Here is a 72,089-nt window from a genome sequence, read left to right on the forward strand (position 1 = left end):
ATTGGAAATACAGAATCTAAAACTTATAAAACGCATAACGGGTTACCACAAGGGAGTGTTTTAAGTCCTCTTTTATATAATATAATGATGGGTGATATACCGACAGACCAAGATGTAAGAATATCTATGTATGCAGATGACTGCGCAATATGGATATCAGGCAGGAACATTGTACATATTACTGAAAAAATACAGAAATATTTGAATCTTTTAAATCGTTGGTTTGAAGAGTGGGGGTTTCGACTCTCACCTGTCAAAACAGTGCCCGTACTTTTTACGAAAAGCTGGAATGCCGTTGTACCGCCTGATATAGAACTGAATGGAAATGTGTTAATGTACGAAAAATCTCATCGCTTTTTAGGGGTTATATTTGATAAAAGGTTAACTTGGCAACCACATATCGAAAATGTAATCACGAGAAGTAAAAGAAAATTAAATATCTTAAGATGTCTAACTGGAACAAACTGGGGAAGTTCCTCGAAATCACTTATTATGGTGTACAGAGCACTTATAAGGTCTCTTTTTGATTACGGATGTGAGGCGTATGACAGTGCAGCTGCTACCACCAAAAAAGCCATTGACTCTGTCCAATACCAAGCACTGAGGATATGCGCAGGTGGGCTGCCCTTAACCTCCTTAGAATCACTACAGGTGGAAATGGGGGAAATGCCTTTGGATATAAGAAGACAAATGCTTTCAAGTAAATATAGACAAAACATCGAAAGATGGGCGAATCATCCGTTGTTAAAAAACATTGAACCATGTTGGCATTTTGAATACTTGAAGGGGAAAAACGTAAACAAACCTTTTGGATATAGAATACAAAGCAAGCTGGGAAAACGTATAGAAACGATAACCTACTCTCCATTTCCACCATGGTTATTCTACCCTCCGGCAGTGTCAACGGAATTAAGTACTCGAATAAAGAAAACAGATCATCCTACACAACAAAAACAAAGCAGCCTGGAAATCATACATACTAAATGGGCGACTCAATTACATATATACACCGATGGATCAAAAGTACCTGAAAGAGGGACCTCTGCAGCTGCTTTTTACGTCCCTTACACTCTTATTTCCACGGAGTCAAAAATGGCGTCAGCTGGGAGTCAACTCTATTCCGAGTTAAAGTGACACGGATTCCGAGTTAAAGTGACACGGATTCCGAATCAATTTGACTCGGATTGTGTGGCATCAGCTGAGAATTGACTCAATTCAGAGTCAAGATGACTCCTTTTCCGTGTCACTTTAACTCGGAATAGAGTTGACTCCCAGCTGACGCCATTTAGAGTGAAATTTGACTCCGTGGAAATAAGAGTGTACTATTCTTTACATCGGAGCAAAAGGTTAGCAAATTTCACCTCTTCGTACAGGGCTGAATTGGCTGCCATCATTCTTGCTCTCAGATGGGTAGATGAATTAGACATTTATGTGGGGGTTGTTATTTTTAGTGATTCACTGAGTGCACTTATTGCATTACAACAACAGAAGGACGAATCTTTTATTCTGGAAATTCTCACCATGACTACTCACTTAAAGAATAAAGGAGTTGATATATATGTAGAGTGGATACCTGGACATTGTGGAATAAAAGGGAACGAGATGGCGGATTTCCACGCAAAGGCCGCATTAGTAAAGAAAATAGAAGTCAATAATAATCTAAATATGTCAGAAATGAAAAGCTTAATTACTACAAGTTCCAAACTCCTTTGGCAAGAAAGGTGGAACAAAACCAACTCGTATTTGAAAACATATCAAAAAGATGTTAATAAACCATATATATGTTCATTAGAGAGACAACATTCAACAATTATTCACCGACTCCGCTTTGGAGTCCTTGGACTTAACCAGGATCTCCTCAGATTAGGAATTCATGCTACTGGTTTCTGTAATAGATGCCCCAGTGAAATAGAGACTGTAAAACATTTTTTAGTACATTGCCCTAACTATATTATAGAAAGGGCTATGTTTTTAACAGAAATTAACGAATCCCAACCGGAAAAAATTATGGAATACTTAAAAAAGAGTGAGTCTAATATACAAAAAGCTATTGTACGGTTCTTCCTCAGAACGAAACGCTTCCCTATCAGGAAGTAATACCTCCCTTGATGAATAGTAAAATATAATACAATATTATAAATATGCTAAATTACACTCAGTACATTAAAAACATAATAACATAATGTAATAAGAAAATAAAATAAGAACAGTAAAACATAATACAATATTATAAATATGTTAAATTACACTCAGTACATTAAAAATATAATAACATAATGTAATAAGAAAATAAAATAAGAATAGTAAAACATTATACAATATTATAATATGCTAAATTACACTCAGTACATTAAAAATATTATACAAATAATGAATGGTTATGAGTTCAATAGTGCGAATATGTTCATGAGTTGAAAGATTAACATTCTATTCAACGAGGCGTCAGCCGAGTTGAATAGAATTAACGTTAATCTTTCAACGAATGAAAATATTTGCACTATTAAACGAATGAAAAACATTCATTATTTGTTTTATACAACATCGAAGAAGACCTAATAGAACGTTAATCAACAAATTATGCTTTACTCCTTTTAAAGATAAATTACAGTTCGAGTCAAGCCTTCTCAATTACATGCAGATTGCCTTCGCGTCAGATACACGCAGGGATACGCGCGCGCACATGCAGCAGAGAGATACGCAGTCTGCATATAACCAAAAATGCACGGCGCATATAACCAAAAATGCACGACCGTGCAATATACCATCTATTGAATATCATGTGACCAACAATCGTCCAATCAAATGACAAGGATCCACGTAGGTGTTGTATAAAATAACATAATGTAATAAGAAAATAAAATAAGAACAGTAAAACATAATACAATATTATAAATATGTTAAATTACACTCAGTACAATAAAAATATAATAACATAATGTATTAAGAAAATAAAACAAGAAAAAGTAACAACAATGATAAAAGGTATGATAAGATTACTGAATATAGAAGCTTGTGTAGGTGCTATCTTATGTATGGTGTGTATGTGATATAACAAATAATCTGCACGTACTGTTAAGAAACACTAACAAAGCCCATGAATGTTTTGCTTACGATATTATTTTACGATACTATCTTAAAAGATAGATAAATATAAAACGAAATAAATATATATTTTTTTTTAAATCCAAAATTGAGAGATATAACACGTGCCGTAAAGTATTTTGGCGACAATAGTCAAATCACTGACTAATCGCCAATAACTCAAAACACAACAACAACATGCCCGGCCCAACGAACGACCGAATCGTAGCTAGCTCCAGGCCAGGCCAGCGCGTATACGTGACACGGATAGCTGTGATCTTGACTGGAGCTGATCGCGCAAAAGTACGAACTGAGGAGGTGGAAATCACTATTTTTGAATGATCTGATTAACATTTATCAAAATGTTGCAAGGTTACGATCCAGTCACTCAGGCCCTATTAGGTACTTTGTTTACCTGGGGATTGACGGCTGCAGGAGCCGCCCTTGTGTTCGTGTTTACAAGTGGAAAGGTAAGAAATTTGTTGGGATGTAGTCCCACGTGTCAACATCTGTGTAAAGTCGGTCTATTGCTTTGAATTGATCATCAATGACTTTTAAAAAAAATTAAATACCGGTAGCAATGTTCGATTAATTAAACGGTTTAAAAAAAAAGAAGATGCGTGAAATACAATTTTTTTTTCCATGTTGAAATTGAATGGTCCAACTTGGTTTTGGGGCCCGAGGCCTCTGCACCATTTTGGCATTTATGTTACTTTTTGAAGTTTTTCTTTTTGTCTTTTTGAAGTTTTTCTTTACTTTTCTATTCAATTTGTCTAACTAGTCAGTTGCCCATTGGCATTGTATGACAGTGTCCTAATCAGAATTTCATTTTGATTAAAGAATATTATGTTATTGTTTTTGTGGTTATGGCGCTTGAGAACTTCAGACGGATGTGTTGGAAAACAGAGATGATTTTGGTATTAAAAACTTTTAAAGAAATATAGAGATCTAAAATCATCTAATACATTCTAAAGAAGTATAGACCTCTACTCTCTAGACTCTATATTTCTTTAAAATGTAGAAGTATAGACCTCTACATTTCTCTCAAATATAGATTGTGTGACGATTAAGAATTAAATTGTCAGAGTTTTTGTTATTTAATCGAAATTGAATTATTATTACTATTGAAGTGGAATGATGTTACAGATACATGTAGAAATTTTAATTTTTTAAAGTAAAACATTGAAGAAAAAAAGTAACCAGCGCTTGCTGTGGTGAAATTTAAAATGTTTGATAGAGAACTTTCTAGACTGTGTATGGGACACGTATAGCAAAGTGAGATGCAGTCATGCAAAAAGAGCAAACATACATGTACAGTGATTGAACACCTATTCAAACACTGAGCAGATCGCATAATGGAATGGGATGTAAACAGTTCAAGTGCAGTATGGTACATACACATCTATTGAAAGCTCAACATCTCATTAACATGCACATCTCCCACTGGTAAGATTGTAAAGATCAATTGATCCTCTCCTCTCCGGTCAGGTTCATTGCAAATTAAAGCCCTTAATAGCATCAGTGCTTTAAAAATAAGCTGGTTGTTTGTTTTGTTCTGTTTACTAACTGGGGGTGGGGGTGTTTTGTTTTGTTGTGTTCTCTTACTAATTATCCTTATGTTGTTGTTGGTAATAGTTTTGATGGCGTTCGTTCAGTATTGAATATATATATGCCATATCTTCAGTTATCCGTAAAGAAAACTGAAACTGAAAATTTTTACTATAATAATATAATTAATTAACCAATATCGCAGTTTATTAGGAGTCTTTAGTTGGTTAACAACTTTGTATTTCTGCTTTTTTTTTAAATACGTTTAATCTGGTCAGCCCGGTTTTGATTGCATAGAAATCTAGCTTTAACTACCGTAATTATCCTACACATTAATTTATTATTTATATGATATTGTACCATAATAATATTCAATGGAAGTGAGGATTTGTTATTTTTATATTGCATGTTGAATGGCATTTGTAGTAGGCTAAATTGGTTGGTTGGTTTTGTTTTTTATTTTTTTCTCTTACTAATTCTACATATTGATATCATTAATGATACCATAATGATATTTAATGGAAGTGGTACAGATTTTAGGACATGTTTATTTTATTTTGCACATTGGCAGGCATTGGTTGTAGGCTAAGTAGGTAGGATCATGTGATCAGATTTTCTGGTATGGATTTTAATTCCATGTTGAAATGGTACATGTAGGATTATGATATCAATTGCATAACCACATTTTTTATAGGTGAAATCATGGAGTAAGTATGAAAAACCACAAAATATCAATTACATTGTTGATAATTGTGTTTGGTAGGCTACTGTGTCCCTGAAAGTTGTTAGTGGCATAATTGGGAAAATACTTATTGTTCAGAAAAAGAAAAAGAAAATCCCTAAGTCTTACATGTAAATCTATTAGAAAAATCTAAGTTTAAATGTTTTTAAGGCTATGCATACTCCAACAGATACAATGTGTATAGGTGATTGGTTATGTTTTTAAGTGGGTTCTATAAACTTCTCAGTAAATATTACATGATGAATTTCATGTATTGGGCCTTGGAATTATTACATTTGTAGTTTTACAGCCCAACAATGCTGAACCTATTTTTTTTGTCCTACCATACTTTTGAAGGCTATGAGGAAAACTAATATTAAGTTATCCATTTTCAGTGAACACATTATGAATATATTTTTTTACAAGGTCAACAAATTCAACTAATATACAGGCCATCTGTTAAAATTTGTAATTGTTTCAAATTAAAGCAGCATGTATGAATGTGAATTATTCTACTTTTACTTTCCTCTTTCTCTGAACAGAGATAATGACATATGCATTAACTAATATCCATTATTTCTAATCATTTCAGAGGAAAATTCTTGATGGCAGCTTAGGATTTGCTGCAGGGGTGAGTTACATTCACATTCAATTGCAAACTATTCCATCGTCTATGAGTGAGAATGATTGCTTCTTCTTTTCTCTCTCAAAGATTCTGTAATAGTTCTGGAAAATTCTGTTGTGAGCTGCGATGATATGAGTTGTGAAGATTATACATGAAAGGCCTTTAACCAGCTATGTTGAATGTGTACTTGGGGAAAGTACAAATATTTATTCTCAAATTTGATTGATCAAAAAGGTAGACCAGAATATTGATTAATCTTGTTACTGATAGCTTAAGTCTTTGTTTGATGAGCTAGAAAGATGTATGTTGGAAGGATGACTTTTTGTGGCCGGGGGTTCCTTATTATTATATTATTACATTTTATTTCTCTAAAGAAAGCATCTTGTTACATGTAGGTCAAACAAACAATTTAACATTAAAGAAAGTGATAGATCAGAATGAAAATGACATTGTATGAACTATAGTGTTATTTATTGACTATTGTAAGATCAATTGGAGAAAAAATGTTAGTAATCATTTAATAATTACTGTTCAAACATATGTGGAACTATGTCACACTCATATAGAAATGTATTCATATGGACTGAACTCGACTGAAGCTCAAATGTCTTTCTAAGACATTCTTCAAACATCCTTTACGATGGCTTGGCTTTCCAGTCAAGTCTTATTTGTTTCTAATGAAAGCCATGACATAATTCGTTCAAAACATAAAATTGTCTATCCTTTGACCATATTTTTAATGTCAATTTCAATTCAATTCAATTTTCCATATATTTTTTCAACTAGGTGATGATAGCTGCCTCCTACTGGTCGCTCCTTGCTCCGGCTATTGAGATAGCAGAGACCAACGGATACAACAAGTGGTCTTTTGTACCGGCAGCCATCGGGTTTATATTGGGGGCCCTCTTTGTTTACGCTGCAGATGTCTTTCTTCCCATGCTTGTGAGTGTAGTTCTTGAAAAGCATTGATAGCTTTCTGTAAGGTGCAATATTAGCTTTAATCATATAAGCAAAGATTATCTTCCTATGTTTGTATATAAGGTCTAATATCATTCAGCAGGCTAGAGAAAAAAGAGAACCTTTTATAATGGTTGGAATACACTAAATATATTATCACCATAATTGGGCTTTAAAATACATGTAGTTTATGTGAATAAAATCTTGCTGTCCTTGACTTACATTCACCTATGACCTCCGCATTTCCTTCTTTCATTCAGGGGATTTCGTCACCAAACGTTGCCTTGGCTTTACAATCTGAGAACAAACTACATGCAGAGTATGAAGATGACCTTACTGTTACTACAGTAGCACAGAACGCAGATGAAGAAACACCAGGTAAGGTTTAGCTGAGTGTGAGAAGCAGTGGCGTAGCACGGGTCTAGCCATTGAGGGGGCATTGGTATCATTTTTTTTGGGGGGGGAGGGAGGAGGCGCCAGTCTTACTTATGAAATGAAATGCAAATTTACCAGGTTTTTGTTAAGAAGTATGGTGCAGGAGTGGATGCTATCATTTTCTGTTATGTCATTTTACCCTTCTCTTTATCCTTTTACTCTCCTGTTATATTTGTTCATGTTTTTTTCTTTCTTCTTCTTCAATATTTGATTATTTAAAGGGGCACATGACTCCATGCCCCCCTCCTCCCACGCGTAGCTAAGTCACTGGCAAGAAGGATGTTTGTGGCTGAACAAACAGTTACTTTATTAACAGAAAAATGTGAGATAGCGTTAAGTAGTTAACCATGTACCAGCATCTTTTTTTGCCAGTGTATTATCAATCCCATTTGTCTTTATTTTGTGTTCACAAAAAAAAAAATGCCCTTTCATTTTTTTATTTGAATTAGAGAAGATCTGTAGACTGTAGGCACTAAATGCATTTGAGCTGGTCTTGAAGCAAATTAAATCAATGTTATCTCTGTTTTATTTTTTTAATCATGGCACAAAAGTTTGCCTTTTTCAGGAATCAACAATTCTATTCTGATTTTTCAATGTTTCTGGAAGAAAAAATAACATATATTCCATTTACATATTTTTACAGTCCAATCAGTGATCTAACTAATAGTAAATCCTTATTGTATGCAGCAATTTGAAATGTGGAGCTATGAAAAGATTACACTTCAATGCCGGTGTCAGGAAGAAAGGACCCAAAAAGATAATTAAGATTTTTGAAATTAAAGACAGTTTATCCTTGTTTGATTAACAGGTCTAGCCTGCACTCCTGGTCCATGGACCCACTACAGGGTCAAAGGTCACTTTTTCGCATATATTGCATGATTTAAATCTCATAGCTCATTATTTATTACCTTCTAAAAGGAAATGCCTTCTTTTATTCATCAGGTGGAGAGTGAATGCTGGAAGAAAGTGATATGAGGATGAAATAGCAAATCATATTATTACTGTGTAGATTCTGTAGTATAGATTTAAATTCTTCAATATATCATCAACTACCCAAAGCATGTAATACGGTGCTGATACTAGTATTGCTCTATGAAATAGATGATCATTAGGGTAATATGATATCATACAGTATGATAGAAAGTTGAATTACACATTCAAATTGATTTTTTAGCCTCGAGTCCAGGCCATAATCTTGATTTGAAAGTTTGATATTACATGTACCCACGTACATTCAGTTTTGTACTTACATGAATATGCATGAAAGGCTGGGAACAATCTGAAACTAAAGCATATGCAGCATTAAGTATACCAATAAAAACAAGCAACCTTCCTGACTACGGCTTTTTTCTTCCATCATTAGATAATGATGAATAGCTTTGGCTCTTTCGGAGGATCTAGTGTGTTGCTTTTGATATATCCATGAAATCATAGGTTCACTTAAGTTCTGTCACATTAAAACCTGCCCTTCATCAATTGAACTGGCTACCCATCAGGTCCCGGATACAATACAAAATGCTTCTTCTCATCCTCAAATGCACCCATGGTCTGGCTCCTCCCTACCTATCTCAACTTATAACTATCAGGCAACCTTCCCGCTACTCCCTTCGCTCCTCTCAAGGCATCACACTGAACCACCCATCTTCCAAGATGCTACCCACACTTGGTGATAGATAGAGCCTGAACAACTGCGTCCAAACTGTGGAATAACCTACCCATATCTCTTTGTAACCAGCAATCTCTCAGTACCTTCAAAAATTAATCTCTAAACTCACCTCTTCTGTTAACAATATAACTGTAAAGCGCATTTGAACATGTATGGAAAATGCGCTATATAAATACATTATTATTAAATTATTATTATGATCCCAGTTGCAACCGCATGCACGAGGGTCTGCACATCTGTAGCCCGAAATTGGTATTGGATGCTGTACATGCAAGACAACTTAGAGAAGACAATATACAGACTATGATTAAATCTGAACATATGTTTTATTTGCAAATCTGCATGTGTAAAGTTTATGGTGATCAATCAATATTGCATGTAGTGTACCATCATGACAGTCAAGAACTTTTTCAATCCAGTTACTCTCCCACATGTATTTTTTTCAACTCCTCAATGCATAGTATAGATCTTACATTATCTTCTTAACAATGTAATGGCAGGTTTAGACATGACATGCTTGCAGTATAAATTTGTTCTTGTTCAAAACAAAAGTTAGATATGGATTTAGATATGGATATTTCTTAAATGTAGAAAAGTATGAAACGCTAAAACTTCTTGCCTATTTCCTCCTTGTATGTATAGATAACTTTAAAGCCTAACTGCACTAGTTTGGCCGGGAGGGATTAGACCTCCCTGCATGGTCACTGGCAGGTGGTTATCTCATCATCAAATTAGTTCTTAATTAACATAAGAAAAAGGGGACCATGGGGGATCAACAGGTACCGCTTAGGTTTTGTTGGCTGTATAGAGGATGCAAGTAGGTACAAGTAGTACAGTCCCGCATTAAGCTAGGTTCAATAAAAGTAGATATCAATCCAATTCTACATGCAATGTAAACTTCTCTCATGCATTAGACGGAATAGATCTTTGATGAAAAAAAAAGGAAATGCCCAAACTTCCTTCCTGTTTGTTCTCTGTATGCATCAACTTTATAATTATGTTAGGATCATATAAAACACATATATTGGTGTCGTCGTTCTGCTGGAGTGATATTTACAAGTACATACATGTACATGTCCAGAATCAAGTAGATAGATAAACCCATTGGGTAGATTGATGGATCTATTCCAAATATGCTTATGATGATCATCACTGAGCTGCCAACCATTCCCAGAATTTTCCTGTTTTTTTCATCCCAATATTTTTTTAATAATTTATTTTTTTACTTACCGCACGTCAAACAACTGCCCTAAAATGTTATTTTGATCACAAATTCAATAGAAAACTAAGGTTAAAACATACTTGAAGAAAAAGATATTCTCAAATTAATGAATGCCGATAATATCAAAATAACAACAACAAAATACCTACTTGTAAATAAACTATATATCCTAATATGGAGAAAAAAATGCAATAAGGAATGGAAATTTCTGCATTGGAAGTGTGTCGCGCGTGGTTGTTAGTTTCGTTTTAATGAATTATTTTTTGTTGCTTAAAATTCCTTTTTTTGGTCGCACAAGGTTGGCAGCTCTGTTATCATCTAGAGATCACTCTTTGATGAGTCATATACTGTATTACCAGTACTGGTAAATGAATATACTGTAGATGTATATTAGTTTGAATACAGCTAGAAAAATTCAAATTTTTTTTTTCTTAGAAAATATATCCTGCTGCAATTCTTTGAATTGTGAAATACATGTAGTATTGAACAAAGACACACTTAAGTATTACATCATTTATCTGATTCACCTTTAGTTATGCTCAAACTAGACATAAGTCTGTACAGGTTGGCTACTCAATTAGTATCAGATCAATGATTGATATATAATAGAAGCATTGTCATTTTTCTCTCTTATATTGCTTCACTTAAGTTCAACCACGATTCAGAGTTCTAATGAAGGCAAAATGCAAATTTAGCCAATTACATTTTTTTAAATATATACGATATGATGATGATGATGAACAGCATTTGTATGGCGCCATATATCTGTTTCAAAAACATTTAAATGTCTGAAGGAAGACGTGAGTTTTGAGTGAAGCTTTGAAGTGGTCCAGGTTGTCAATTTCATGAATAGATGATGGGAGGGAATTCCACAGACGAGGAGCAATAGAGAAAAATGCCCAGTCTCCATATGATTATACAGTCTAAGTTATCTCTTGCTTGATATAGAATGAGTTGATATCAAAACATGCATGTGGTCAAAGACAGTAGGGCTTGATTGCAGATACTTCACCATGCATCATTCAATGTATTAAGGTTATAAGGTCATGATCAGGATAATGGTTTACAGGTGTCGGCCTTTTAAGGTCAGGGTTATTCAAGCTCTAGAATCAAATGGAGTGTTGGGATTGCCTGCGGTGTTGGGTATCTACTGTTGTTCCAACAGCAATGTTCATACATTTTCTTCTCTATTTCACTGTAGATACGTCCACCGTGACCCAACGGCGGAAACCAGGGATCAACTCGTCGGTGACCGTCCAGTTCTCCAACGGTGATACCGGTCTACCTGCATCACCTCGGGATAGAGCGGCAGAGAGAGGCTTGGTTACATGGAAGAGAATTCTACTACTCATCATAGCCATAACCATACATAACATTCCAGGTAATTAGAGCATACAATGTATATGTAACTAACTGGTATGAACCAGTATGAACTAGAATAAACAAGTATAGACTAGTATGAACTGCTATAGACTAGTGAAACTCGTCACCCAGGGATAGAGCGACAGAGAGAGGCTTGGTTACATGGAAGAGAATTCTACTACTCATCATAGCCATAACCATACATAACATTCCAGGTAATTAGAGCATATATATATATATATATATGTAAAACTAGCTCGTATGAACCAGTACGTACTAGAGTAAACAAGTTTAGACTGGTACGAACTGCTATAGACTAGTGATGCCGGTCTTCTGAGGAATAGAAAAGCAGAGAGAGGTTGATGGAAGTGAATTCTACTACTCATTATAGTCATAACCATACATAACATTCCAGGTAATTCCACCAGTTGTATGATCGACACATGCCCCTGCAAGAATCTCTCTGTAGACAATTTTATGCACTAACTGAAATTCCAACTTATACCCTGCACCCAGCCCCAGCACTATACATAACCCTCAACCTAGCCCTCAACCTAACCTGAAATCATATAGCAACCCTTACCCCTATATCTTTGATGAAAATAAAGCCAGAGCACTTGTCGGTGGAGTAAATGTCAGATCCTGATTAGAATATATTTTGCAGCAGACCCAGTAAGAGAGATCTTCATAATCATATTTGTGACCCAAATCATGAAATATTGTGTTCTAAAATCTCAAATTGTAGTATTGACAAGTTGACAACATCATTCAAGATTTTACTTTCAGATTTCAAAATCCCATGAAAAATCATCCCTAATGGTTGGTAGTAACAAAAAATATAAAAAATGAACATTATTTTCTTTTAGTGGTCAAAGTTAGGATGGTCACTTGAAGAGACTTGGCATCAAAATGTCAAAATAGCCCAAATGGAAATTATTTTTGCATCGTTGTTTCATTATTGATATTTTTTCTTTTCTTCAGAGGGCTTAGCTGTTGGTGTAGGATTTGGAGCGATAGGAAAAACACCCTCAGCCACATTTGAGAATGCAAGGTGAGAAATCACTTTTGATTTATAAGAATCCTTTTTAATGAAAACACAAGGAAAGCAATTTAAGTATATTTGATAAACATATACAAACCTGAATTAATACTGGTATCCAGAAATCTTTGTTTTACATGACCTTATATATCAACAAAGACAAGTTATTAGATTAAAGGCATTATGCAGTATGAAAGAGTACTAGTGGTTTTATCAATTACTTTGATTTTGTGAAATGTCAGAGCTTTTAGAAGTGACACCTTTCATTTAGATATTTATCAATGGGACACTTAATATATGAACATACTTTGCATATGAATATCATACTACTATTCATCTCTGTATAATTTTTATGCGATAGGACTTCAATCAACATATATATTTGCTACATTGGGGTTAAATTTCTGTGTGCTCTTTTACTAAAAAGGACTCAGATAATCATACATCACTTTACTATAGTTCAGATAATTTACAAAGTATATTAGTTTTCTAATAATGAGATGCAAATTCACTTTTATCACAGTCAAATTATATTTGAACTGTAGAATGATAACGTGAACTAGATTAAACCATGTTCCTTGTTGCTAGGTCGAACAAACCTTGAGCTTGCTCGACCTGGCAACGGCAGACTGATGTACCCTGAATGGGCCTTGGCGGAGGAGACCCGGGGATCTGGCGCAGGCGGGTGGGTTCGCGCGTCTCTGACATGTGCAGGATTTGATGCACGTTGTTGATAGTCCATTATTTAATTTATACTGGGAATCTCGCTCAACAAGCCTAGCTTTTCTGAGATTCCCTTTTTTCCCCTCTCAGTTAAATCAAGCAATATAAAGTATTTTGTCTTATTCTCAAACTTAAATGTACTCTGTAAACTTATTTAATTACGAACATACTTTTCAGTATTTTGTTACTTGTATAATAATAATTATAATATTGGATTCTTATATAGCGCACGTATCGACCTTGCATGTCATTTAATTTGTGGATATTTAAGTGGGAAAATAAATCAAATCAAATCAAATCAAATCAAATTTCCTACATAAAGTGAATGGAGCCTGAAAGCCTGTGGGAATGAGAGACTTCAATATTCAACAGGTTAAAACAAAAAATGCTTTAATTCTTTTTCCCATCCATTGTCTTTTATATTTACAGAAATTTAGCCATTGGCATCGGCATTCAGAATTTCCCAGAAGGCCTTGCTGTGAGTCTTCCTCTTCGAGGTTCAGGGTTCTCTATATGGAGAAGTTTCTGGTGAGTTAGATCCTTTTTGATGAATGAAAAAAATTTCTAAGTAATTTTCTGAATTTCACATTTCTTGGATAATATATATGGGATGTGATTATAGCCCCTACAATGTTTTGGGAACATGAGTAGTCTAAATTGCTGAACAATCCATGTCACCTGTTTTAGCCGGAAGGGTGTTATCTCATATAATCTAACACATAGTTAACATCCTTCTAGTTCTTACCAGACAAAAATATCAGTCGCACATTTTCTGTATGAAGTTTCAGCTTCCCAAAGCCATACTGTATTGGAGTCTGTATTTTATCTGAGCACTGTCATCATTTTACATTGAGGTACAAATCTATGCCATAATGCCTTGAAACATTTTGCATAAAGTTGATGTTGAATTTCCTTGTGCTGAGGAAATGTTGAAGATACTGCAAAACCAGAAAGTTTTGCAAATCATTAATGAAAGCCATTTTATGTAGGAAACAGTATATAGATTGTGAAAGCTAAATGTTGTGATTCTACAATTTCACGGTATTATTTAGAATTAACTCCTGAATGTTTCGGGCATGCAAAACCTTCTATTTGTACAGTATTTAACTGTACAGTAGTAGAAGTTGGTGACTTAACTTTAAATTCAATATTGCATATAACTCAACACCCTTATTTATTTGTTTGTCTACCCTGACAGGTACGGTCAGCTGAGTGGTATGGTAGAGCCTATAGCAGGTGTCATAGGGGCACTAGCTGTCACCGTAGCTGAACCTATCTTACCCTATGCCTTGGCCTTTGCAGCAGGTGCCATGATCTATGTGGTAGTGGATGATATCATTCCAGAAGCACATACAAGGTAATGCTTCTTCTTCTTCTTCTTCTTCTTCTTCTTCTTCTTCTTCTTCTTCTCCTTCTCCTCCTCCTCCTCCTCCTCCTCCCCCTCCTCCTCATTCCCCTCCCCCTCCTTCTCCTCCTTTCATCCCCCTCCTCCTCTCTCCTCCCCCTCCTTCTCCTCCTCCTCCTCCTCCTCCCTCCTCCCCCTCCTCCCTCCTCCCCCTCCCCCTCCCCCTCCTCCTCCCTCCTCCCTCCTCCTCCTCCTCCTCCCTCCCCTCCTCCCCTCCTATTCCTCCTCCCTCCTCCCCCTCCCCCTCCCCCTCCTCCCTCTCCCCCTCCTCCCCCTCCTCCCTCCCCTCCTCCCCTCCTATTCCTCCTCCCTCCTCCCCCTCCCCCTCCCCCTCCTCCTCCTCCTCCTCCCTCCTCCCCCTCCTCCTCCCCCTCCTCCCCCTCCTCCCTCCCCTCCTCCCCCTCCTATTCCTCCTCCTCCGTCTCCGTCTTCTTTGTCTTCTTCGTCTTCTTCGTCTTCTTCGTCTTCTTTGTCTTCTTTACTTTCTTCTCCGTCTTCTTTTCCTTCTTATTCCCTAATTCTCTCCTTCTTCTTCTTCTTATCCTCCTCCTTCTATTTGATTAAGAAATGTTTCATTTAATTCATGGAGATTAGCTAGTTTCATTTGAAAAGTTCCAAGAAAAAAAAATCCTGTTTAAATCTGTGCACTTAAAGAAATTAGCATTGAATAATTGCCTACTGAAACCGGATGATCCCTGTATTAAGCCTATGGGGACTAGATCTTTCAGTAGTCACTAGGCTAACTAACTTTCATTTTTTTTTTTTTTTTGCACTGGCTTTTGAACACTTCTTATTTACTTCAAGTCCATGTATGTTGTTGAATTCCTGATAAGTGATTTTACAAGAAATCATTCAATCTTCAATCTAAATGGAAGGAAAAAAAGCTCAGTCTCCCTAAATTCAATCTTCCTTATCCTTCTCAATCCACCAACACCCTTCCACACCACCACCCCATCTCTTATTGACTTTCCTTTCATCCTTCCTCATACAAAGATGACAGATTATAGAGTATTGTCTGATATTAGGCTCTGAATTTGGTGTTTTAAATTTTTGGAGGCTTTATTTTGACCGGAACCTCTCTTGTTTTAGCTCTTTTCAAGCTATGGGTCATCATTTTTGTTTAAATTGTTTTGTTTTTTATGTTTACCTTGCATGATGTCTTTAGATTGACACACATCTCTAACTACGCTCTTGACCTATTTATTATTCTTCCAAGAGATAGTACACCACAGTTTTTCTTCGCATTCTCTCATGAAATTTCTTTTGTTTTTCTCTTTACTTTACAGCGGAAATGGCCGCCTTGCTTCTTGTGGAGCTATCGTGGGCTTTGTGGTCATGATGTCATTAGATGTAGGACTGGGTTAACACACACATCTCTCGATACTTTCACTTACTTATTTATTCTTCCAAGAGATGGTATATTCTGCCGTTTAAATCAGATCAGGTCTAATTTAAAATATGATTATGAAATAAAATAATCGAGCAATTAAATTTTGTATGAATACAAAATGATGATTATACAATGTATGTATACAATTTACACCCACAAAATATTCTGCTTCTCTTTTTTATACAGTTTTTTTTTAGATCTTTAGTTATGAAGGAAATAAAACACAAAGGAAAACTTAATAAAGTGCGACAAGTGGTATAGATTATGTTTTCACCTCATTTGTTTATTAAAGCTTAAGAACAGTTATGGTCATGCGATTGCATTGTGAAAGAAACGTTGTGGAATGGATCAGAAAAGGTTGATCATCTAGTACAGGGCAATTCCACGGTAACGGAAGGACACTCAGACAAGATTTTTGAACTTCAGGTTCATACTAAAAGAACTGTTTTATTAGTATAAGATGTGAAACAGTACAGATATAATACCTATATAAGTGCCTTTAATTCTCCCCCAAAAAATTGTCATTATAGTTAAGTAGTTTAAGAATGTGCATATTAATTTTCTCGGTAACGGAAGGACATAAAAATGGACATGGTTTTTTCCAGTTAATTAGTGTTTATCCAAACTTTGTGAAGTTGATGAAGCTTTCTACTTGACTGAAACACATTTTGTTCCCCATAGTTTAATACATACTAATAAAACAGTTCTTTTAGTATGAACCTGAAGTTCAAAAATCTTGTCTGAGTGTCCTTCCGTTACCGTGGAATTGCCCTATATAAGTATTGGTGTGTACTGCAAGGTTCTGGAATCATCAAAATGATAAGAAATTTGGCCCAGTCTTGGTAAAGTTACAAGCAATGTACACAGAAAGATGTATATGGGACTACGCACACGTGCGTGACACATGCGTTATATTTATCAGGTCCAAATAGATATAATAATTTACCAAATATATCAATTAGTAGGCGGTTTTTCAGCAAAATTCCGAGATCACGTATTAGTCAAAACATATCCTTTTACATGATTTGTAATAAGAGCTTCTATTTCATTTTTTGAGAGGGGGGCGTTTCCAAAACTGGTCTTTACCTTTAATCCATTTCAGAAGAAAGAAACAGCTGCATTGTAGAGGTATGAGCAGAGATGGCAACCAGTACGATTTTATCATATTTAGTATGATCAAACAAGTGAAATACGATAATACGATATCGCCTCTTGAAAATACAATTTGAAAATATAATTGTCTTTCAACAAACAAAAACGGTATAAACAATGGAATCGCATAGAAACATGTACAGGTAAACCCTCCAAACCCTAGCAAAAAGGTTGAACAACAAACCTACATGGGCGGGAAATACGCAGAATCACCAGCTTTACAATTTTCTTATTACATATTAATGAAAGAGCAAACATTTTACTTGCCCGTTGTGTTGAGTTTTCATGAAAATCTGATTTTTTTTTAAAGGTAAAGACCAGTATTGGAAATGCCCCATTTTCAAAAAATGAAATGGAAGCTTTCATTACCAATCATGTGGAAGAATATGTTTTGACTAATACATGATGATAACAAATTTGCCGGGAAACCGCCTACTAATTTATATATTTTGTAAATTTGTTTCTCTCATGGACTGTGAGAGATATAGGGTAGTCCCATATACATCTTTCTGTGTATAGTGCTTGTAACTTCACGAAGAATGGGCCAAATTTCTTATCATTTTGATGATTCCAGAACCTTGCAGATGCTAGATGCTAGATGATCAACCTTTTCTGATCGATTCCACAACATTTCTTTCACAATGCAATCGCATGACCATAACTGGTTTTTACCTTTAAAGGATATTCAGTCTGTTTTTTTTATCAAGAGGTTGGCTCTTTGAATTAAGTACATGTACTTATGCATTATAAGTTAGAAAGCAGTTGAAATATGACTGTAACATGGTTATCTGATTTACCAGATGCTTGTTATAGTTAGAAAAGTTGATATGATGTACAATGTATGAAGTTACTGTGGTTATCATTGTACCCAACGTGATCCTCACTTTCTAGAATATAGATACTTAGCTAAAGATGTGCAATCAAAAATTTAGTGTTCAAATGAATGATGATGTACATTTTGTGACTGATGACATTGTTCTTGCAATATGAAGAGCTTGATTCCAAAAGGAGCTAAATCCATATTTTATCAAAATTGAGTTTTTAAAGATAAACTCCAGTACTGGTAAAAAAATAAAAATTAATTCTCACAGAATCAAACGAAACTTACACTGAATGTTCAAGATTACAAATAAATGACATGTGCCAAACAATTTTGGAAGAAAATGTATACTGGCTGAGTAATGAGCATAGAAAGACAAGGAAATCAAGGTAGTACTAGCCCCGACACCATGTGTGTTGTCCCATATATAGCTTTCTATGTGAGTGCTTGTTACTTTACCAAGACTCGGTCAAATTTATTATGATTTTGATGACTCCAGAACCTTGCAGTGCACACCAATACTTACATGCTACATGATCAACTGTTTCTGATCCTTTCCACACCTTTTCTTTTACAATGCAATCGCATTACCAGTACTACAGTTTATCTTTAATCTTAAAATAATGACTTCCTACAAGGGACAAAATGCACTATATCACATTCTAAAATTTCACCAGGAAGTATGAACAAATTTAGGTACAATATCATGTTTCATTCCAAAAGGAGCTAAATCCAAATCGGTTTCATTCGAAAAGAAGTTAAATCCACTTTGGGTACCTCTGAGTAAATCACCATTTTTATTTCTCCACCTTCCTTTAGCCATGTACCTTCATGTTATATATGTTAAAGGTGTCGCCCTGGACCAATAATATATGATAAGAAAAAAAATCTACCAGTTATTTATTTTTATCAAATTTTAGATTTTGTGGATTTAGTTCCTTTTTGAATGAAACATGAATTTAGCTCCTTCTGGAATTGAACGGATTTAGCTCCTTTTGGAATGAAACTGTGATAATTATGTTGTTCAGTTTTTTTCAAAAGGTTTTTTTTTAGTTGTGATTTCATTATTATTATTTAAAAGGAAAGGTAATGCGGCTCGAATGCAGTTGGAACGTCCCGACCAGATTGGCAAAAATATCCCCAATGCACCTCGAATGCACTTCGAATGCCGTCGGAATCTTTAGATTGCGGCTCGAATGCGACTCGAATGCGGCTCGAATGCGGCTCGAATGTAGTTGGAACGTCCCGACCAGAATGTCAAAAATATCCTGAATGCACCTCGAATGCACTTCGAATGGCGTCGGATTCTTTAAATTGCCGCTCGAATGCGGCTCGAATGCAGTTAGAACCCCGCCCCCCCCCCCCCCCCCCCCCCCCCCACTCAAAGGTCGGAATGACCGCATGCGTGTTGCCAAAATGTCCGGTAAAGGGGTACTTTTCGTGCGACAAAGTCCGGCCCGAGAATTGTAAAAAAAAGGGGTGTATTTGACTTTTCACCCGGAGATTTCTATAAAAAGGGGGTGTTTTTCTTTTTTTCTCTCATCTCTTTGGACACCTGAGAAATTATTCCGAATTTAGGGGGGGTAAAATGAGCATTTTTCCCGATTTAGGGGGGTCTCCAAGGCAGGAAAAGCCCGCGAAAAGCCCGCGAAAAGCCCGCGAAAAGCCCGCGAAAGGGGGGTTCGGAAATGTTGGCACTCCTCAGATAGGGGGTGCTTTCAAAAATAGGGTACGAGCATATGCGTACCCTAAATAACACTGAGTGGGGGGGCCGGGGTTAGAACGTCCCGACCAGAATACAAGAATGTCCCAAATTCACCTCGAACGCCGTCCGAATCTATGGATTGCCTCTTGAATGCGGCTCTAAAGCAGAATGCAAGGATGTCCCGAATGCACCTCGAATGCACTTTGAATGCCGTCGGAATCTTTAGATTGCCGCTCAAATGCGGCTCGAATGCATCCCGATTGCCGCCGGAATCTATTTCGATATTTTTGATACTTAAAGAATCCAACTTAAATGCACTTCGAATGCCGTCGGAATCTTAAGATTGCCGCTCGACTTTGAATACAATTTTAGTGACTTTATTGAGAAAAAATTATCATTTTTTTTTAGGTACAATATCGTGTTTCATTCCAAAAGGAGCTAAATTCAAGAAAATAGAAAATCTTAAAATTTAGTAAAAATCATAAAAAATTGTAGATTTTTCCTTTTCATATATTATTGGTCCAGGGTGACACCTTCAACATAAATAACAACATGAAAGTACATGGCTTCAAGGAAAGTGGAGAAATTAAAAAAAAGGCGATTTACTCAGAAGTACCCAAAGTGGATTAAGCTCCTTTTGGAATGAAACTCTTCATATGTATGTCAAGAAAAAAAAGTAACTAAAATGTCTCATTTTCCCACCTTTCATCAGTATATGAAGTGCCTTACATGTTTACAGATAATTGTACATTTTTTTGTTTATTGTTTTTTAAATTTAAAAAGGAGGTAAAAGAGATAAACAGCTGCAGATTCATTGCCATCAACAAATAGCTCATACAGTCGAACATGTCTATAAAGACCACTCAAGGGAAACAAAGAAAGGGCTATGGTAGAAGGTGGCCTTTCTAGACAGGTCCTACAACACATATTTCCTTCTTAGACAAAATACATGGTCACTATAGACAGGTGGTCTTTATAGAGAGGTGGCCACTAAGACAGATTTGACTGTAGTATGGTGACCTTTTTGTTTAATATATTTGATATGAAGAAACCTTGGACAAGGTATGATAGTACCTCATATTTGTACGAGTTTCAAAGAAAATCAAGACAAATATGTATAAGTTATTCATAATTCTAAAGGGTATTTTATTGCTAGGAATAGCTCCAGGCGTGTGTATTACACTGCTGTCAAAAGGAAGAATACTGAATTCTGGAGACGTGATCCAACAACTCGATTTAGGTACTCAAATTCTATTAGTAATCGAGTGTTCCTATCATTTACATTACATTTGAATAACGTTTTTACATGGTGTCACTTTCCAACATGTTTGTTGCTGCAAATGTGTGCTCTTACACTTTGAGTGTAGTATTAGTACTTATTAAAATTCCAGTTATTGCTAGGAAATATGTAGAATTGTTGTGTGTTTCTTATTTTGTCGCTGTTCATGTGAAGAGTCGTGATATTCGTACATACTCATTCTCCGCGAGAAAGATTATGCAATTATTCTTCATTTTCTAATGGTGAAAGCTATATTGTTCATATCCAGCAAATTACTTATATCATTCTTAATCTTTTAGAGGTATTGAAGGATAATTTTACAAACAAATGAACAAAAGCAAACCAAAAACAAATTGCTTTGTCAAAGATGTATGATTTGAATTATATCTCATATTCATAATAACATAAATATATTCAGGAGAAGACTGGCATTCTACTCCTCAATCGCATATACCTGCATACATGTATCTATTCACCTATTATATAGCCCCCCCCCCCCCCATTATAAACGTCTAAACAAATACAAGACATGGGCATCTGTCTCCTTAAACGAGATAACACCTTATTAACCATGGTAACACTGCCGAACCGACTCCAAATTTATATAATTCTTGGCTCCTAGATGATTAAAAAAAAGGAAAAATTCCTTTATTCAAATTTATATAACTCTTGGCTCCTAGGCGATTAAAAAAAAGGAAAAATTCCTTTATTGTAATGCAGAATTTTGTTTGGTCTCTCGTCGGTACGTCTCGTTCGTGTGATTGTGGTATGAGCACCGTATGCTATCTCTCTCTCACGCACGCAAATACATCATCATCATGACGTCATCATCATGACGTCATCATCATCCCATGAACATGGACAATGAACATACACTCTCGTGGTATTACGTTCCTCAATCATTACTCGACGATCATAAATCTGAACCTATCATGGCAAGGTGATAGAGAAGGTGCTACGCAAGGAGGTGGGAGTTATAAGGGAGTCTCCTGGAGTTTGCTTTCGACTCATCCATCATTCGAAATCATCTTCAAACACGCGATGGGCGTCATATACTAAAAGTTTAAAACTTTGATTGTTAGCTTTACAAACTAAAAATTGCCCCTCTCGCATTCTTAAGTAAACTCTGATTTGAAATGAAAGTGTGCATGTGCGTTTCATTTTATATTTCGCCATTAAGTGGAGGAGATGAGGGGGACGGGGGGGGGGCTCATATATCCATTATAACTATGAAAGATAGATTACCTAATGATTGAATTAAGACATGAGGTCAAATATAATATATATATATATATATATATATATAGTAATATACATATATTGTACAATGGCGGGGGAAGGGGGTGTGTGCCCCATTCCTGGTTCGCCACGTAATGCCCTTCTCTGACTGCACCCCTTGACTGCTCTAAGGTATATGATTTGTTCAGACTTTCTGTCTTGTTCGATAGATAAGATGTTGCGACACCGTTTGGCTATTGGGCCTGTAATTTGGGAAGAGATGTCATAATAATGTCGAAATAAAACACACCAACATAACTAGAATTGAAGTGAAACGAATTAGCGGATATGGCAGAGGTGATTACAATCAGTGTGTTTCAAATTGCGCACATAGATAAAGCAGCCTGACAATGAAAACTTCCCATTCTTCTGATTTGAATTATTTTAGTTCGTGAACATACCAGGCATCTTCATGACAGAGCTTATTGTGTTACCATGGTAACGTATAAACAGCAGACGGGGAGAACTTCCCGTTGGTCCAAGCACCGCGTGAAGTTGATATAGTTTTGAACTCGAAGCAATTATGTGACTGGACACACAATGAAAAGAGACATTATCCCCGAACATCTTTCTGAGTTTCAAAATCAAAAGATGAAAGTGCGTATTTGGTTACGCGGCTCTTAAAGGTCCATTTTCAAACTTTTATAGAAACGTGACAAATCAGATTGTGTCTAAATTGTTGTTGGAACTTCTTTTCCACGTCCGAAATCATTTTGTTACCCTTATTTAGTCTCTGCTAAAAGAGAGTTGGAGAGAGATAGAGAGAGAGAGAGAAAGAGAGATATGAGAGGGGAAGAGGAGAGACTGTGGGCAGAGGGAGAGCATGGAAAGAGAGAGAACGGGAAGGAGAGAGAATGGATGTATAGAGAGAGGGAGAAAGACAGGACAGGGGAGATGGGGGCATACTGAAGAGATACAAATGGATAAGGATTAATGAATTGAAATACGCTAACCTAATAATAAAGAGAAGAATGAATGACGGGATTAAAGAATCAGGAACTCGGAGAAGGAGAAGTAGTGAGGTGAGTTATTGCGAGATGGTATCGCGTGCGAGATAAGTGGTTTTATGACCATACGTCCCCGCCTTGCACTTGACACTCAATAGTCTAATTTAGGTTGGGTTTCATCTCCTACTGAGATGCGCCCCAGGTGAGACAGATTTGAGATCTAGATAGCAACCCCCCCCCCCCCTATCTCTCTCTCTCTCTCTCTCTCTCTCTCTCTCTCTCTCTCTCTCACACACACACACACACACACACACACCTTTTCTCTTCTCTTTCTCTCTTATTTTTTCTCTCTCTTTCTATCTACCCTTCTCTCTCTCTCTTTCTTTCCCCCTCTCTCTCTCTCTTCATATATATCTATCTATCTCTCCTCCTTCTCCCCCCCCCCTCTCTCTCTCTCTATACCCCTTTTTGTCGTTTTGATTTTGAATAGTTTATTTATTGTAAATGTAAGTATATTAATTGAACATTTAGTGGTATATCAAATATTTAAAATGTTGATTCCTTTTTCTATCCTCACCTCGCCTCCTTTTCTCTCCTCCCAGTTCCTTTCTGTTTTCCTCTTTCTCTCTATAACCTCTACCTATCTCTCCCATTTCTCTAACTGTTCTTTATCTCTCCTTCTCCCTCCCTGTATGAAGGACCTGTTATCAATAAAAACTAATGAAAAATTCATTAATGTTACTTTATCGGAATGTTATGATAATAATGATTCCTTCTAGTCACAAATTTTCTGTTGTTGTTGTCCTGTACTCTTTTCTTTAAGTAATTATTAAAACAGCTGTCATTTCCAGAAATTTGTAAAAACATAATTCTGTGGTGTACTTGTTGATAGATTCGATGTTAATAAACGGTCTTTATTGCTTCAATAATGAATTTCCCCACTTGACAGACTTTGAAAACTGACGGTTACCTCTCCTGGGTATGGAGAGGCAAAGGTAAATTTGTACAATTCGTCCCTGTTTTCACGAAGTGACGGTAGAGCGCGCAACTAAAAGAAAGTTAGTTTTGAATAAATCGCTTTCAAAGTTTCAAACCATAATCTCAACCTCTTTAATGTATCAAAGGCAAATAAATTTTATATCCTGGGATAGAAAATATCTTAATGTTTAGTTCTATGTTTAAATATTTCCTTAATTTCTTATATTTTGGGGGGAAATGAGCTGTAAACATTACCGTCACTTCGTGAAAACACGAAATTCAAGGACGCGCTGTGATTTTGTTTTCACGAAGTGACGGTACGTAGCCGCGCGCGTAAAACATATGGGATTTTTCTCTCGTGGATGGAATTCCCGAAATGGACACTAAATACGGCAAAACGTTTTGTTTAATTGATGTACAGATAAAATAATTCAAACTGTGAGAAAGAGTACATTTTCCTCTTTCTGTAGCTGCTTTTTCATTTCTCTGTGTGAATTGTTAACACAACCGTCATTTCGTGAAAACACAAATTGCATAGAACGCTCTGATTTTGTTTTCACGAAGTGACGGTACGTAGCCGCGCGCGTAAAACGTATGGGACTTTTCCCTTGTGGATGGAATTCTCGAAATGGACACTAAAAACGGCATTATGTTTTATTTAATTGATGTACAGATAAAATAATGCAAACTGAGAGATAGAGGTCATTTTCCTCGTTTGGTAGCTATTTTTTTTTTATTGATAAGAATAAACTGAATGTCTCTGTATGAACTTTTAACTTAACCGTCATTTCGTGAAAACACAAATCACGCAGAACGCTTGTATTTTGTTTTCACGAAGTGACGGCTCGTAGCCGAGCGCGTATAAAACATATGGGATTTTTATTGTGTGAAGCAATTTCATGAGATAGACACTGAAATTCGGCAAAATTACTTGTTTAATATATGTATGGATAAAATAAGAGCACCTTTTCTTCTTTGCATAATTATGATGTTAGATGTATGATGTCAGTTTTTGTTCACGAAGCTACGGCTCACAATAAATTAACTATCAATAGCACAGATGGATATTGGCACTAAGTGCTTTTAAAATGATTAATAAGCTATTCTCTTTAATCTTAAGCTAAAAATGGATATGTATTTAATATTATTTGAGGTTTAATTATCAGGTACATTGTATGTATAGGGACTAAAGATTGCACTAAAGTTACTGTATACTTTCCACTTAAGAACACGTTCAAGTAGTCTCTCCCCCCCCCCCCCCCTCTCTCTCTCCCTCTCTCTCTCTCTCTTTACCCCCTCCATCTCCCCTTAATATCACACAAATTCTGCCATTTCTTGTTGAAATTCATGCGAGTGATATCAGGGCTTTTGCTACTCTATTACTATGAGGAATTTCTAAAATTTTAGAGAGGGGCCTAGCTAAATATATTTTTTCAGATAGGAAATAAAGCAAATATGTTAAGAAATATTTTTGAATGAAGGAAAAAGATTCAGTATTGATAATTGACCATAATCTGTAGTTAACTACTCAACTCTGCAATATAAACACAGAAAATGAATTTTGACTGAGCAGTTTTAATTCAAACATTTGGAACCAGAACAGCAAGTGGAAAATGGAGCATAAATTCAAAAATATTAAATAATTCATACCAAACATATCATCATCAATTATCATCAATACTGTATTGCATTTTAAAATGTACATTTAGGGTTTTGTGGAAAAGACTCATCAGTTATACATCCACGGAATACGAAGGTTATTTCATTCATTATACAGTACTTGTAAATATGCTAAAATGTCTTTATCTAATTCTTTATATACGACTTGGTTATCATGTTTATTCAGCAATCGTAGCGAGTAAATGCCACATGGGACATACAAAATGCTCGACAAACATGTACTACATGTATCATGAAGTTTTTCAATGGGAAAAATGACTAACATAATCATCATCGTTACTTTTTTGTTCATCACTGTTTTTCATAAATATCTTGTGAGTAGAGTATCAGAACCAAGTCAGTTTACACAATCTCTTTCTAAGGTATTTCAATGAAATTTAGTACACAGTCTCAAACGCTACAAAGTTTACCAATGCTTAAAGGTTGTCTTCACCCAGGTAAACACGTAATCTCTGACTAAACTATTATCAGCTAAACAATGCATGATAAACATGGAAATATCAATTTGACTAAACAATTTCATTTCTCATCAAACAGATACAATTCAAAACAGCAACATTATATTGTATGATCATTATAGGATAGTTTGAAGTACCAAATACAATAATGATGAGAATGACTATAGAAGTAATAAATTAAAACATTAAATGTGAACTAGTAACATTGTGTTTTGAGAGAAAAACCAATTGTTGAAATGTAACTTATATTCATGTTCTAATGAAGGCATCAACCCCTGTGAATACAAACATTTAAAGAAAATGGATAAACAAATTCTTCAATACAAAGATACAATGTGAGGATTCATGGAACTGGAATCGAAAACTCTAATATGCATTACTGATCGAGGTAGGTATACCTGATAAATAGCAGTTCTGAGCTATACATTTGAATATTAAAGATTTATGTTTGTAGGAGTTCATCACAATACTGTAACAGAAAACTGACACCTGTACGACCATTCAGTTAATTGTTTCAGAACTCATGGAAAATGTTTAGTTTGCTTTAAATCAATTCATTGATTTTATAATCAATCCATTTCATTGTAATTACTAGTACACACAATTACAATTATGAGTGGAGTTTGCTTTATTTATGATATTCAAAATGTTTAAAATCAAACAGTATAAAAGAGAGATTGAGGTATTGAAACATTGAAGCATTGCCAAAACGATCAATGTAATTGATTCTAGTTTCTCAAGCATGCCCTTCAACACAAGTCCTTCAAGTTTCTTCACACATAATGTCATCCAAGCGATAGTGGTTGAAGCAGAGAAGATCCTTGATCTAGACTGCTTGAAAGTAAAAGGAAATAAGAGAAAGAAAAATCATAATAAAAAAAGTCCAAGTCAAAATCAATAAAAAATCATTATCAGAATTTCAATTATGAAAGGGAAACTTTACAGTGCATTATGATTGGGCAAAATTATTATGTGTAGTTTTGGTACCCAATTTTAGAGAGTCTCTTAATAAATTAAATACTTTATGTGGTATCACCTTAGTATTGGAATTTTTTTATAAGGATTTAAAAAAAATTAATGCTGACCTCGATAGGACCACTCATTCCCTTAACTAAGAGACCTAAGCATTAAAAACAATTAAGAATATCTTAAATTTTAACTATTGGGAAACAATCAAGAAGGAAAAAAATACCTTTTGACTCGCTCACAAGCATAGACAATGGGTCATCATCAGAATCGCAATCGGAGCCGTCAGGAGACTTTAAGGGTCACCATGCCAAGTCACACATGCAGCTCTGACTGTGTTCGGTGAATTGCTTCAACGGTTCCATACCGCTCCCACTCTTAGGTCACTATGCCGAGTCACATCTGCAGCTCTGTGTTCAGTGAATTATCAAGGACCCATCTTACCAGCATGTCGGTCCCTGTATCCAATCTAATTTTGTAGAATGAAAGAAATAATTACAAGTTATTTTCTTTCATTTTTTTGCAAGCAGAGGTAAGGAAATGAATCCAATATTATCTTTTGTACATCAAATTAATTAATAGGCATAACTGACCCCAAACAGAAGTTTTCAATTGCCCCTATTACCCCAAAATAGAATTTTCCAATTGCCCCTACCAAACAACAACTACCCCTATGCACATAAGCAGTGAGTGTGCTTTAGTACTTTGCTGCTAAAGTGTGATTTTCTTGAACAGATCATGAAACTATTCTCACCTGGATTTGTGTCTGGCCTGTGGCATTCTTGAAAAGTAGATGTACTTTCCCAGTGCTTCCTTCATATAAGTGCAAATTGTATCTACTGCATCTGAAACTAAGTGAAAGCAAAAACATCATCATAATTTCATTACCACTGAAGTGTAGGTAGTGAGACATGTACATCATCTGGTATGGTGCTTGCTTGGAAAATTCTTTAAAACACGAAGTGGAGTTGGGCAACATTTGCTGGTATCAAGAACAATTGTTTAAAATAATTTTTGTATAGGGTGAGGGACCAAGGGTACTAAAGTAAAGTGCTGCCTTTGAATATAACAGACACAGAGTACAGATAACGAGAGAAACTAAGCTAAAAATGTGGACATTGTTCCCCAAAAGGTAGACTACTCATGATTACTTCAGTCTCAAAAAAAAGTATTCCTTTTTTGGATGGTGCCATTTATTCATTTTCAGGGCAGGACCGTATCTAATTTTCAATTTTTAATTAAATGTTCATCCATGTCCTTCTTTGCTTGAAAGGCAAATCATTGAATTCCCCAACACTAACAGTTAACCAGGAGGGGCTATATCCCAGGTCATCTCAGCTCAGCGTGATGATAATTTTCATAACTCCCTTTGCCCTTGGCCATGTTGATGTTGGCCTTGGGCTTGGAGCGCTGAAATTTCTTAAACCCCAGGCACGCGCGCCTTACAAGAAAGGTCTCAGTCTTGTCGAGATCCTGATTTACTCACCTCTAGATTCTAGATTGATGAGTAGTGGCTGACATAAACTGATAATTATAAAATGATGATCTAGAGTAACTAGAGTTCTAGACTCTAAATCAAATTTATAATTAGCTAAATAGTAAATTACTGAAAAAATAAAAGTAAAACTCTACTTACTTAGACTCGAGTCTAGATCTACTTAGGTCTAGATCTAGTAGTAGATCTAGGTCTACTCTCTAACTTTCTGTAAAACTTTGTTCAAATTTATAACTTAAGCAGATATAAAAAGAACCTTATAGCATTAATATTTGGTGTGGAGCAAAATAAGAAAGACTCTCCACTTAAGTTATTTAGTCTAGATGCATATTTGTTAAGTCTAAGTTGATCTTTTTAGTTTTGGATCACATGATACTTCACTCCTTTATTCACTTACATGAAAATAAGTATATGGGGCGAAATGTGGAACGGCGGTGTATTTTTCACACATTTCTGTGCTCATGGATATATTTATGGCTTACAAAGAATCAGAATGAATCAAAAGAGCGTACCACATTAATTTACCCTAAAAAAATGTTTAAAAACTCACCTTTTCATGGTCTGTGACTGTTCCAAACTGCGAAATTTTCACTACCGTCACTTCGTGAAAATATTAAAAGCAGGAAAAGAGCAAACGATGTTTTCACGAATTGACGGCTGTTAAGCGCGTACTTGGCCGTCACTTCGTGAAAACAGAAAATCCTTTTGCTATGCATTTTCTTGTTTACGTCATCGTCATAGTGACATAATTAGACATTATTATGATCTGAAATTTTGTGAGGTTCAAGATGTTAGTGAATGATGTCCAAAAATGCAAAAAAATCAAAAGTGAAAATGTATGCGATTTTCCTCACTACCGTCACTTCGTGAAAACAGGGACGAATTGGTACAGCGATTGTTTTTTTCTAAATTTGTTAAATATATTTTTTATATGAATGTGGTACAGAGAGGGGAGGAAGATGGAAACAGGGAGGAGGGCCGGAGACAGGGGGTGTGAATGAGAGATTGACGTTGGACCTGAATATGATGAGAAGCAGGCGATGATGACCGATACCACCTTGGGGACGTCGAGTTTCGACACGCGGAATTTATCTCGCGGTTGACCACGACGTTGATTGACAGGTCGACGGCTCTAGAATGATGTCCAGATCAAGATATCTAACTGAAATCAGTCAATTTGATAGCTCTCGGAGGAACCTTTGCGAGGGTTCAGTGCAGAGTTTTTGGTACATGACGACCCTTGTTTAGATTAATGTTTTGATGTTTGTCAAACTGTTGCATAATTGGGCACGACAGGCGAACAATGCCTCCTTCTATTGGTCTTCCCAAATCGTCTGACCTCGGACTCGCGACTTGTTTTTCATCGAAACTTTTAAAGTGAAGGGTTTCAGAACCTCTCAAGAATGTGATGATTCCCCCTGATCCTAGATCTGACAAATCGACAAATGGCATCATTATGATTTTCTCGGTAAAGAATGAAAACCTGTCCAGTTTTTCTAAAAAGCGAGAGTCTATTCTAGCAAGGATGAATAAAACAAGACATCGCCTGTGCGCTGTTTATTTCGCTGCGACCTGGCGATTTATTAAAAGCGTGCGAGATGACAATGGGGTGGTTATTTTTAGCATTGTGCAGCAGCGAGTTTGAGGAATGTAAGGTATGTGGATTCTTTACCGGTGTTTTTGCTCTACTCTGAGCCAATCAGAGAACGAGACTGACCTCGGCGGATGGAGATGAAATCACACCACCAACTCTTTCCAACTCATTCACTGATGTTTGTCGCTCAGCTGGTCCGATACCAGTCGTGGAATCATCTTCGGTAGCAAGTGCACGCGGGTGATGGAGTCGAGAAAAGAAGATGATAATCTATATTTGTCTCGTGGATCTTTATAACTGGAATACTCTCAAAATTGAAATTACGGGAAAAGTATGTTTTCCATGGACAGTGAATTTTATCAACAAGTTTATCATTTCCATATGATAGTCATCGGATGGGATTAGTTCAGCTGCTGTATCTTGTTTATTCGCTTTTAGTCGTCATATTTCATTTAAATGAATCTGAAATATAGGAATGAAAGAGATATAATTAGCCTTCCTCCTACCCGACCCGCATCCTCCTTCACCATCAGAAATACCAGCATCATCACTATGATTCCATGGCAACAGGTGGGAGGATCGGTGATACCTCCCTTCATGAGATGCTCGAATCCTCGTCCTCGCGTTCAAGCGATTCATTTCATGATTTAGGATTTCTGCATCCTACTGGTTATAAAGCATGTTTTGAGAAGCAGAGATGTTTGTGATAATAAGCTGGGTCCAGATACAAAAAGAGATGATTCATTCGGTAGTCAGTTGGTGTATCCTCCAGTCCAGAAATGTGTAAGTGTGAGGAAATGCATCAGTTAGGGAAACATCCCACTCGAGGCATTATGTTTGATACTAGATAAGCTATGATGATACCGGGAAGCGATTAGTTCTTATTTATACATTATTGAATATAATAATGAAGAACGTTGTTGACAACTTTGCTTAGAGGACGGCAGGTGATGCGTGTTTCTATGGCAACGCAGTTTTGCCATTCTCACTCTCGATTCGGTCCTCGGCATTCCCCCTCATCGTGGAGTCTTATGGGATTTACAAGTGGATTTATGAACGTTGTGCCAGATGGTCCTAGCTTCATCTACCTCGATGGTAAGTTTTAAAGAAATGAAGTATTGTTTAATAACACGTGCCATGACATACACATCTTTTATAGATGTTCTTCAGGTCAAAATAATGTAAACGAGTCAAAATCTATTTCTCACGCTCTGTTTTTTTTCTTCTTCAAATAATGCTTCTTATCATCTCATGCTTGTTATATCGTAATCTGTATATTTCTGCTCACTTGTCCTTTTCGTTGTGTAAATTTGAAGGAAGTTATCTGTTAGGAATGACTGAATGGATGGATAGATGAATTAACAATAATGATCAACTAATTTTTAACTCACATATCCCTGGTTATATCATTTGGTAGTCATTGTCGTTATCATTTTATTTGATAGGCAGTGAGAGGAGAATGAATGTTACATGGAAAATTACAGGTGTTACTTAATCATACAACTTTATAACTCTCCTGTGTTACATCTATACGTGGCTCTATAGATCCTCCCAAAAGTACATGAGAGGTTAATTGTAATTTACTTGGTCGTATATTGAAATAAAGGCCTCGCTCTGATGTTTGGTAACTACACAGTGCCACGGTCTCGGGCCAGTCCGAGAAATGTGAAAATAGGTATTTATTTGCCAAGTTTCTACTGACGTATTAACTAAAACAATTAATATTAACAAAGAAAAATCGGGAAAATAGGAATCAAAAATTAAGTGCGATATTCAGTTTGTTAAAACTCGATAACACAACGTTTTGATGCCTGCATGAGTCATATAAGTATAGAATGGGGTCGGTGTGAAGCATGATGATGGTGGTGGTATACTGGTACCACTCGGCTCACTGGTCTATTTCCAGGAGATCGCTCTCCCAGGGAGTTTGTACGTGCTATTCTTGTGGTTGATGTTGACAAACTATCTTCTCGAATGATAGCATCGCCCTTTTTCTCTTTACACGCGAGCACTTTCGGAGTTCTGTTCTGAAATATTGCTATGGTATTCCTATGGTATGAGTCATTACTTTCTGATTGTTGTATTTAATACACAGAATCCATTTGTTGTGAGTAAGTGCATTATGAACGTATACAGCCATTGTAATGATTGTTTGTGTAAAATTTCGTCTGTGATGATGTTTATGGATATAGATAAACGCGTTATGAGACCAGAAAGAGCTTTTTAAGCATCTTTGGCCAATATATAATCCCCATCGATATCGTTTTTGTATATGCCTACTGGTTATCCATTCGAAGACGTTAAACAATTAATTTAAATGTATGTCATTTTTATTATTCACGTCTTTCAAAAATGTGCAAAAGAATTCCTCCGTTCGCTTTTAACAAACCTCTTTCGTCATGCAAAATAGCATTACAAAAACAAAAGATGTACACATAAACCATTTTGAAAAAAAGAAAATCTTTTTCTTTTCAATCGCTAAACACCTCTCTCTCTCTCTCTCTCTCTCTCTCTCTCTCTCTCTCTCTCTCTCTCTCTCTCTCTCTTACATTGTTGTCCTTTTGCATACAATATTGGCATCCCTTGTCATCTCTGTAAATGTGTGGTATGTCTATATTTAGAACAAAAATAATAATCCATGATTTTACAACCTCGGTCTTTGTTGCATACATTCATCCCCTTGCGATGGCCTGTGCTTATTGCATGTATACAGATTCTATTTTACGTGGTAGCGGTCTTTAGGGTCATTAACCTTCTTTTTCTTACCTGGATCCGAACCGACTATTCTTGTGGTCATGTAATCCTGCTGATAAATGACTCTATTCTTGTTTGTAGTTGAAATCCGCAACATTGTTTTTACCCTTGAGATCGTTCGAGCAATTTAACACGATTTTTCGTTTTCTTTAATTTCTGAAATCATACCCTAAAAGCATAAAAACAGATTTAACTCTCATAATTTTTTTAAAGATGATATCGTATATTGCATTTGTGATTTTCGTGACTGGGCATTATACGATTCGCATCAATATTGGTGCATCCTAGATTGTGGAAATATTATAATTGGCGCTTTGATTGTGTTTTTTCCTACCAACTATTTCAAAAATAATTGTGTTATTCAAGTAATATTTCATTTTTTTTAATAATGTATTAGTATACACATGTATATAGGAACGATTGGGTAATAGTATAACATAAACATTTCTTGTTATGTGCTTTAACATAATTCATTTGATTGGATTTTACCTCAATTGAAAGCTAGCAAAAGCATATTGGATAACTATAAATTTAAAGAAATTCTGTTTCCTTGCGCAGTTCTGAATACTGTACAAATATTTATCAATGCTATTGACGTACGAGCTTACCTATTGTTACAACACCTCAAATGTATGACTCAATTTGGAATAAGAAAACAATTGAAATTTCGAGGAATCACCCTATCATCGAAGAATATACTTCTTCATTTATCAGTCAGGTAAACAAATGTGTTTTGACGTTTAGACTGTGATTTGTTGTGATTTTAAGAAAGCTTAATGGCTACTGGTACTGACATCTGACGTTCGCAAGAAACCATTTGTGAACTGATCATGCATTTCTCTCTTGAGGAAGATCTATGACATAATGTGAACATTGCCTCTCTCCAGAAGCACTTCCGTGACATAGTTAACGTCACCCCTCTCTAAAGGCAGTTCCATATGAGATATGTGAACGCCACCCCTCTCTAAAGGCACTTCCATGAGATATTTGAACGTCTCATCTATGTAGAGGCACTTCTATGAGATACGTGAACGTCACCCCTCTCTAAAGGCTTTTTCATGAGACATGTAAACGTCATCTCTCTCCAGAGGCACTTCCATGAGATATGTGAACGTCACCTTGTAGTGACAGAAGATGAACTTTAGATGTCACAGGGGTCCAGATCACACGAAGTCTCTCTTTACGCCTCCCCCATTCTTCTTCTCAATACGTCTTTGGTCCCGCGGTCGACTGGGGTTACACAGCGAGAATAGCACAGTTTACCCCCTCAGAGAATAATACTGTCCTTTCATCAGGGGGTCCGTTTCCACTATCGCCTTCCTCGCGTCTCTTCGGACAAGTGTAGTCCTTATTTCACGTGTCCAAGTATGTTGTGAATCTTATAGTGAACAGTGTGAAGTGGGCGTTTCCATAGTGAGAGCATGAAGAACGAATTTTGAAAAAGACGCGCTCTCCGATTTAAGATGTATTACATAGAAATGAAACCTAACGATTTTGGAACAGATGTTCAAAAAACCATAACCATTCGGTTCAGTTAAAAATGATATTTCATTATCCTAAATAAAACACGAAATTCATTTCTGGAAAGACATAGGCCTTGTCCTCAAATTATATAAACATATGATTGTTTTAACAAACTTCAACATAACAAATTATGGGTTGGGCGTTATTTTCTGTTTTTTTATGTTATCAAAAAAGAAAAAATAAGAAATGTATATCAAATTCATGGATATTACTTCAGAGATCCCAATGTGTAAATGACCAACTCTTCACACCCTTTGTATGTTAGTTATATTGTCTAAAGTGGTAATAATCCATCTATCACTCATATAGTTGTTGGAATATTGAGCAATCCGCAATCCTCAGACAAACTTTACCCTGTCAAGTGTATAACAGGGTATCAACCATTGTCGCTATGCCTGGCAATCCTCTGACAAACTCTCAAGTCGTCACGTGCAACTCTTATTTCAGAAATGTTCATAGTTTGATTGCACTTGATAGAAAGTGGTCTTTTCGCACAACGCATGTCCTCGGTGACCTTTATGCCAGATAGGTGGCGATCACACCCCCGTCACACACTCGCGGTTCACATTTAAAGACGATCCTGGGGTTCGGCACGATTACTCTCCCAGCTAAACATTTGAAGTGTGGAATCGCGATGAAGTAAAATCTTGGCACTACAGAAGTCGTCCTTTTCATGGATCATTTATGACAATTTCATAGATTGTATGAAAGGAAAAAAAAAGAATCATTACAAATCCGTTAAGGATTTGAACCAATTGGATAAGGATTAATCCCACGGTTTCTTTAATTAATAAAATAATATGTTTATGTAAACACATCACTTTCAGAATATTGCCGTTTATACGAATATAATCTTTCAATAGTTAAAAAAAAAAAAATAATAATAATAATCATAAATAAATAAGATTGAAATATTATCAAATCCACAGCCGTTCACGTCTTTTGGTGAAAAAAAGTAAGGCAATAACTGAGATTTAAAAGTTGTTCAATAAATCTTTTGCCATATCTTCAAGATTGCGTACAGAGATCACTTTTTAAACGGGTCTATTATTGAGCAAGGGATACAACTCTCCTATGTTACATCTATACGTGGCTCTATAGATCCTCCCAAAAGTACATGAGAGGTTAATGTTAGGGATTATCCTCCACACCTACACAAGCCCCCCTCTGTGTCTTGTAAGCTCCGGGAGGTAGGCTCCATAATACGTACATCGCAATGTGATACCACGCCATTACGAAAATAAGAACTATTCCTTGTTCTGCCCGACTATTTTGACTTCAGAGACGTATTTTCAGTCGCGAGGTTATTGTCCTTAGAAGTAACTATTCTTAGATCGCCGATGGGGTCTATTCTATTCTCCATTCCTGAAACAAATAAGTTTACTCTTTACGTTCTAAATATCGGATTCATCTATAATTAAGTCCTTTACAGGCAATGGTAATTCCTGAAAATGGATAAGATCCGTCGTTTTAGCCTCTTTTTTTTTAGGAGGGGGTAGTGTTTCCCCCTTCAAATTAGTTATCGTATCATTTTTGGGGAAAAACAGTTAATTGTGGATATAATGATAATAATTATGATAATCACAAGAAATCGTATTAAAGGGGTATTCATGTGGGTTCACTATTCACTAAGACTAAGAGGGGAAATGCCACCCCCCCCCCCCCCCCTTCCCCACTATCCATTTCCTCTGTATATAAGGTAACAAAACATTAAGATAATACACACCTTTTTCGCCCGTATTCTGTCGCAAGCTTTTCTTCATATTATTAATTTCGGGAAGTAAAGTAGATTAGTAGTTTCTATAATTGCGGAGAAGTTTTTTCTTTATTTTCCATGACTGCGAAACAAATCATAGAGATGTATGAACAGGCGAATGCTTCCGTTCATACCGTAGATGGCGGCAATCCATTACAGTAAGTAGAGTCATTGAGGTAGGGGCATTGTTTCCATTATTTTGACCTGATTCCACACGATTGTTACCATTGATGATTAGCTGTTCATCACCAGCCAATAGCACATCATGATCACCATAAACACGTTTAACATTATCATTACCATCACAATCATCATCGTCATCTTCACCATCATCACCATCGTCATTATCATCGACGCCGTCATCATTATCACCATCATCACCATCATCGTCATCGTCATTATCATCATCGTAAATTTATTTGAGTTTTCACCCAAAGAAACTTTTGGAAGAAAGAACAAGTTATTATATGAGTTTTAAACAGCTTTTCATGTTGATAGCCCGGATATAATTCATTTTAATTGATAAACTTGTGTTTATCATTGATATCTGATCATATCGACAAGACGCTTTGCGTCTTCACCCGCCGACTTGTGTCGGATCCACGAGCAGTCATTGCGTAAAGTGGTCTAGCGCCACTTACGATACTCATTTCATTTTCCACCTGTCGTCTGCATTAATTTGATTTTTGTTGAATCCAAACAAAATTATTATCGATACTTGACTGATTTTTATCTTCAACTATCTACCCTGTCACCGGAGCAGAATGTGATCCCGCTGAATGCCATATGGTGTTGGATCAAGGAAGAAAAGTAAGGAATTGTAAGTAAGCAATATTTCGAAGATCTGAATCCAAGGGGAGAGATGTGGAGATGTTTTCAATTATTTGTTAATAATTTTCATTTTCACGTCAAACAATCATTGCAAAGTTCATCAGGGCATCGGTGATTGGCTGCAGTGCGGTGGGTGTTGCGTGTATGCGATATGGGCAGTTCATTGGAACAGGTGTATTGGCTGGCGACCGGGATGGCGATGGCAGGCGTTGCCGTCATGTTATAATTCCACAAATCATGCTGTAACTCAGATCTAGGTCTTACCAGGGAGATATCCCTGGTCTTACACTCAGTTCGCTATATCTGTTGAGTTTGTTAAATCTATTGAATATTGAATTGAATTCTCTTCCACTCTTTTTCTATTCCATTTATAGGGTCTATTGTCAATTTATAAGCCTCTAAGCTAAGGTAGACTAAACATCTTTATTTTAAACACATTTTTCTTTTGTTTTGCCTGTAGGGCCGCCTAGATAAAAACCTTCATTTCAGGTTATTTCTTTCTGCCAGGCATAGACTCTAACTTAATTGCATAAGCTTAATGATGCGTTAGAAGAGTAACCAGTCTATCATATAAAAGAATAAAAGATGGAATGGTCTTGAATAGGATAGAAGTATGTGGGGCATGTTCTATATTGGCTTCAAGTTCATGTGCATGCAGGCTAATGCATACCCAGTGCTCCACACTAATTCTGATGTAGGAAATTGTATTGATAGAAACAGGAAAAGTACGGGGACTTAGCTACTTCACTGTATTTTTTTTTTTTTTGCAGGGGGGGGGGGGGTACTGATGTTTTTTTTTAATCACGGTCATAGGTAGCCTCATTTGGACCCCTGGGGCAGGTTTGGCCTAATCTTGTGATGAGGCATTGTATCTAATTATCTAGCAAGAAAGGCTAGCTTGTGACATAGCCTTTCCTGATAATACTTAATTTCTTAGATGTGTGGCTTGTATTGTTGCAGGACTTTTTTTTCAAAATTGAATCCTATTAAAACTTTACCATTGAAGGTGCAGCAACTTTGATACTATATAAGCTTCCTCCAATCAAACCTAAATCCACACTAAAATGTGAGAACTAAAATAAGTCTTCCTTAACATTTCAATCATAAAATGGATTCTCTGTTGTTTTTATTCAGACCTTACATTGCAATTTGCATTGGATATATTTAACTCAGACTGGTCCTCAGGAACACAAGAATAGGTTTACATTGGTTGATGGCTCAACATCTTTATAGTAGCATTGCCCCCTCTTGAGTTCAGAACCTTGCATTTTGATGAAAGACATTGTTCATCTCCAACTTCCCATGCCTACCACAAAATATACCAAAGATACTCAAGTATTGGTGGTATTATAATAGTTATGCTGCCCTCTACTATTAGTGTTAAACCTGAAACATATCCTTCTTTCAATCACTGTGTTCTTATATTCGTTTCTGTCATAAGACCCCCTAAGTTATGTTACAGTCAAACCTGCTTTGGTGATCACCTGTCTACAAAGACCATCTGTTTACAAAGGCCACATTTGTTGTTTCCCTTAAAAATAGTTCTCATTGAATCGTGTACTGAAGGAACCTGTCTACAGAGACCACCTGTCTTCAAAGGCCACTTTTTGTGTTTCCCTTGAGTGGTCGCTTTAGACAGGTTTGACTGTAGCTTGCCTAAAAAACTTTATTGGATTTATCAGTAATGGTTGTTGACTTAGTATGTCTACCTTTACGACTGACTATCTACATATTTTATCAGTATCACTTTGTGAAACCACATGTGATTTAAAGGTGTACTTGATTGTTAAGAGGTCATTTCTCTGATATACTCCTGTCCTACTTTCTTCACCATTATCCTCCTTTTCCATCCTTCCTCTCTTCTCTCCCCTCTTTGACACATCTTCCTGTCCCCCTTTTCTCTCCCTTTCCCCTGCCCATTCAATCTCCATAATGATGCTAACCTTCTGGGTCCTCCTCTTCTTTGTATCCTTTCACAATCGATGCCAGAGCTATTGTTGAAGACACCGAATCACACAAACTGAGTGATGCTTGGCAGTAATTATGATTCATCAATCACATCAAATCCTTAGATCTTGGCTTATTTCAATGCTATGACCCTGATTCTCTCAAAGCAGTGAAGAAGTGAACAAATGAAGCTGTACAACGCTTGGATGCAGGCTGATATTATCCTTTTGATCGCTATGATCTGGTAATCAAAGGATCCGACCCTTTGAGTTACTTCCCTTTTCTTAAAAACTAGTTTTCTGGTTGTCATCTTAATCCCCTCAAACCACTGTCTACCTTTAGGCTAAGATCAAGAGTCTGAGTTTTAGTAAAAATGAAATGACCAAGGTTTAAAGAAACCAATCAGATATCGGTCTTCAATATGTTTGTATATTTATTATTTTGCTCATGTCTGTAGTTACCCTAAATCTTAAACATTTTTTCCTCATTCATATATTTTTGTAATGAATCTGAATCTTTTTAACAAAACCGATATTCTAGGATCAGCCGTTAATTACATTTACATAATAAAAAACCCAGAAGAACATATTTGCCACTTAAAGGTTAGGATAGGACGGTTCCTGTAGTTTTGGCTTTAGCTAGTATTTTTTGCATTCACTCAAGAACTAAGAATACTATTATTTTTGTGCATTCCCTTTAAGCCTTCTTAAACATCTTCCTTTTCATGCATAGTGTATAGGTATTGAATGACGATTTTTAGTTGTGATGAGTGAAATGACTTTAATATCTTTCCCTTTTGATATTCTACTATTGAATTAGGTCATTTAATCAATGTTTCACTGTCCAAAGCTTTTTACTAGTCAATCAGGAACATTGGGTGACTCATGAGCTTACTCACCTGTATAGCTGACATGTTCTAACCCCGGTACCTTCAATTTGTTCCCTTTCTATAATCAGTTGTTTCTTTTTGCTCAAATTCAATGTGATTTTGTCCTCATACTCCATGAGGGATCAGCAAATCTGCACGTCGACTCCCATGTTAATAATTGTTCCATGAATGATCATTTATCACTGTAAACCCAAGACCGAACAATACATTTCATCTTGAAAAGATAGGTTTTATGTCTCTTCCAGTTTCATGGCCAAAACCACATAGGGTAGCGCTCTGACTTTTCATGAGTATATGGGTTACATGGCAAGCCGGGAATTCGGCTCACGCACTCAGTGGTGCCAAATAATTACGACGGCCCAGCGGTGGCTTCTCTTACTTCTCAGTCGTTTTCTTTACTTTACCCATGTAACCCTGTAGCCTACAGAGCTTATCTAGGTTAGGATACTTGGTAAGGACTTTGAAAGACTGTACTATCTCTTTCTCATCCTTTCTTCATCTTCTCTAAATCATTTCATCCTCTTTAATATATATGTGTTAACATATATGCTTTTCTCCTTCTTTGAATCTTTCTTTTCCCACCCCCCCCCCTTCTCTCTCTCTCTCCCTCTCCCTCTCTCTCTCTCTCTCTCTCTCTCTCTCTCACTCTCTCTCACTCTCTCTCACTCTCTTTATATCTCTCTCTCTCTCCCTCCATCTCTCCCTCCCTCTCTCCCTCCCCTCTCTCTCTTTCTCTTTCTCTCACTCTCTCCCTCTCTCTCTCTCTCTCTCTCTCTCTCCCCCCCCCCCCTCTCTCTCTCTCTTATATTGTATAATAGATCATTACAGTATTCCTCCAAAGTGTACTTTACCAACTTTATGACCTGAAACATTTTACCCTACATTTAGAAATTACCATCTGTTAGCATGGGTGTATCTCCCTTGTGTCCATGGTTTGATATAAACTTATCAAGTATGATTTTCAATCATTTGTGTTATGTTTCAGAAAGAATAAATAATAACTAGATTTGTAATACTTGTTTGGAACAAGTATAGGTGGGCTGGTTCAACTAAAATTTGAGACAAAATGAAGGGCGCATTTGAGATAGCTAATCGTCTCAGCTACAACATACTCATGGTTCATTTTTAACGAAGCTAAAACGACGGAGATATTGCTCGCGAAAGACGGGAATGTAGAATCCAGTTTTGAGAAAAAGTCATGTCCCGTAGAGAATACACACAAAAAGTGAAAAATTGACATGCCTCCTTTAATCGCAACAATACGCCATTATTCCTTTGTCGAATTGAATGTTTTTGTAGTAAATTGTCTCAGCTAGAACATATTAAAATTTGAAAGAAAATTGATCAATATTTACAGAGATACAATCAATTTTCCAAATATATGATGACGTCATAATATGCAAATTGAAATTTTGAGTTCGGAGGCCATTATGATGAGGTCATGAGTTAATTGAGGGTCAAATGAGACATGAAATCATATCTCCGACTCATACTTTATCAAGATATGAAAACAAATTGAGGTCGTCTTGCATCCTAAAGAGCTACAATGGATTTTGTATAGGCATATTTTTGCCCATATATGCTATGTATTACAAGAGCTCGCGCGCACGGAAATTTATGTTTAACGGTCGATCATACCGTCATTAATAGTCATAAAGAGATAAACATGGTATCAATTTGTTTGTAAAAATATGTGGAATATTATGAAAGAAAAAAATGGCGATTCTATGTTGCGTAAAAGTTTTACGCGCGAAAACGCACGCGCATGTGCGTGTGCGCGATTTTTTATAAAATGCTTAGAATGGCCTAAAACGTATGCAAAATGATTTTGAGACGATTTTGAGCATTTTAAAATTTTGCGCGCGCATTGACGCGCGGACGTACGCGCACGCGCGCGTTTTTTGACCTGAAATTGACCGGACGGATATTGACCTCGATCATGATAAATATGAACGAGAAATAGCTTTTGGTTATGAAGATATGATCATGAGTTGATTTTTACAAAATGGCGCCTAGATGACGTCATCAGTGAAGGTCAATGTTAAAAACGTTATTGTGCTTTGTACATATGCCTATACATATGTGTGTCAAATTTCAAGGCATTTAATCGAACCATTTTCAAGTTATCTTGCTAACAAAAAAGTGGTTAGAAATAAGAAAAATATTTAATAATAAATAAATAAAGGCAATTCTAACGAAATTATAAGGTGGTCTGTACGTTATACAGCCCACCTGATAATAATAAAAACGTTACGAAGAGATGCATGTGATCTGAAACTGTCATGAAGTAAAGTTGCTATAATTAGATTTTAATTGAGGTGGGAGGGATATGCATAAAGACCGAAAATGAACTCTCAAAATGAATGTTCTTTTGATAATAACTTTATCTACCGACTACCGGTATTTATTATTGTATTATCCATGTACTGGTAGACTTGATTTATTAGACAAACGCTAAATTGTAAAGTACTGCTAGTACTGTATTTTGAAAGGGAAATTTAGGAAACTGCAATAGTGGAGTTTGTGTAATTGCGTTATATAATGCAATAATACTTCAAAAGGACATGGGATTTATATATTTTGAGAATTGATGTCTTTTTCTTCCTTCTTATAATTAATAAGCAAAAATGATGGATAATCTCTATTCACTGTGGGATATCTTCCAGCTAGTTGTGAAGAGGGATGCTGGCGATAAAACTCCTTTGAGGAAACCAACTTGCAAGAGCCCCCCCTCAAGACCTATTTCCCACTTTACTCCCAACAAACAATAGCCCTCACAAAGGGATGTTTAACTGATGATACTTCTCCATTGTACAGCCTTGCAGTTAGAGGGATTTCCAAGGTACCCCCTCTATTGTCTATCTATTGTCATGTGAGTTCCTTACAACTAGCATCCAAGCACTTTTTGTTTGAGATGTTTTGTCTCCTGGTCTATTGATGTACCTCTTTTTGTCTCTTTCTTTCTTCACCCCTCCCTTTATGTCTCCTGTCATGATTTTCTTGAATGATAATCCTTTATTGAATCAAAACTAGAGGTAATGATAGTCTGTTTTTCAGCCTTCCCTGCAACAGTCTCTCATCTCTCTCTCAGTTATGAAGTTACGTATTGCATTTTTAATATATCGTTTTCCAAGAGAAAGACTATTTGAAATCTACATATAGATCTCATTCAAGAGATTAAAGAAAGGGGACCCAGATAGTAAAAGATGAAATGTGTTTGATAACTGTGTCACTGTTTACTGAACAATTGTCTCTCCTAAAACCTGACCTGCTTGAGATACTTCGTCGCTGTTTTCACGAAGTGACGGTAGTGAAAAAAAATTGCATTCACTTTGCGTTACGATTTTCCTCACTACCGTCACTTCGTGAAAACAAGGACGACTTTATTAACAATTAATTTGATTGCAATAGAACCACACAGAATTGCTATGATCAGCCATCTCTGATTCAAAGTAAAAGCTTTTCCTGCATCTTAGTACAAATGGTGTAACAGTAATAGAAATGAGAAATCTAGTTTCTCTTTATATTTTGTCTGTACAATTCACAGCCTTCATTCTAGACTACACTTGTGTAAAAACACCTTGTGGCAAACCTGACCAATACAAAAGGTGAAAAAAGGAGGGAATAAATCAGTGCAAGATATATAGTCGATAGATCCTCCTTTTCATCTTGCCTTCCTGGCTACCCATTATCCATTCTCTTCCCATCTTTTGTTCCGTGGAGAATATAACTTGCACAATTAGATAATAACTGTCCTTGATTAAAACCCACTTTTTTCACTGGCTGTCTGCCAAAATCTTCTGCAGGGTAGGATGTAATCCATCGTCCTCCTTCTCTCCACCCTGTTCAGATGAGCAAAATTTAATGTGTAGATAAATAAAAACCATCACATGTAGCCTTACAATAACTCTTTATTTTGTATAGACTTGATATAGTGTAACAAACTGTACTGCAGAATGGAGGTTTGAGCAGCACTTCAAATGAAATTGATTTTTAACATTTATGGTGTCAACTAAATTGTTTGGAAGTAATTTATTTATGTGATGTTTCTTCATACCAAAGAGACCTGTGATATCTCTTTGTTCATACAATACTTTTTTATGCATGTATATCCCTTTCCCTTTACGATATTTCTTTACACAACGTTTCTTTAGTCTTTGTTTTGTATAAAGAAATTTTGTCTAGTGTGAACAGGCTACTTTCTTTGATAAATTGTCTTGAAATTTTATGATAAATGTTTCTCAACCTTGAAGGGGCTGAAGAGGAGTGGTTATAGAGCATTACCGTGACAGGTAATTTAAACATTTTACAGACCCTGATAACTGACAGCCATGAAGGAAATTGTATTTTAAAATGTGATACAATAGGAAATTACATTGAATTTACAAAGTACTACAAAAAAGGAACTGCATTTACACTCGCCACAAGACAAACTTTATCGTTGATTATTGTACCTGGAAAATACATTTTTAACAATAAGAAATTCTTCCTCAGAGTACAGTGAGCATGTCTTTTATTAAAGACATTTATAACTTATATTTGAATATGATATCAAGTACTTTTAATGAAATCTGAATTACTGTTTAGGAGATAGGTCAACCTTGATTATGACAGAAATGTAGGCAAGGTATCAAAAATCACATACTTTCTGCAGCTGTCAAATGTAATGTTTTGCATACATATTATACACAGGAATGGGATTTTGATAATATTTGTGTACTCAAAAATGACAAGAAACTCCATACGTAATATTATCATTGGTATAAGTTTGTCATCGTACTGATTCTAGCATGAAAATGCTTGATAATACAACCTGTAATCTTATAACTACCACCATTTGACAAATGATAAGTAGCACGATTAGGAAGGAAAGTAATTATATGAGATTATCCCATCTGATTTGTTATGTCTCCAAGGCTCGCAGAAATGGTATGCTACATGCGAAGAGCTGACAAAAAAAGATGAGCACCACAAAGATTCAATTACAAATAGTCAGATACTATTTATTTTTCAGACTTTTGTTGGCATCGTTTTTCATGATTTTCTCAAAGATTGCCATTTATCATTGCCATTTATCATTGCCATTTATCATTGTCATTTTGCCATTGCATGTTTTGCTATTGTTTTATATACGCCTAATATTTCCTCTGAATTGTTTTCTATAAGATTGTTGTTGTAGTCCACTCAACTTGTTCATTAATTATCTTCTCTCTGTCTCTCTTGGTCTCCTCCAACTCTTTCTCCATTTTTCTCTCTATTTTTGTTACCTATTTTTATCAATGTTATCATGATCTTTTTAAAAAACCTTTACTGTTTTCCTCTCTGTCTATCTGCACCATCTCTGCATGTTTTTTCTTCTGCTTCAGACATTTCATATCACATCTTTTTTCATATCCAGTAGCAGTAGTAATAATACAATAGTGACTGAATAAGCCATATTATGACTCCATGGTCAACCAAACTTGTTGCTTTATTACTCATCCTCACAAGTGTCTTGCCAATAAATCTTCCATGTTGTGATACTTTCCTACCAATATTATTCCAGACCTACCAGCCTCCACCACTCCCAAAATCAAACCAAATGGAAGGGGTGAGTCATTGTACCCATGGAGGTCCATGTTGTACCCCACTGGTCTCCATTTGTTCCCACTCGGTGAGGAAGTGCACTCCTACAAATCTCCTCTTCATCTCACCTCCCACTTGAACCAGGTCACAAGTTCAACGGTCCAGGAAAAAAGAAGATAACTTTACTTTCAAACATCTGTACTCTTTCAAATAACATCTATAAAAGATAAACATTCAAAGTTTCAAGAATGAAGGCAGATAAACAGTGCCAACAAAGGCAAAAAGAAATTGAAGTATTTTCTTGTAAAACAATATTTTTAAGTACACATTGCCATAAAATCATAAGTTGTATCTTTCTTCATTCTTAAGCTTTGAAAGTTTATGCTAAATAGGTGAATTATTATGTACCAGAGGAAAATTCATAATCTTATCACTAGGCCTTCAAAACATGAAAATTTAGTCTTCATCATTTATTGAATTCAGATTTTGTTGTAAAGAATTATACAGTCTCTGGTCTCTTAACTGCAAACCACAAAGTGAAACTATTTAGTGAAAGTGGTGTGATTCTGAACCACATAATTAAAATGGTACCCTTGAATAATGGTAATGGAATTCAAGACCTCACCAGATACCGGTTATGCCATTGGTATCCAATATGATCAATATTCAATATCCTTTAAGCTGTGATTGGATTGGAGTGAAAGGGGAGCTCGATGATTTGGGATAATTTACTGTGGTTTTCTGTTGGAGATAAACTGGAGGCAGACAGAGAGACTCCAGATTGTCATACAAGACAAGTCAGTGAGGCCCAGACTCAATTCATCAACCCTGTGTAGGGGTGCTCTACTTACGTCACCCAAAGTTTGAAAGTTCGTTTTGGGGGAGAAAATCTGTCACCTGCAAATAAATGCTAAAGTTGGAAAGTGTTTTATTAGGCGCTTGAAGTTAAGTGGCCACCTTCTTATCAAACTGTTTGGTTTTGTCTGCTTACAGTGACCAAACAAAGGGCCAAGAAGTGTGGATAAAAGACAAGCAAATCACACACAAACTTCAGCAAATGGTTGGAAATGTGTGGTAACAAATGTACAGTGTATCTTTATATTTTCCTGTAAGTCTATGATTTAGGCAAAAATATTTGTAGGATTCATGTACCTTGCAACAGCAGGCATACATATAGGCCTATGTAATTCAAAGAATAAGGGATCACTGATCAAGTATTCATTTTCCATCCATTGATAGGCCTAATAACTGTCATAAATAACTTGATAATCATTTGAATATTTGATATGCAGGTTCTACATGCAAGAAAGGAAAGTAATGTGCCTTTATCTTTAATATATTACATTCTATGACCATCATCATGAAGATGATTGTGTACTCTGGTATCTAATCTTTTATTGGGCCTTTCTTTTGAAGTGGTCCAACAGGATAACAAATCTTGGCAGAGAATCAACTTTACTAAAGTCGATATCCCTTTACCCTCTCGGCTCAGGATATCTTGTACCAAACAACTTCTGGCTTCAGTCCTGGAGACTCCTGATGCAGGTAACCCAACACTGGGCTTGAGGTTGCCAAACGACCTGGTCACCAGACATGCTCTATTGATTGCTACATAAACATGGAAAGATAGGATGAAAGTGAGATGGAGATCGAGGAAGAGGTAAAGAGAAGAACATGAGAGAGAGAGAGAGAGAGAGAGAGAGAGAGAGGGGGGGGGGGTGCAATTGTAATATTGAGAAAATTGAAGAGAAAAAAAGAGGTTGGAAAGTGAGGTGATCAGAAAAGTTATATCGATTACTACATACCCATCGACAGATAGGATGAAAGTGAGATAGGAAAGAGGTAAAGATAGAAGAAAGAAAGAGAAAGAGAGAGAGAGAGGGGGAGAGATGAAAGTTAGAGGGAGAAATAGAGAATTAGAAAATGAGTCAGTAACTGGAAAAAATTGAGGGAGAAATGGAGAGGATAGTAGATTGATCAGGTACAAAGTTGCTACCACTAACTAAACAAAGTAACGTCAAATGGGAAAGAAGTTACTGGGGCCTAAAGAATGTATATAGATCGAAAAGTAGAGGACAAGACAATGAGATATTGAGGAAAGGAAAATGTAATAGAAGTATACAAAGACACCAGCAGGACCCACTGTTAAGGTGGTCAGGAGAAGAATAATGAAACAGACCAAGCAATGAGATTACTGGTAACATAAATATCAACACAAAGTTGTTGATTTTCTTCTTAAAGATAAGTTTTCTAATGAGATGGATCAGAATTTTTTAGAAAGTGCAACACATTTGCTGTTGCTAAAGTGCATATTTTTTGGAAGCTGTAATATACGTTTGTCATAAGGATTGGTCGGAAGTTATCAAAGTATGAAGATATCAGGATGTTTGATGGCGGGTCTTGGCGGGTCCAATTCCCAACGGTGTGAGCTGGAATGGGTGAGGATAGCAAACCTTAATAGCCCTCGTGACCCCGAAGAGGGGCGCTGTTTGCAAGCATAAGAGATACTTGCAGAGAGATGTGCCTGAGCTAGAGGCATGCACAGGTCCCTCTGTCTGTCATGGGGCTAGCTATAGCTTCGTTGGGACGTGATGAAATCTACCGACTGTCATCTCGTTCCTCTAATGCCTTCTTGGATAATGTTCAGAAGAAACTGTCCCTTGGCTGGCGAAGACCACTTGTATTTAAAATAAAGTCCAGCAAGCCCAGACATTGAGATAGAAGTGTCAGTATGGTACTTCATTTTAAAACTAGAAACATTTTTCCAGAGAGAGAGAGAGCGAGAGGTACTGAAGGATATGCCATTTCTAAGCACATGGAAAGACATTGAACTAAATTCATTATAACATTCACTGCATAAAGGAGTAAAAAACATACTCAAAAAAAAAAATTCAGAAGAGAAGGTATAGATATATTTTTTGTATCGTTGGTGGATATTTCTTTGGGGATATAATATGAGAAAGAATTTTATTTCCCTTACCAATTTAATGGTTGTTTTTCAATCTAAAAAATGTAATATATTGTTGGAGTGGGGGGGGGGGGGGCTTTATGTAAAAGAAATGGCTTAAAGAGTTTCAATTGTCTTTCTTTGAAGGTTTACTTAAGTAGCACAATCTTGAATATTAGCATCTATCCATCGGTTGTCCATAACTTCCAATTTCCTCTTTTCCCTCTCTCTTTCTCCCTCTGGCTCTCTCTCTCTCTCTCTCACACACACCGACTATCTCATTATATCTTGTTTTTCATTTTACAGTAAATAAACTAATATGAGATTATACACCCTGCTGTGATCTTACTGAATAGGAAAAACCCACAATATTTCTGATTAAAACTTGGAATTTTGTGGGTTTCAGTGACAATTAATGTTTACTGAAAGACAAGAAGCAGTACAAGTAATTCACTTTCTCTTTTAAGAAAGCTGAGCCCTCTTTAAATCCAACAATACCTACTTCCACTAGCTTTGTAATCAAACCACATGTATTGTGAATCATGAATGGGAAGAAGAGATTCCAAAGCTTTAAATCAACAATAGTCCTTCCACACACCATTGTAATTAGACCAATCCTATTGTTGTGCAGAAGAAATGGAAGAAGAAAAGAAGAACAAAACAGTATTGTTACCTGTCTTGTTTGTACATTCTCCCCATTCTTTCCCATTCTTTCCCATTCTTTCTCATCATATTGTTTAGGGTGCCTCCTTTTCTACCTCTTTCGACCCATTCAGTGTAATACCTTTCAGGCCCTATTGTTTGGGAACACTTTTTCTTTTTGCACTTTTCTCCCATGATGATTTCCAAATCGTCTTTGGTGGATTCAATAAGATTTGTTTTCTTTGGTAACAATAGGAGTGGTCACTCATTCAGGCCTGGTCATTCACCCGCTGATGAAACCATAGTTTGGTCTAATACCTTCCTAATTTTCTAAACACTTATCTTTTCATTTGAATAGTAAAACCCTTTCTGATGATTGAATTGATGATACATGTAGATGCAACCAAAAAGAACATGGTTCTCGTCTGAAATATATCTTTCTTGATTTTTTTTTGTAGATGCATTTCTTCCCCTGCAATTGAGACCAATATATGATTTGTTGACAACCAGAAAGGTGCTAACTGTAGATTCAAATATATGAGTTAATATCCTTTTCACTCTCAGCAAATTATGCAAAATAGCAAAACTGTTATTAACACTCATTACTTACTAGCACTCTGCTGCTTATTAGTAGGCTTCTACATGTATCTTGTATGCTGAGAGACAACAGGGTGAATGATGTTTATCAACAAGACTCACATTCAGAGTTGATACTTTATATAGATCTCTATCAAATACGTGAGTCACATTTTGCACTTTTAGATTAGTATTCTTCTTTCTTTTTTCTTTTATTTTGTGTGGGGGGTCAATTTTGAAGTATAACAAATTATGCTAGTGACAACAAAGTACAAAAATGAACATTGCTTTTTCATTTGTGATCATTCCTCAATTTATTAAATGTATGCCCTTTTGTTGTTGTTATTTTTGGTGATGGTGGTGGTTTGGTTTAAAGGAGCTAGCTCCCCAGCCCCTCCATTTTATAAATCCTGGACCCCTCCTGGACAGCCCCTTGTATGGCAATGTTTTAATTCAACACTAGGATGACACTAAACTTCTTCTTTAAAGTACAGATTTCTTCCCAGCATCATTGGATTTCATTTAGAATTCATTGTATTCTGTGACAATTCAGCGGATGGTAAAGCCCTAGATGTGCAAACGAGGGATGAAGTAGAATTAATTGGAATAGGAATTAACTTTGTGTGCTCAGACCACTTTTAAAGTTTTTTATTAGGACTTCTGCCTTCTGGCTGTTGACTGAGTACATAAGAGTTGATTTTTTATTTATCTTTGCTTTTGTGATGCCTATTTATGCTTTTGTTATTTCTCTAAAGATAGAAAACTGTTTCCTGTATTTTTTTTTAGGCCGAAGACTGCTTATATATTGTTCATGTATTATGAACAAATCTAAAATTAGGTAAAAGATATGAAGGCAAATCCTTCAGAGAACAATTAATGACATAGTAGTGTATCAACATTTTAAATTAAAAACATCAGATTTCTAGTGTTATTGTTTTTAGGTCTACCTATTCATGTATGGATATAAGGTGATGGCCTATAGGATTATTTACAATTTTACCTTGCTAGTTCTGCAAACATCACCTTGCTTTTAGTGTTCAAGATTTTAGTCCTCTCTTAGGTATTCAGTTGAAGAAGTGGTTGAAGGCATCGAATGGTGGTACCATTTACATCAATACATGCTGGACCACAGATGTTTGTTCTTGATGTTTGTTTTGTAATGTTTACAGGCAGTAGAGATGTTGGAATGCTTGCTACTTACGTCGACCAAACAATTGTATCTCACTGAAATGATTGAACATTTTCAGTAAACTTCTTCCATGTTTATTAGGGGTTAATTAATTATAGTCAAAGCTATTTTACTTTACGGACATGTATATTAGAAAGTTTTATAGGACAGTGTGGCCATGTATTCATTGTCATATATTACTTATGAAGAAAGTAACTTTGTTTATGATAAATTGTACGAGTCATTTGTCGTTAATATTTAAAAGCAATAAACAAAAATAGATGGATTCATATTGCTCATCTACTTAAAATTTTACATTTAAAAAAATGCAGCATTTAGAAATGGAGATATCTCATCAACGTATTTCTAAGAAATTTGTTTATGATAGAAATTAATCATTTATAGGGTTTATCAGAATTGAAGTTTTGGCTGTAAAGTATTTAAAACCATTTTACAGTTTTTTATACAAGTTTTAATGTATTTGAAGATTGTTATCATTCTTGTTGATGCTCATTAATCATAAATTTGCTAACCTCAATTTTCAGATCCTGTTTGACCTGTAGGATATAAAAAAATTGTTTTGTTATGCTCACTTTATATCATGATGTCATTAAGTGTTTTGAAGGTGGAAAACACCAAAACAAGATTATTTGATTTCCTGGTAAAAAGGGGAATCCCCTTCCTACTGTTGATCCATACCTCAAGAGATTTAGAAAAGAGGATTTTGTTTCTTCAAAAAACAAGATTCCCAAGTGATGACTAATTGTTTTGTTATCATTTTCAAAACAGTTATTGTACATTTACTACAAATAGTGACCTGTCAAAGAACTTTGAAATGTTATTGTGTATCTTTGAAGGAAATAGTTTAGATTTTGAATTTTCTGTCAGAAACTTCATATATTGTATTCTGCTATGCAGGATGCACATTCAATATTGAGTCACCGATTGAATGGGATGAATAGAAGTATGAAACATGTTCAGAAATTCAGAGTCAATGTTTGTCTCCAGGTTAAAGGGATCCGGTAACTTTGTCTCAGATTCTGAAATAAAATTCTGGATTTAGCTCATGATGCAATGATAATTATAAACCTTTAGGTCAGTCAGGAACCCCATGACTTTTACAAGCCGATCGCCTGTCTGATTATTAAGATATTTATGATTGGAATTACAAATTTTGAAAACCGTTCGCCTGACGGTTTTCATAACACTACAGTCTATTGGGGAAAACGAGTATGGTAAAACCGGTCACTCAAAGATTTTTACTTTTTTGAGGCACTTCTTGATCATTTTGAAGCGCAAATTTTTTAGGGCTTCAATATTACACCATATCACAGACACTGATAACACGTAGGGCTGTGTATCTCATATTTAACATTGTTAAACGATCCCTTTAAGAGTAGCAAACATGAAGAGAGCATGGGAATAATGGAATCTGAAACTAGAATCTACATTCATAATACTTGGAACTTCTTTATGATTTGTAATAGAAATGCATGAAAGGAGAGCTTGGTTACATGATTTTAAAGAAAACACTTGAACATTCATAACTTCTCAGTTGATGGAGATAAATATGAGATCTTAAATCCAATGAATTGATGGATGACACTAAAAATAGTGAGGAAAGAGAACCAAAGTTGTCGAAGAGGAAGAGTATCAAAAGGTACACTAGATATTACCAGTGGAGTTGGGGGATTGGGAGGGAGGGAGGATGACCAATTCATATTGCAATGAAAAAGTAGCAAAAAAGTGAAATTACCTATTATTTGATGACTCTTTCATCACTTTATCAATGTCCACACCCTGGCAGCCACCCAAGTTTACATAATTATGATAGAGCTTGATTCAATTCTCAAGTTTTTGTGATGAGAAGGAAAACAACGGAGAAGCTGACAGATCTCTGCTTAGAATCAACTTTCTTTGTTTTTGTTTTGCCTGGCCACCAATCTCCCATCCTCCATACAAAGGACATGCTCTGTTCCTAAAATAGGCTAGATGCAGACGGTCCTGTATCAGATTTGAGAGTGAGCACCAAAACGAGGTCTAAAATTAGCAGATTCTGGGTGGCTTCTGAGCTCGCTTCATTAATTTGCTTGTACACAGACAATTAGAGTTAAACTAACATCTGCCCTGGAGTATATCACTTGTTGCTATATTCAGCAGTTTGAGTGGGTATTTTCCAGGTGTAAATCCCCGGAACTAATGGCTATGACATCATGAGGAGTATTTTTAGTCATGGTATCTTCAGTATCTTACAAGTGATTATTTAGATTGCTTCTAAATTTAGCAGAACTTCATCCCTGCTGCTAAGTGTTCTGTTTTTCTTGGTTCTGCAGTAAAATAGAGAATTGATTTATTAGGTTTCTCTCTAAATTTGAAAAAAAGCTTCATTGGCACTTTTTATTGCTTCTTTCCCCTCTCATTATCATCTTCTTTCGAAAACCATCTCCCTTCTAATTGTAATCAACTTTAATTACAAGGAAAACTTGAAGCTCCATCCTATATTCAATACATTACAATTGAGCAAGCATCTTACAAACTGACTAGGCATCAGCAAACTCAAAGAAATTGACAAAATTTCAGTCAAAGCCATTGTGCTTGCACTTTCTTCCTTTTCTTGTATCTGTGATGTTGACGGTTCACAAGCTTTGTAAGTTTTCCCCATTACACTAAGTAACTATTTTTCAACATCTTACACAAAATTAAGGAGCACTTCAATCAGTGCAGAAATCATTAAATATTACCAGAGTGTGGATATCCTAGCAATCACTCTAAATAAGAGTGACAATCGCATCCAAGGAAGATCTGGGAATCGGGTAGACAGAAACCAAAGCTCCTATAAACCAGCTGCGAGTGTACGCTTTTTTTGTGCGAGGCAACATCGACATGGAACCCAACAAAAAGTTTGGAATAAACACCTTGATCAAATAAACACATTTTGCTCAAGGTCACAAGATCCCTTTCTTTAAATCTATATTCTGGTTCAATTTTTGAGATTTGCGAGGAGATTTCATCTCGTTAGGGATCTGGGGGAAACCAGATGCCAGCAAATTTGGGTCTGGTACCGGTGGCATCCGGTGAAGGTATGGGGATAGGATGGGATGGAAGGGATGAGCGGTATGCGGAGGATGAGAGTTAACATGGAAGAATGTCTTCATTTCTTGGCATCTTCTACTTCGCCTAATCTTATTGATTCATCTACCTTATTTCCCCCCCTTCTACTTTTCTTTTGTATGTTTGTCAACATTTTTTCTCTCTTTTATATATATATATATATATATATACTCAAAGCTCAATGTTTACACTTTATTTTTCTAAAACTCATATTCACTTTCGATTCTTCTGTTTGACATCTATTGATTTAGGAAATTTGTGTTTCTTCCTTTATCATTCATAAATTTTGTATTCATCTGATAAACACTGACAAGTGTTCAACATTTGACAAAGCTGTAGATGGGAACATATGCTGAAAGCTGGCCAGAATAAAGAGATCCACAAGTTTTTATGTTTTTTTTTCCTAGTTTATTCTTCACCTTCACTCTAAGGTCCAAAGGAGATGATGATGAGAGAGAGAGAGAGAGAGAGAGAGAGAGAGAGAGAGAGAGAGGGGGGAGGAGAGGAGAGACATACCTTCTGTCAAGTTCATTTGTAATGGAAACACATATTATATCACCATGTCGATTATTGAACAAAATAAAATATGAAAACTGTGTCTGTCACAAAAAATGTCATATTTAGGAGCTTAAGTGGTATTACATAACAACTTTGAATAAAGACATGGATTGTGGAAAATCCATGAAAAACAAGACCCGTCATAGGTCCTACATCCTCTAAGCTCTTCTTGAAAACTTATATACAACTTGTAAGTTGTAACTAGGAGCTCGTCAAGGTAGTTCCACCACCACTCAGTCATAGTGCATTCACATCATAATTTTGGATTATCAGATATTTCCGGAAGCGTCGACTCGATAGGATTAACATCTGATGCTGGCCCTTACCTTGACACTTTCAATAAGCCAAGGCAATGAGTTATGACATTGGAGGTGAATAATACTTACAACTCTGATTAGAGAATGATTTAGGGTTGGGAGTTTAGAATTGATTGCCCGTAATAAACGTTTACTTGCTGTTTATGACTGGATATAGCTTATATATAGCTTCTATTTTGAATTTCAACCTCAAATTTTCAGTGTGTATGTGGATAACCCTTTCATTATCCTTTAGCAAGATAGAAGGTAATTTACTATTTCGGCTAAATCAGGAAGATCACCTTGCAGACTTCTGAGAGCTAAAAGGACATTAATTGAATGTTGGATTATATTGTAATGCCCATGTGCCCTCTTTTTGATGGTATGCCAAATCAAAGTGCACTTTACTTGTATCCCATGTACTTAGTTTTAGCCATCTCATTGAAGAAAAAAAGGATGGGAATTCATTTGACACATTGCAAGGGGTTCAAAAGTGGCAATAGTTAGAATGTAATTAAATTGTAGAGGGGGTAATTATAATTAAAAAGTTATTAAAAGTTTTCAATACTATTATTATTTTAGCACTAATGAATTATGATTTATGAATGTGAATTTAAAAAAATGTAATTGATACGCTCTCCCTAGAAAATTACACACACAAATAGAATGACAATTTCTTGTGGTTAAATGACTTTTTAGGTAAATGAAGTGAATGGTTCTAAAGCCTCTCCATCATCATTAGTAATCATATATCATATGGAAGAAGTATAGGGGTATTTGAACAAGGTAGATATCACTCTATAAAACATGGTCTAAAACTCTGAACAGTAGAAATCATTGTGGTTCTACAAAGTGATGTCATCATTTAAACTGATTATTTGATCAAGAAGGGCAGAGAGAAGAGACTTGAAGAAAAAAATATGAGAGAGAAGAAGAGAAATGATACATCTTTCAACTTTGCAAGGTGATGATAATGATCATGATGATCTAAAAACAGAAGGGCGAAATGATGTGACAATGTTTTAGGGATGATAGTGATCGCCAGTCCAGCATAAAAAAATGAGAGAAATCTTGCTCATATCACTGGAATTTCCCTCAGATGTCTGGGTTTACAGGGCATGAAAACAAGAGATTATTTATCCATGATGTAGGTAAATGTGTACAAGTGTATTGACATAGAGCGTAAGGTCCCCATCATTAGTAAACCTCAACAAGATAAAGAGGGGAAAAGGTGAACAAATCGGAGGGGTGGGGGGGAGGGGAGGCACTGGAAAAAAGATCTGGAAGATACGGACCATTACAGGGGCGACAGGGCATCTGAAGGAGACCCTCTCTCCCCTCAATATCTACCAATCCTGAATCCAATTCTCTGATGTTATAGAATACGGTTAACCCATTCCCTATGGGAAAGTTGAATCCTATATGAAACCTAGGCTAATAAGGGATTTCAGTAGCCAGTGGGTTGATTATTTCAATATTTACCAGGTATATATCTAATTATTATCATTTATCTTTCCCCTTCAACAGGGTTCTTTATTTCAAAACAAATTCCATCATACAGTTTATCCATCCATAAATTATATAAAAATAATTAAAGAAACAATTTCCACACATAATGGCTAAACAAAGATAATAATCATCACGACCGAAAACTATAGGGCAGATAAAAACAAAACTTTATGACAAAATCAGTATTTAAAAAATATGAAATATGTCTAATTATGTTGAACTCTAGGACATAGTGAATGAGTGTACACACAAAATGGGGAGGGTAAGAACAATATTTCCCTGCATCTCCCTGTGATTACATAGGGGTATCCAGGCATTGAACCATATTAACAGGCTTGTTGATAGATGGGACAGTAAATTGCTTTTATTCTGCTTCAAGCAATGGAAACATTCACTTTATAGAACTCCTGATCTGACTCAGACTTTATTTTCAGAACATAGATGGGAGGGAGGCTGTAACTATCATGGCAAATGTTTTACAGATGCATTGCATATGAAGTAGTTCATCCACTCAGACAAGGTTACACAAGATTTGTTTGAATAATTGTGTAATTTTCTTTATTAGATTAATCATTAATATCAGGAAAAAGGCTATGAACTTCCTCATAAATAGGACTATATCCTGTTGATGTCTCATCCCTCCTTTTTAATAAGTTTAATTCAATCTTGAAAAAGTACATACAAATCCAGTGCATCCTGATCTTTATTTAAAATTCATCTATAAAAAATATTGCTAATAATTGAATGTCACCACTAGAAATCTAATTGTATAGGATATTCTGTATTGTGTCAAATTATATTAATGAACTGTGTGTTAATGAATTTGCTTATATATTTAGTTTTTTTTTAAATCTGAGAGGTATACATTGCTGAGTTCCAATGAGTTTAGTTCCCCTGCTGTGCTTTAAGCTATAACTTTTATAGCCATGGGTCATCTTGAGAGATACCGGTACCCAAAGGCATGGTTTCCTTTGAAACTAATTTTGTGCCTGTTCCACAGTACCAAATATTTAATTAATATGGTGTGATCTTCTTTCTTTTCTTTTCTTTTTGTCTTTTGCAAATTCCAAAGTAAGTATTTTATGCAAGTTTTCTGCAAGTTACATTGTGTCAGATATTTCATTAAATGTATATTAATATGGTACATGTATTCTCTTTTACATTTTTGTTTTCTTTAACAAACTTTGTATCATCTTTAAAAAAAAACTAAAAAGTGTTCCGGGTGAACATGATTCCCATCTAGTTAGGACGGAGTATTACCTGATCAAAGGAAGGAAGAGTATAAGCCTAGAAACCCTCATCAAAATATACAACCAAGTGTCGACAAATGGGCCATGCCTATTGGCGAATTAGGGGCTTTGATGGTTTCGGAACTCTACTCAGAACGAGGAAAACATTTTCTGTGAAAAAAGGTAACCCTGATGTTGCTCCTTACTTGCCACAGAAATTACATATTCTTACGTTTACTTTGTATTGGCCTTCTTGCACTTCTTTGTTCATTTTATATATTGCATTTATTAGCAATTTTTGTTTTCTACAGATGATATTCCTTTTGTTTCATGAGAAAATTTGTAAACCCCTCTTCCTCCCCACAATTTGGTGTTGTTCTTCTATGTAATAAACCTGTAGTAGGTTAGCCTTGTGCAAAACTAAAGTCTCCTAAACTGAAATGGAAGGGGCAATTATCAACTTTTCCATTTCTTTCTGGATGTACAAGTTTTTTGCTCGACTGACTTACATTAAAACATATATATATAGTAAATAAAAGTTTTAAAAATCTACACATTAAATCTCAGTGCTTTGATGTGCATATGAGGTTTAAGTTCATTGCATTAGTAACACTAAATAAGGTGTTCATACAGTGTGTGTCCGAGATTTCACAGCTGCGGAAGTTTCACAAGACGCAACTGATCCCTGTAGAAACAGTCTCGTCAACGTGCGAACGCGTCTCTCTTCGCCTAATCCGAAGGTGGTCTTTATGCGTTATTACTTGTGGCTTTAAAGTCATTTCTTCTCCAAATAATGCCCTGTATATTCATGTCCCCGGTTTGCCTGTAACCACCATTTTACGTGTGTATCTTGCAGATTCCTCTGCTTTCTCCCTCAAAATATCTGCCAGGCATTGTACTTACTTTTCTGTTTTTCCCCCCAATTTGTGCGGGTCGTCGTGGCGATGAAATGTCCCTCTAGTCTTTTTGTCATCCAATCTGAAGTTTAGAAAGATTGTAATGATTGTCCACAAAGTCTAAAGGTATGTCAGTAACCCTTCCTTCAATAGAAGCATGTTTGCAGAAGATTTGTTGTGTGTTCCTTGAAAGGATGGAGAGTGAGATTCGGGGATGCAGTTAGAGGGATGAAGGTGCCCTTGTGGTATCCATAGTAACTGAAACAAACTATATCTGAACAAATCTGTAGAAAGTTTGGAGCTCATTTTAAAGAAGTATTGTAGAATAAACGAAATGTAAGGTGTTTCTATATAGTGCAGTGCAAGATGTATATATTACAATATAAGCTGTATATAATATTAGATGTATATATATTAACATGAGGTGTATATATAGTGAATATGATTAAGAGTCAGCTGTTGTCATGGTGATGGAGATGAGAATAATGTACTGGTAGATGATAAAGGTAATGATTTTGAAGGAGATAGACTGATGTATTAACAAACTTATACTTGTTTGTGACTTTTGGTCGATTTCAAGGAGACATTAGAAAATGTGAAAAGTTGACTATTGCTTGTGTTTGATGTTTAGCTTCAAGTCCCGATTATCAAGTTTTTACAAGGAAGTTAAAATCTCTCACCCGGCTCTTCCAACAGCTCCCTCAAATGGTGACGATTAATCCTTGCCCACAGCTGTCCACACAGCAAGCCTTCTAAAGGGTGAGGGATCAGTGGCGATTGACGATATCGACAAACTAATATTTATTGTTTCACTCTCGGTGCATTTTAAGCAAACCGCAACACATCCCATTTGTGTGTAGATTGCAGACCACATCATACATCAGCTCAGTGATCCAATTGTGAGATCTTGATGAAAACATATCCCGTTCAATAGGAATATCAGGGTAATAAGCCTAGTGAACTAAATTCCTAAATTTTAACCTGTATTTTCTTTTATGAGGAGAGGTTACCATGTTATTGAGATTTGAGATTTGCTAACAGAGAAGTGCTATTGGGTCAATTTCAACCCAGATTTTGTTACTTCTACCGGTATTTTGATTGTAGTTGTACATGCAACATTAGCAAAAGTCTCAGAACAAGGAGCAATTGCGCTATATTGGTAATATCGTCTAGGTCTGCTCATACTTTATATAATTTCATTTCAGAGCAAAAATGTCAAATAAGAATAAATTAAGGCAGGCCTATAAATAGAAGGAGGAGAGGACAAGAAAACTAGGAATTAATTTTATTTAGCCTGAAGCTTGGATCTCAACTGAGTCCAAAGTAATAAAGAAGACTTCAAGGAAATAATGTTGAAAGGGCTTTATAGAGAAGGGTTTCCTGAAAATGAATTTTAAGCAATAATATAGTAGGGATTGATGTTTGAGAAAACTAGGCCTGCACCTGGTATAGCTAGAAGAAAGACAGTGAGCTTTGAATAAATATGCATTTCAAATCATTCCTAAGCTGTTTTATATCAGCACCAGTTCCTTTTTACCCCTGAATGTATATAGTCAACCAAAAATACATTAGACATATACATACATATTTTTAATGTTTAGCTCAGTTTCTAAGTTTTGCCCTTCTACCAGCTTGTATAGTCCAAGTTCCTTCTCTTACACAAGAATGCAAACTTCTCCACCCCCTTGTTTTGGTTTTGGTCTGTAGTAATGCCAAGGATACTGAGGAATGGAGTATGTTACCATGGTTACAATACATCAAGCTTGTAGCTTGGCTTAGAGTTGGCTCCTAGCCTCATACAAGGTTAGATCCATTTTTAAGTATAATTACTGGGTTGAATAGATGGTTGACCATTATTGCAGCAAAAGAAATATTTTCCTAATTAACATAAAGTCCCAAATAGACTCAATTGCTATTGATTTATCACCATTAATGTCACTATGCAATCCAGATCTGATTTCCTTCATACATATATTACAATAGTATAAAATAATACAGTACAAAATGCAATGTACATTTCAATACATTATTTAAGGTTCTTAAGGTAGTTATTGTTGTTGGTGGTAATTGCTTTATGTCATTCATTCAGTACTGAATATATGTGCCGAATAATAATGATATAATTAATTCATCAGTATTGCAATTTATCAGGAGTCTCTTGATGGACTCCCACTTTGTGATTCTGTTTTACCGTTTAATCTCGCGAACCTGGTTTCAATTGCATTGGAAGCTTTGCTTGACGTGAAAATGGGCTTCTTAAGGTGAATGACTCTACCTAGGTTAAATGATTTTTCATATTTAATACCTCATGTCCTCATAGTTTTAATTATAAAAAAGTAGTTGATCTTTTTTCTTTTCCTTTTTGTAAAGTTGAACTTGAAAAATTAATTATCATGAAATACTTCCTTTCCATTGTGTTTTGAGTAATATCTCAGATCGTTTCATCTCTTGGGACTTAGTCTAGACTGCCTTTCCTACATACCCAAATGAAATCACTTCATAAGCATCATTTTCTCAGCATTTTACCCAACTAATGGGGTAACAGCTTGTTAAGTTATTATTTTATTCACCTCCTTTTCTACCCTCGAATCTGGTCCCAGTGATCTGGTCTCTGGGGTCAGAAATTGATTGCTTAAAAATGAATTCACCGCCACCAGAAGAAATGAGAAGGAAGCATGATATTTCAAAGATATGTGTGAACGGAAAGGTACTTGAACTTTTTGATTGAGAATAATTATGTATTAACACATTATACAAACTGGCACAAGGATATTGATGATGTTGAGTATGTTTGTACCATGAACATCTAGTTATCTTTAAAGTTTAAACGGAAACAATTACATGTATTTGGATTTTTTTTTTTCCATGTGAAGATATTACAGTTCATGATCTGACAACAGAGTCATTTATTTAAACAAAAAATTGTACTCTTGAAAGTTAATTTAAGGTATATTACCATGAACTTGATGGCACAGAATATTGGTGAAGAATATGGATCTTTTTTTAATTACCGGTATTCTTCTTTTATCTTTATAAATTATATAATCATACTAATCACTCCCTGTTCCTAGAATTGTCTGTATTACAAAGCTACAAGGTGCTTGTTTTGATGATCTACATTTATTTCGAGATCAGATTTTCTACAGTTTGCCCTAGCTCATTAAATAACATCAGATACTGTTTCAAACAATGATGAAGAAATTATGGTGTTCTGGCCTTTTTCCATGTTTATGCTATATTTTGGATTAATATAAATCTTGACTTTCTTAGATATGAAAAATGTGTTTTTCATATCATATGAGAAACATGAGCTAAAGCCATTAGAGTGTGGTCAACCCTGGCCTAGAATTAACAGGCAAATGACCAGACACAAACTTTCTAGCTTTCAGACTGTTCTAAGTTTCACCCCTTATCAAAAGTTACAGAATAGTGTCATGAAAATCCACAATAGATTTTATACTATATCAAGAATTCAGAATTACTATTATTATTATCATTTTAGTGTTCCTGATCAATCCTTTTTTTTCTGGGGGGAGGGGGGGGGGGGTTAGGATGATTAAATTTTCCCCCTATCTATTCATAATTATGTATATATTTGATAATACATGTACAAGTCCATACACATCATGATAATTGACGGTCATTTTGTTATATTGATAAGAATTCAGAATAATACATTTTTATGTGTGCCCACATTCTCTATGATAATGTTGAGTTATTATCATATTCCTGTTCAATATGATTTTTGTGGGGTGATTAATTATTATTATTATTTGTTTTCTGGGGGGGGGGGATCATGTCGGAATAAATTTTTTTTTTCTTCCCCCTTCAAATCTATCCAATCAGGCATACCAGACATACTTAACAATTGATGCATAACCATCTCGAACTTAATGGCTCAATGAAAATCAGTTATTTCCAGATTCATGTCATGTCAGTTGAGGTCAAATATTTCATGTAATTCTGGATTACATCAACAGGATCATGTTTACTTCCAAAAATACATTCTTTTGACACCCCCCATATCAAGTTAAGAATAATTATGCATACCAAGTGTATCAATATTTCATTTTTGGGGAAAGAAGATCTACATGTATATGGAACTACAACAAAAATGAGGACACCCCTCTAAAAAACATGAGTATTTTAATGTAACTTTTTACAAGGATTTATTATAAACAAAAACCATGGATACATTTTAAGCATTCTGTCACACATTCATGGGAACAACATATTCTTTCCAAGAAAACAATATGTAACATTTTTCAAAAGGGTGAACTCCCCTTCATTGCATAATTGATATGTAAAGGATTATCATAAAATATACCAAGCGATAAAAGAAATACAGTAATCAAAATTTGCAGAACCAGAGCGTAAGCCTTTATTCCAGAAACTTTACAGTGGGGTTCAGATTGAGACTACTGCAATTCGCGCCTTCCATCTCCCAATGACTCTATCATCATAACGAGGGGGCAAGTTTTGGTCAAACCCTGCTTTTCTCATCAGGGATTTTCAGGCCTTTTGTCTCCAAACAATTAAATTATCACCATTTTTATCTTCAGGGCTTTGCACTTAATTGGGAAGAATACTTCTTAAAGTAATTTTCTTGCATTTTCATGAATATCCAAAGATTTATGCCTACTAATGCATATTGCTGAACAGGCTTTTGATTTACCTTGGACAAAAACATTTCAAAAAAAGTTGTTGATAAGATGAGTTATTGACTTAAAGACATTATCAAATTGACCTATGGTTTAAATGAAATCCATCCAAATAGATATATGAAAACATTGAAAATGCTCTTTAAAAGTTAAAGGGGAATATATTATTGAGAAATGCTTAGATTTCCCCAAATTGTTACCAGAAATGTACTCATAAATAGAAGAAAAAAATAATGAAGAATTATGCTTATACCTATTATCTATCAAATCAATGCATTTGCATGACATTTTCCAACAAATGTTCATTTAGCAGGCAATGATGATTAGAAACAGACTTAGATATGTATGCTTAATTTAATCACTATTAATTTTCCTTCAGAAATGTAATTAAGATTTTTTTTTTTTTAAATATTCATTCCACCTGTTCCCTCCTAGAGTTTCTCTTCCAGGAGAAGAAGGTTCTTTTACTTTTTCAAATAATACAAATGCAGTTGATTGTGCTAAGGAGTTTCCAGACCTTTTACCAGATGAAAAAAATACTGTTATTTGATAATGAGCAAGAGTATCATATGGCCTTCATTTAGCAAATGTTGTTTGATGATTTCATCTTTATTTTCAACTTACTGTTTCCAACTCTGGTTCCCATAATATGATGACCATGGATTTTAAATTTAAATCCCCAGTCATGAAATTCAGTCCACTCCTCCCCTATCTCTCATGATGACCACCAGAACATCATTACCATGGTAACTAATCATGTTGAAGAGGTAGGAGGTCCATGTTCCCACACTCTCATCCTGTAAATCTCCCTGACTGGACAGGGATCATCATAAAGATTTGATATGCAAGGTTTATGCACTAAAGGTTTGATATGTTGGTCTTCATGTGCAAAATTTCTTGTCAGGGTTTTTTTTTTCTTTCTCTCTTCTTCTAATTCATATGAGATGAGATTATTCAGTATAAAGCCTCTCTTTGCTTCTTTCGTTTCCACCATTAGTTTCCTTTTTTTCATATGGTAAAAATCAATAGTAACAAATGTCACATCTCTGAAACTTGACTTGAAATAAAGCTATCTACATGTACTCAATCACATTTGATAGAATTTGCTTGATTTTACTTATAACATGATGAGTATCTTAATCTAAGTAATCATCATCTCATTGTTTATTGCACTTTGTACAAAGTGTTTTACAACTTAAACGAATCTGCATACCATTATATGTATATATATATATATCAAATATGTTTCTGACGATATTGATGTAACAATAACACGCAAAAGAATTGGCCAAGTATGGAAATATTCTCCCTTGAAGCCAGACTACACCATTGGTCATTGAAATTATGTGAAATCTCATGTTATTAACCTTAGGGAGAGTGGGAGTAATCCTATTCAATTACCTTGTCATGTTCTCTTACTTGGATTCATAAACCTATTTGACCACCAGGACAAACTCAGGATCATGATGGTCCTTTGAAGGGGCATTGGTAGACATTGGAGGATAACATTTGGTAGACATTGAAGTATAACAAAAGTTGGAAGCAGGCAATGTTGAAGGACTCTTTATAAATCTTCATATTTTGTTCAGGTTTATCATGGAGATAAAAATATTTTGTAGTGGTCTGCAGTTTTGTATACCTGTCAGTTTTTTTTTTTACAGAGTTCATGTAGAAAAAATAACCTTTCCGTTTTACAACCATTACCCCTTCTGGTGGATTTAGGGGGCATAACCAGCCCATTTCCCCCTGACATTTTCAGGATATCTTTCCCCTTCTTTCACGAAATCCTGGATCCAGTACCCCTTCATTACCTATCCTTACCCCCTTCCCAGAAATACTGGTAATATTGGTGACTCAGGAATGGGGGTATAAAATGTTCTCCTAAATGGTAGATGCACCTGTTCTTGGAAGTATGATTCATCAAGGTAAAACTAATTGATGTCTCATTCTAAAAACATTATTAGACTCAGTATTATTCATACATTACACATGTTGTCATCTCAGACATGTAATTTAATTTTGAAAATCTTTTGTCACAGTAATATACAAATAATAATTGAAATAGTTGAAATTAAAATCATTGAGAGTTTAACTGAATTCCTTTATAAACCAATAATAGTTAAGAATTGAACTCCCAAAGTTTTTTTTTATGTCAACCGCTGAAATCATTACATGTACATGCCTATGTTGTGTAACTACAGGGGGCATGTATGCTAACCCCCATCAAATAGCCAACGAAATTATAAAAGTTAACAAATCAGAAAAAGCGATAGAAAAAAAGTAAGTTGGCATGGGGGTTATAACGGTACTAAGGATATAATATTACTCCCCCCTCCTAGGTAATGACTCTCTTACTTTTGCATTCAATCTAATGAGTAAGACCAGTGCCCCTTAAAAATATGGATCCATGCTATGCCACTGATCTGTCGTCTATATCTTTAAGTTTAAAGGGATCCGGTAACTTTGTCTCAGATTCTGAAACAAAATCCTGGATTTAGCTCATGCTGCAATGATAATTCTAAACCCTTAGGTCAGTCAGGAACCCCATGACTTTTACAAGCTGATCGCCTGTCTGATTATCAAGATATTTATGATTGAAATTACAAATACAGTCTATTGGGGAAAACGAGTATGGTAAAACCGGTCACTCAAAGATTTTTACTTTTTTGAGGCACTTCTTGATCATTTGGAAGCGCAATTTTTTTAGGGCTTCGATATTACACCATATCACAGACACTAATAACACGTGGGGCCATGCTTCTCAGATTTAACATTGTTAAACGATCCCTTTAAGGGGACGTCCATCCTGGCATAACTTGTAGTTGAAATTGAAATTAATGGTTTGCTGTCCATCTTGAAATTTGTTTTTTCACTGTTATGAATTTTATGGAATGATTTACCAATGGCAATAATCATAAGCAGATACAAATTTGTTTTGTTAAAAGAAGAAAAATGAGTTTCCTTTTTTGTGTAATTGTCGGACAGACTTACAACTTATCTATTTCTGAATGAAATGTGTCTAATTTCTATCTTATTGTCTGAAATTTATATATAAATCAAGTTCTATTGTCTTAATCTTGTCAAAGATTGTCTAAGAACATCCTATTCTACCCTAACCATTTTAGATGCAGTAGGTGATGTCTGCATTTATCTTTTGTTCAATAACTTGACAATATATGTGTCATTTTAAATCTAATAAACCACATTCAGTACATGATGTCTGTATTGACATGTGTGGTCAGCTTCTATCTGTTCCTTTCTATTTATATTTAAATGAATTAAGTTGTATGTCTTCAAGTTATCTACTCATGTGCAGGTGCACAGTTTCTCCTGACGGGGTAGTTAGAGTCGGGTTGAAAGTCTAATTTACAGGTCAATTCTGAACAATTTATGAAGAAGCAACATGATGAGAACAGGAAAGTGCAGAGAGATTCAAGGACACGCTGAATTTATGACATTCCCTATCACTTTAGACAAACATCATGTTCTGATAAATGTGACTAACCACAATATTATGGATAGATGTTTCAGAACAATTCAAAATATAATGGTCAGGTCATTTCTTTTTCTATTTTTATATTTTGGGGGGTTGGGGGGGGGGGCATTCAGTATTGTGTCTAAACCTAGATGTCTTTAGTGATGTCCTTGTCATGTAGGTAAATGTATCATATTTTTCAATGGGAGCTAAACAGTAATGTAAAACTGATCTTAGTTAATGGCCTTTTTCTTACCAGACAAAAATTGCCAAACACAAAGACCTGGTGAAGTTTGGGATTTGAGAGGAAACATATTCAAATATTCAGAACAACATTTGTCTGGGCAATGAAAATGAATGGTATTTTGTTGGTTAAGAACTTGAGAGCCAGAAGGGCATCAAGTATGTGCTAAAGTATATGAATGTACAACCTTCTTGTTCTTAACATATGATTTAATGGCTAGCCTTGCAGGTATATATTTTGTGCCCACATCTTGCCTTTATCCCTGTCTCCTTTCTTGATTCTGGTCTGTAAATCAACCTTCCCTCTCCATAAAGTTTGTACCCCATCTGATTCCCCTACTGACCTAGTCCAGATTCAGTCCGTTCGTTCTTTTTATCCCCCACACATATCGCGGTCTCTCCACTGATCGCGCAATCCACAAATTTCCGTCCACACGAACGTCCAGACGAATCTGCCAGTGTCGGGGGTCAAAGGTTCACGCTAATGTATGCTGACGTAGTGCCTTCGCTTTTGCCCTAATGAATATGCATTAGTAACATCGTCGAGCTTTGTTTGTATAAGAATTAGGGAAGCCCTGTCTGAAACCTTGGACCTACAGTATTATAGGTCCATGCTGAAACTCTACACGCACTGCTCCGATGGAAAACACTGAAAACATTGGGTGGAAGTCCATGTATGTGTTTGGCCAAATACTATCAGGACTCCCTGATCTCTCATATGCAAACTGTAGTATTGCCTGAATGCAATAAGATTCTGACATATCACTGCCATTTAATATCTCTCGTTGCTTGAATAAATCAGCGGTAAACTTAAGATGGTGGTCTCCTGCATTTGTCAATTAAGATGAAATGATTTTTCAACTAAGGTATATTGAATTGAATCGAATAAAGGTATATAATTATTATTCAATTGACTATATTATGATATGATCATATATGTATTTTGAATTTTGTTAATGCAGAAACGAAATAATGATAATATCAATAATGATAATGATAATGATATGAAGGTCGCATAATTCAACATCAAAACGCCAAGGTATTGGAAACAACATATGCCCCGTTCAATGCCCACACTTTGCCACTTTTTCAACGATTAAAGTTTCTAAATGTTTATGATATAAAATTATTGCTATATTTGTGTTTATGTGTTCTAAGGGATTATTGCCAAGTTCCATGTCATGTAAATTTACTTTCAATTATGAAATACATTCTTATGAAACCCGTAATGCTGGTAATTTTCATTTTCCTAAAATCCGTACAAATGTTTCAAAAAATACAGTTTTTTTCAAAGGGCCAGTTTTGTGGAAAAATATCCCATTTAATATAAAAAAAACTCTACTTCACTGAATATTTTTAAACGAATGTATAAATCCCATCTTTTATTATTGTATTCAATCTCAAAATAAATGACGTTACGTTTCAGTTAATGCACTTTTTAATGTATTCCCCCTCCCCTTCTCTTCTTCCTTTTTTTGTTTTCTTCTTTTGTGTTGGTGTGATTCTCTCCGCTTTCCTGTTCCTTTTTTTCTTTTCTCAACAATACAGTGTATACTTTTTAAGGGGTTGACGTTCATAAGGCTAATTGCCCTTTTTGTTAACCCCACATTCCCATAAAATTTTGTTTGCTCCTTCCCTTTGTATTTTTCTTGTAATCGATCTTTTATCTGTACACCATGTTTGTATGTTTTTATGTTTTTATGGAGAATGAAATAAATGAAATGAAATGAAACGAAATATAAATAATTATGTCCTTACTGTACAATTCTCTTTCGTTCATGGCTCGTAATCGTTGGAATGATGAGCCACAGCCAAATTTGATTTATATGTCATGGCAAACTTTCATATTTTCTTTGGAGCGTATTGAGCTTTGAGCTCATTTGGACCACCAAGATTATTATCATTCTTACGTCTTTATTTTTCCCGAAGGACGGGAAAAAGGGAAATCTTGTTTGGGAACATCATGTGATGATCTGAACAGGGGGGGGGGGGGGGGGGGGTCGGAATACTTCAGGGGTTAGGAGGGGGACATAAGAACGAAGATCTGTGGACGAAAGACATTAGTCTATCATATCGCATATTCTCTTAATTTCTATAACTTAAATTCCAAATTCTTCTTCAGACTTAAAATGTTTGCAATCATTCATTTTCCCTTTTTTGTATCTTTCTTTCTTTTTGCCTTCTACTATTTTCCTCCATTTTTTCCTCTCTTTTAATCCCCTCCCCCCCCCCCCCCAAAAAAAAAAATCTATAATTTCTTAGCTACATATTGTTTCTATTTATTGATTTTCAAAGCATACTTTGTTCATGTTATATTGTAAAACAGCATCTGAGGAACTAACACTTCAACAAGCTCTGCTTCTAGTTAGTTCCTCTTTTCTCGTGCTTTTTGGACTATCCGTTAAACTTGAATTTTAATAAAAATATTAAGCCTCTTGATATTCTTTATCTGAAAGGTTTGTGCCCGGTTCAAAAATCTCTTGGATTTAAAATGATAAACCTTTCGCACTTAGAAATAAGTCTTCTAAATGAAGCGAGTATATTTTGTATAGAGCATTATTCATGTTAAAATTATAACGGGAAAAACCTAGTCTGTAAACAGTATTGTAAGTGTGGCCTTGGTAATTTCATTCACTTATAGTCTAATATGAGGCAATATATTAAGTGGGAAGTGGTGAAAATTAGAATGAACGGAGATCTGCGGACGAAAGAGACGGATGGATGAAGAAGAATATGTAAATTATATCTTAACATTTATCTTGGACATGTTAATTTTGACGTTCGTAGAGCATAATTCATATTCCAATTAAATGGCGGAATAAACCTAAATTGTGAATAATAATAAGTTTAATAATAATGACAATAATGACAACGACAAAAAAAAACGATAAAAAAAAAGTAATGATAATAATAATAATAAAAGACGTTATATTCTACAATCTACATCATTCATCTTATTGGTATTATATTTTTTTTGATTTAATTAATGTTGATTTTCATGTTTTGATATGGGGATCAAGTAAAGTAAGCCAGTGAAACGAAATCAAAAAGCTCTTCGGCATGTTCAAAGTGTGGGGAATCATTCCATTATGTAAATATAACGATCCACTCCGATTTGGTAGATTGGAAATGCCGTAAATGTTTGCTAAAGGCATGCGCATATGCAGAGGTTTTTTTTTTTTTTGGGGGGGGGGGGGTAATCACCCTAAATGTTTCTGTCCACCCCCAATTTTTTTAAAAATATTTTTTAAAAAATTTAAAAAGAGAGAGAGAGAAAAGACGTTTCCGGATTTCCCGCTGAACTCTTGAAATGATAATTTCACTTTTGGGAAACTCTGTAACATTTATCTTTGTGTTTTCTCCAAGTAATCTTATGCAGCGTGAGCTTTCGTGTATCATATTCTCGAATAAATAACTATATCCATACACTTGATGTTTTGTTCAGCTGTGCCGTGCAAATAACCAGGTGACTCTATATAAATTCCCCTTCTAAATTACGTTTTTCTCTACTGCCTCACAGTTTTCCATCTACAACGCTTGCGTAGGAACCGGGGGGGGGGGGGGGGGGGGGGGAGATATCGATCCCCAAACTTGTATGGCAGAAAACCCCTTATTACCATAATAGTTTAAAGTGACTAAGAACATTTTTTCTTCGATTTCACCCAAAGCTCAACCGCTATGCTCGCATTTGAAGTTATTATGATTTTGTTTCTCATATAAAGATCTTTTAAGTCTTTCATGATTAGGATTTGTTTTTCATCTTTATAAATATAAGATGTAATTCAAGTTTCACATTTCGACTTCACAAATCTTAACATTTTTGCTCGCTCGCTCGCTCACGAATAAATGTTCAGACCATCACACCCAACTGCAAAGTATAATGATTAAGCAGTATTTTGGGCAATTTAAAGAGAGAAACAAACGATGAAATCATCCCTGATAATCTAATCACAATGTAGGGCACAATATGGCCTACCATTGTCTATAAATTGTATATTTGTGCTTTGAGGTTTCCCTAGTGTGGGTGCCCCTTTTTCCGGAAAGTACCCTTTTTGTAGGTGCCCCCCCCCCTACTTTGGAAGTCGCTCCGCCGCGAAGGCACTTGTCCACGGTAAGATGCAACTGTTAAATATCGAAGAACAAAACCTTATCTCTCATGGCTATACTGCCCATTATGTCTACAATTTCCATTTGGTGCTTTTTAATTCATAATGAATTGCTTGTAAATTGCTCTGAAAAGATGTCATAAAATGCACTAAAATAAGGCTGATATTGCACCAGAGAGAATCTAGAATCCCAGAGCTTCCAAGGCCCTGGTTCCCAGCATAAAGGGACTGCACGCATCGCGCTGGTGATTTTCAGGATGAGAGCTTCAATGCCCCCCCCCCTCCAACTTCAAGAAGGCTTCTTACAAGTCATGTAGGCCTATACGCCTATAATCTACAATGCCTATTTTATCAAGGACCTATAACCTACAAGCAATGCTTTTCAATAGGTTCCTCACATTTTACTTAATCGGACACGTGAATAGAGTTTTTTGTAACGATAATATACCATTACCATATGATTTCTATTTCATATGTCTGTCTCTAATTTACTATAAAATGTGGAGAGAATAAAGAAACTTGAAAAACTTGTTATGCAGGAAAAGCACAGTTTTTTAAGCAAGGATATCGAAATTCACGACGTTGGATGGAATAACCCCCTCCGACACCCTTTCCTGTTCGGTTGCTTCGCTACCTCGCGGGGTCACATTAAAGGTACTATGTCCCTTTTGCAGCCAACCTCAAATGCTGTAGAACTTTGCAGGAATTATGAGTATGTCATGTATGTCATATCTGTGAAATTTAAACGTTAGCAGTGTCCTCATATTCAAATTATGCAAGGAAACCCGTTTAATTGCTAGACTTCACTATCAGACACTATTGAGTGACTGACTGGCTTTTTTTCTTCTTTGGTAATAACATACAAGAAAAGAGTTGTAAA

At 35.6% G+C, this 72,089-nt stretch overlaps 1 protein-coding gene and 1 long non-coding RNA gene across 5 annotated transcripts; one reads left to right on the plus strand and one right to left on the minus strand.

Annotated features, from left to right (window-relative positions):
- Window positions 1–3,324: 3,324 nt before the first annotated feature.
- LOC589828 (zinc transporter ZIP11) lies at window positions 3,325–16,434 on the plus strand. Of its 3 annotated transcripts, XM_030984082.1 has the most exons (11): window positions 3,325–3,551; window positions 5,943–5,981; window positions 6,762–6,917; window positions 7,193–7,310; window positions 8,176–8,220; window positions 11,457–11,573; window positions 11,770–11,832; window positions 12,599–12,668; window positions 13,809–13,907; window positions 14,578–14,736; window positions 16,071–16,434. In XM_030984082.1, the coding sequence occupies exons 1-11, from the start codon at window positions 3,444–3,446 to the stop codon at window positions 16,147–16,149; spliced, it is 1,053 nt and encodes a 350-aa protein (XP_030839942.1). In that variant the 5' UTR covers window positions 3,325–3,443; the 3' UTR covers window positions 16,150–16,434. The 3 variants fall into 3 exon arrangements, with proteins under 3 accessions (XP_030839942.1, XP_030839941.1, XP_030839943.1); XM_030984081.1 differs by lacking the exon at window positions 11,770–11,832 and having other exon boundaries at window positions 11,457–11,636; XM_030984083.1 differs by lacking the exons at window positions 8,176–8,220; window positions 11,770–11,832 and having other exon boundaries at window positions 11,457–11,636.
- A 9,454-nt stretch (window positions 16,435–25,888) lies between these two features.
- Window positions 25,889–29,801, minus strand: LOC115923456. Of its 2 annotated transcripts, none has more exons than XR_004063894.1 (4): window positions 29,483–29,801; window positions 28,192–28,288; window positions 27,664–27,906; window positions 25,889–27,305 (listed from the first exon to the last, which is right to left on the minus strand). It is a non-coding gene; the product is annotated as an uncharacterized LOC115923456 (long non-coding RNA). The 2 variants fall into 2 exon arrangements; XR_004063893.1 differs by having other exon boundaries at window positions 25,889–27,302; window positions 29,483–29,799.
- Window positions 29,802–72,089: the final 42,288 nt, after the last annotated feature.

Source organism: Strongylocentrotus purpuratus, unplaced genomic scaffold (assembly GCF_000002235.5).
Source record: "Strongylocentrotus purpuratus isolate Spur 01 unplaced genomic scaffold, Spur_5.0 spur5_scaffold_14, whole genome shotgun sequence".
Classification (NCBI taxonomy): Eukaryota; Metazoa; Echinodermata; class Echinoidea; order Camarodonta; family Strongylocentrotidae; genus Strongylocentrotus; species Strongylocentrotus purpuratus.

Coding starts and splice junctions, on each gene's coding strand:
- LOC589828 (XM_030984081.1), top strand. CDS start 3,444: ATGTTGCAAGGTTACGATCCAGTCACTCAGGCCCTATTAGGTACTTTG. Junction 7,311..8,175: donor CGCAGATGAAGAAACACCAG/GTAAGGTTTAGC, acceptor TTTGATTAACAG/GTCTAGCCTGCACTCCTGGT. Junction 8,221..11,456: donor GACCCACTACAGGGTCAAAG/GTCACTTTTTCG, acceptor ATTTCACTGTAG/ATACGTCCACCGTGACCCAA.